This window comes from Zootoca vivipara, chromosome Z (genome assembly GCF_963506605.1).
Source record: "Zootoca vivipara chromosome Z, rZooViv1.1, whole genome shotgun sequence".
Taxonomy (NCBI): domain Eukaryota; kingdom Metazoa; phylum Chordata; class Lepidosauria; order Squamata; family Lacertidae; genus Zootoca; species Zootoca vivipara.
The window spans coordinates 18018149-18073764 of record NC_083294.1 but is presented as its reverse complement, the minus strand read 5'-3'; the positions used below and the strand labels follow the sequence as shown (position 1 = coordinate 18073764).

At 46.7% G+C, this 55616-nt stretch overlaps 1 protein-coding gene and 1 pseudogene across 1 annotated transcript; one reads left to right on the top strand and one right to left on the bottom strand.

The window, feature by feature from the left end:
* The first annotated feature begins 207 nt into the window (after window positions 1-207).
* On the top strand, window positions 208-908 carry LOC118084447 (elongin-B-like; annotated as a pseudogene).
* A 12125-nt stretch (window positions 909-13033) lies between these two features.
* LOC118083602 (gamma-aminobutyric acid receptor subunit gamma-4) lies at window positions 13034-48182 on the bottom strand. Its single transcript, XM_060270566.1, has 9 exons — window positions 48172-48182; window positions 38030-38181; window positions 35729-35796; window positions 27270-27490; window positions 26754-26836; window positions 20839-20976; window positions 19099-19251; window positions 15049-15251; window positions 13034-14274 (listed from the first exon to the last, which is right to left on the bottom strand). Exons 1-9 carry the CDS (start codon window positions 48180-48182, stop codon window positions 13966-13968), a joined length of 1338 nt encoding a protein of 445 aa, XP_060126549.1. The 3' UTR covers window positions 13034-13965.
* Between the last annotated feature and the right edge of the window lie 7434 nt (window positions 48183-55616).

Below are 55616 nucleotides of genomic sequence, written 5' to 3'. Positions count from 1 at the left end.
TCAATATTGTTTGTGCCTGCAAAGTACAGTATTCCCTATCTTCTTGCTGAAATTCTGTAATGTTTTTATACCTCAAATATTCTGGTTTGTTTTTCCCTTGCTGTTCTTTAACTATAGCCCCTCTGGGTGCAAGTTGGGATACTGGGGCTCTGCTACTGTTCTCTGGGACCTCTCTGGGAGGTCTGGGCTGAGGTTGCAGCTGCAGAGATGGATGTCTTTCTACGGTAATGATCCAACGTCACAAGACTACCATCTTCACAGATGCCAAGGAGTCCAGTATGGTGTATGAGCTGAAAAGAATTGTTGAGGGGATTCTTGAGAGAACCCCCCAGAAGAACAAAGGCTATACCAGGATGACCAGCTGTTGGATAACAGCAAAACCCTCAAAGACTGTGGCTTCACCAGCCAGACAGCATGACCTCAGACCCCAGCAACAATTGTGTTATGTACTGAGCTGAATCATAGAACAATAGGATCCAGAATCAGCAGTCTGATTGGTCCGCAGGAGCCACCCAATCCAACTCCAGGTGGAAGTGAATCCGCAACCTGATTGGCCTGCAGGAGCAGCCAATCAGGCGGCTGGCAGAAGTGAATCTACAAACTGATTGGCCCACAGGTGTAGCCCTGAAGTAGCCAATCACGCAAAGCCCATTGTGTAAATAATGTATATAAGCAGATGGTTTTGGGAAAAGGGCATTCTTCTTCTCCTTGATGACTATGAGCTGAATAAAGAGCATGAAATTCACTCTTGACTCCGAGTATATTTCAAGTTGGTTGGCCTTCGGAACCCATGCAGATGCCTTTGAGCCCCTGCACATTGATCCCTTCTCCAGATCGCGCCAGAGCTCCCCAAAGTGATGAAGCCCCAGGACTCTGGCAGCAGCGCCAATAAGCAAGTGGTGCAGTGAGAGCTAGAGTGAGATGGAGCGAGCTGCAAAATCCATGGTGCCCCTTTCCCACCACCCACTCCCTTCCTCAACCCTCCAGTGTGGAGAGAGACATGGCACTGCCCCACCCCTCTAATCCAGGTCCCCATTCTACTCTGCCCCCTCTAAACAAGACCACATCTCCTTCCAAGCCCCTCCCCACTCATCAAACAGAGCAATGCTTTTATTCTTTGTTTTTGGATAAAATAAAAGTTCAGCTGTTTAAATAATAAAAAATAGCCCCTCTGAAGAGCAATAATGTGGCAGCATTAGGGAAGCATTGCACAGCAACTGATAAGGCAGAATAAATCCACAACTAATGCACTATTATTGTGTAAAGAGCATATGGCAGAGACACACCCACTGCAACAAAACACCAGCTTGGAGGGCCCCTTGGACTAAACAAACTTTTGGATTCAAGGGAGGGCTCGAGGCTGAGCAAACTTAGAATTCAGAGTTTGAACCCCCAAATCCCACAACTTCAAGTATGTACTGTATTTAAATAATGAGATTGTTCCTCCTTGCAGTCACTGCAATTGTGATAAGAATTTAAAACAACAAGTCCAGCTTTAGCAACCTCTGCACTGATCCTGGAAGGTTCTGGCAGTCACACTGTCATGGGGCCATTTTAACAGGGAAGGCAAAACAGCAGAAGATGCAGTCATCACCATTGAGAGGGTATGTGTAAGAACTGCTTCTGTCACACCACAGACTGGCCAAGTCTTGCATCAAGTAGCAGATCAGCCATGGGATTGTCCTGAAGAGGCATCTTTTGCGTTCCTTGCACCATATACCAGAGCTGCCTTTGGTTTTCCATGTCTGCTTCCACTGGGATGCAGTTTGCTCTCCCTCCTTTATTTTCTCCAGATCCAGAACCACAGGAGGAAGGCCACAGAATGGTTAGCAAATGTCACCACCACACTGTGATTTATCTGCTGCAACCCTTGTGGGCACCTGTTGCAATTTAGGACCAAGCCCAGTGATGCTTTCCTGCTGGACAAAGGATGCCCCTTCTACCATCCCAACTACCACCACAACCCAACTCATGCTGAGGTAGAATTGTAGAGCTGGAAGGAACATCAAGGGTCATCTAGTCCAACCCGCTACAATCCTGGAATCTCAGCTAAAGCAGCTATGGCAGATGGCTATACAACTTCTGCTTAACAACCTCCAAGGAAGGAGAGTTCACTACCTTCTGAGGGAGTCTGTTCCACTTGTAACTTGATTCTGTTGGTTCGAGGGAGAAAAGCTTGCTCAATTTTCCATGTGACAGTCCTTCCAATATGTGAAAATAGTTGTCAAGTTTTCTCTCAGTCTCCTCTAATGCAGGTGCTGCAAGGGGTTTAGTGATGGGCCATGGGATGGTGTGGATTGGAAGCAAGATGCACAGGCAGGATCTGAACAGCAGACATGACTTTGCTTCCAGCATGTGGACATCATAGAGGTGGTTTGCAAAACACTTCTCCTCCTCCCACATAAGGCATTGGCATGTTCAATGAGCCTAGGAAGAAGGGGGCGGTAAGCAGTGAAAGGAGGCCTTACTCCCTTGGAGTGCTGGTGGTTGGGCAATAATCAGTTCCAGTGTAAGAGCAGGATGCAGCGCAGAGTCTCTGCTTCACACCCAGAAGCAAGCCAGGAAAAGCTGTCTGGACAATAAAACCATCATCACAGACGGCAATTAATTATTCATGTGTAGAACATATTGCTGATGTAATAAATCACTACTTGGTAGCAATGAGATTTTGTCTATTCAGATGCAAATGAAACACACACACACACACCTCCTCTCTCATGTATTCTCCCCAACATCTTCTGTTTTTCTCACTAGGACCTGGGGGCTAGTGCTTCAGTTTTATTTCTTACACAGTGGGCTTAGACCAGTTAAAGTTAATATAACAGCTTTATTCCAGCAATTAAAATTAGATGGTGAAGGGCACAGAGAGGGTCCTCTCTCCTGAAATACTGCCCCCACTTAGACTGTAACCGTAAGTGGAGGAGGGATGACAAAGGGCAGCTGAATGATTCTATAATCCAAAACATTCCTGCACTTTCACCAATGGGATGGATGGAGATAAATCCTGCAGTAAAGGGGTTGGACTAGATGATCCTTGGAATTCCTTCTAACTCTGCAATTCTATTATTCTAATTTCATGAGGTGCCTCCTCAACTTTCTCAGCTCCCTATTCATGAATCCTCTGCTCTCTGTGGCCCACTAAGGTTAGTGCCCTGCAGATTTATTTATTTTATGATATTTATTTGGCAAGATTTATATCCTATTTTATTGAGAAAGACCTCTAAGTGGTTCTGATAAAATATTCATTGAATGGTCCCTAGAGGCCAAATCATTGAGCTGGAGTGCTCAGAGTGACACAGACTCTGGGGCGTCCCTCTACATGCTAGGCTGCATTTTCCTTCTGCAGGGTGAGGATTCTGCTAATGCCCAAACCTGCCCAACACTCAGCAAGGACAAGGGACAGGTCATGTGCCCCTTTGCAACCACCTGGTACCAGGTCTGATAAAGGCGGCATAAGGAAAGGGGGCTGCCAGCTGCAGCAAGGAAAATCCTCCTCTTGGGCTCTGCTCCTCTTGCTTTCTGGCATTTGCTTCCTCTCTCCCTTCTTCCCCATGAGCCTTCAGCAATTTCTAGGCCAGCTGTCCACAAACGTTAGCCTCATCTCACTCCCCTTTCCTTTTCCTCCCCCCTCCAACCTCTTTCACCATATCCTGGTATGCTGCTGAGATCTTTCTTCGCCTTTGGAAAAACAGTGAGGAGGTGGCTGCCAACTGTGCCAGAGAGATACCAGCAAGCCTGCAGCAGACCGTAGCTCCTGGGCCTTGATCCATTAGCCACATATTTTTTGTGGGGGGCAGTGTGCATGTTTGTGTGTAAGACAAAGGACTTTAAAAAATGTAATTCTAGGCCTGTTCCAGGCTTCCAGCCCCAGTGGTATAATGTCCAGCCCTAAGCAGATAAGAATATAGGAAGAGTCCTGCTGGATCAGGCCCAACAGGGCTCATCTGGTCCAGCATGATGTTCTTGTAGTGGACATCCAGATGCCCACAAACAAGACCAGAGCACAACAACAATACTCTCCCCTCTTGCAGTTTCCAGAAGCTGGTGTACATAAGTATTAATGCTTGCAACCATGGAGGTAGAGCATAGTCATCATCACAGCTAGTAGCCATGGGTGTAATGCACAGATGGTTGGTGGCGGTGGCAGTCTTGCAGTAGGGATGGAACCTGATCACCAGTTTTCACAAAGTCTTGCAAGTGATTCCTCTCTACCAAGACCTTATTACTTACTCAGAAGGTAGCCTTGGAGTAGAGTGATAGATCTGTCTGGAGTCGATCACTTCTGCTGCCCAGTTGTTCTTCTCAAGGCTGCTCAAGAGGTAGAGTTACATGTCAAGATGGCCAAGAATGCCTGGAAGGATTGATACTTGGCCACCTGTTTCAAAGGGTTCATCCAGACTTCCTTTTGTGCCCTGTTTGTACAATCTGTGTCTGAGCAATTCTTCTCCTTCTCCTTCTCCTTCTCCTTCTCCTTCTCCTTCTCCTTCTCCTTCTCCTTCTCCTTCTCCTCCTCCTCCTCCTCCTCCTCCTCCTCCTCCTCCTCCTCCTCCTCCTTCTTCTTCTTCTTCTTCTTCTGTAGCTTTCCCTGCGAAAACCCACTAATTACCACTGAATCAGAGGAAATGGCACTCCAAGGAAAACCTGAATTGCTGTTTGTTACAATTCAGCATTAAAGAGCAGGTTTTCCAGGGGAATGTGACCCGGGGGAGGGGGCGGGGGGCAGGGAGGACTCAGACACAGAGCTTTAAAGCACAGACCTATGCCAATAGCATGGGGGAAAAGCTAAGTGTGGATGAGCCCAAGTCTTGGAGCTCATTCTTTCTGAGCAGGGAATCGGTCCCAGAGGCTTCAGACTGATGAGTGACAGGGTGGGGGGTTCTGGAAAGTGCTTTTAACAAAAACAGAGGTCCTGAAATCCGCTTAGCTGATCAGAACCATCTTGCTTTTTTGAAGCATCAGCATCACACTTCGTGCTCAGGAAAGGTGATGCTGCAGAAAGAGGAGAAGGTAAATGCATTTGGAAGAAGCATCAGCAGATCCAGCCTATGGAAGAAGACAGAAGGGGTGCAATTATTCTGCCCCACTTGGCACTCATCAGGTGCCTGGTGTCCCCAAATCACATCCAGATTTAGATAACACACTCAGTGGCATTCAGAAGAAGTTGGGTGTCCACAGCGGCCTTGGCCAACAAGCCTTCCCCCCCCCCCGCATAATTTCTAGTTTCCTTGGGGTGAGGACAGCAGTATACCCAGGAAATTGTAGACCCTGGATTCCATGGACTCACAGCCCTCTCTCCTTTGAATTATCTCCTATATTATTATTATTCCAGCTGCAAAGCACACAATTAACATTTACCCCCCCCTCTCCCTGCATGCCATTCCACTTGTTACAACCACTTACACATTCCTGATTTGTTAGAGCAAAATATAGGCAAAAATGTTTGCCAGCCCTCAAGAAAAATGAAGGAATACTCTGAACATGTGCAGTTTTACATTGTAAATGCAGTTAAATAAGAGCATGACACTGTTTTGTTGGAGAAAAAAGATTCTATCTAATCCATTGGTCCATTCGTCATCTGTAGCAATGACTGACCAGCATCTATAATAAGGAAGCCCCAGCGGGCCCCAGAATGCCCACATTGGGTGGGTGCTGATACAGGTCCTGTTTCCCACTATCCTCCAATGCTCTGTTGGGGTGGGGTGGGGGGCGGTATGGGGACCATCTGGGGTTGTGGACTGCAAGCGTTGGCCCCAAGGTCTAGCCCTCAATACACCACTGTGTGGTACAACTGCGGCTAATTTCCCAGAGCTGCTGTGAGGGTAAAACTAATCTGGGCCTCTGATATTCTTTGGCACCACAATGTTGACAGCGCCATCAAACAGACTTATGAATAAATCAGTGTGAAGGGCTCTGATCTGGCACCAACAGAGCCAGTTCAGACTGGGCTGCGTCCGTTTCACAACAACTTCAAAGCCTCCAACAGAGCTTTGATTTGGCTTTTGTGAATTAAACACGCAAGCCCCCCAGACAAATTGGGGAGGAGGAAGGGACAGAGCAGCAACTGCCACACGTGTCTTCCTGCGCAGAAAACAAGGTCTGGATATGGCACAAGCAATTGCCAAAGTTCAGAGTTGGGACAGGGCACTCACAGCATCATCTTTTATTCATCATTTATGTCTGAATCATCTTCATTCTTTTTTCCATAGAATCATAGAACTGTAGAGTTGGAAGGCATCCTGAGGGTCATCTGGTCCAGCCCCCTGCAATGCAGGAATCTCCACTAAAGTATGCATGACAGATGGCCATCCAACCTCTGCTTAAAACCTTCCAATGAAGGAGAGTCCACCAAGGGAGTTTGTTCCACTGTCACGCAGCTCTTGCTGTCAGAAAGTTCTTCCTGATATTTAGTCGGAATCTCCTTGTTGTTTGTTTTGTCTGTTTTGAATTTTATTTTAAGATTTTCCCATAATACAGGGAAATTACAACTAGAAAAAATACACATTGAATAAGTAAAATGCAGAGTCCTCTCTTAAAAGTAATTCTTGGCTCTTATCACCAAAGAGAACAGTAGCTCCTCCCAGCTGTCACCTGGAACTTTTCCTTTCTTCTCCCAGCCTCTGGCCCTGGGCCTGGGAGACCAACCCTTTCCTGTCTCTCATCCAGGATAGTGCATCAACCATCAACCACACTCATGAGCATACAATCTCTGGACTTACTAAAGGCCCTTAACTTTGGACAAGAAAGAAAGAAAGAAAGAAAGAAAGAAAGAAAGAAAGAAAGAAAGAAAGAAAGAAAGAGGGAAGGAAGGAAGGAAGGAAGGAAGGAAGAATAATAAAATAAAAAAGATAAAAGGGGGGAAAATAGAATAAGAAAACTTCCAATTTCCCAACTACCAATTACATAAAAAAGAAAATATAATTATTTAAAACATTCAGTCCATGCTAACATCCATCTTCTCCACTTTCTGTTAAACAATATTTTTTTTTAAGTCAATGTGTCTCAGAATCATTTATTTCTTTTTCTCATGAAAACTCCAAGAAAGGTTCCCTGTTATTATTGATAAATGTTAACTTTTCCCCCCTTGTAACTTTCCCTCCATTAATTCCCACCACCATTACTCCATATTGAATGATAATAAATTCTTCCATCCATATCCATCTTAAAGTCTCACCACTTTGATCACACATTAAACTAATATTCCATATTTTTTCATCATTATACAGTATATCCACTAGTTCATGTCCAGTTCAATGTTCAATTCCATTTCCTGTTGAATTTCCATCTTTTGTTGGGTTTACGATAGTATCCTGACCTTCTCTAGGACCTTCCATTTTCGTTTTTCCATTTTTTCCCAGACAAAGTACCATAACCTTAATAATATCATTCTCTGAATTTGTCCTAGATCATATGCAGAATACTTTGTTAGAACTGAAGAAAAGCCAAGACTGAAGTTTTCCCCAAGCTTTCTTCCCTCTCAACTCCATCAGTACCTCATCCAATTAATATTCCATTTGTGACTTTATATTCTCCTTTTCCTCCAAGTCCTTGTCCGGAAGTCATTTCTATTTTAGCACCATCACCTGTCAACTTTCATCAGTTTGGTCTAGAGCCTCTGAGTGTATCCTATTTCCATTTCCATTTCCCATATCATATCTCTCTGGTTCAATTTCTTCATCAAACATTGATCTGATCATTTTTAATTGTTCAGTCATCAGCTATTGAACAATACCAACAGTCTCTGGGAGATCCAAAAGTATCTTTACCATACTGGATACTTTCATGTTCTGGATATTATTAGAAACTACCTTAATATTTCTGCATTAAAACCACAGCTGCAACTGTGTCTTATCTCAAAGCATATTTCTTTCCTATGGCTAATGATGGCCACTGTAATTGCAGTTGTTGTTTTTTCCAGTTCTATAGTGGCAGGCAACAGAAAAAGGATTAAAGATTTTTCATATACAGGGGTTCCTCCTGTCTGTTAAATCTTTCTTGTCAACCATAAATCAGGCTTTTCACTCTGTTTTAGGCACTATAACAATCAGTTTCCTTTCTGAAGAAGTGTGCATGCACACGAAAGCTCATACCAAAATATAAACTTAGTTGGTCTTTAAGGTGCTACTGAAGGAATTTTTTTATTTAGTTTCCTTTCTGTTTTTCTCAATGGAAGAAGGTGGTATTTACAGATTTACAAACTGTCAATTTCCCCCAGGAGATGGGGTGTGTGTGTCTCATTACACTTTTCATATCCCATAGATGTTTTTCAAAGAAAGGGCACCGTTTTTCCTTACCTATACATGGCGTTTGGGTACGATGACAACTCCTCAGCTTGCCAGCTCGTCCTGACTTCTCCTAAGACGTGAGGAGCAGACAGCAGAAAAATGGCTTTGATCCAGGTGTTCTGGGGTTAACTTCCAGATCTCCCTTATCTCCAGAGTGATTTGATAGCTAGACTATATGTCTGACTATGACCAATCACCATCTAATTATCTTCTGTCAGCAGGAGCTAACAGAGAGACAAGTGAATCACCATTCCTCTCTCCCAGAAGTCTCATCAAAGTCTGTGCATTCTTGTTGATATAAATACAGTAGCGGGTGGTGCTGTGGTCTAAACCACTGAGCCTCTTGGGCTTGCTGATCAGAAGGTCAGCAGTTCAAATCTGCACGATGGTGTGAGCTCCCATTGCTCTGTCCCTGCTCCTGCCAACCTAGCAGGTTCGAAAGCATACCTGCGCAAGTAGATAAATAGGTAGGTAAGGAAAATTGTGTTTCTGTCATGGTGTTCCATTGTGCCAGAAGCGGTTTAGTCATGCTGGCCACATGACCCGGAAAGCTGTCTGTGGACAAATACCAGCGCCCTTGGTCTGAAGTGAGATGAACACCACACCCCATAGTTGCCTTTGACTGGACTTAACCATCCTGGGGTCCTTTACCTTTACCGTTTTACACAGACATTTCAATGTCACAAATTACTTGGAGTAGCCCTAGAGCCACACTGAGAGCTTGTACATACTTCTGCTTTTTTCTGCCTAGAAAGCATGGGCTTGAGTGGTTTTTCCTCTTCTCTGCCTCCCCCCCCCCCTGAAAAACCACATTAAATTGAAGCAAAAGTCAATCTGGAGAAAACCCAATTAACATTTGTTTCAATTCAGAGGTAAACAGTAGGTCTTCCCAGGGGCAGGTTGCAGACATAGCTGCCAAGTTATCCCTTTTTTACAGGGATTTTCCCTTATGCTGAATAGGCTTCCTCGTGAGAAAAGCGAAAACTTGGCAGCTATGGTTGCAGGGCAAGTGGAAATGTGGATGAGCCCTGAGTCACACACACAAAGCAAGTGGCTCCACATGACGCTGAAGGATGGAAGGTTCAGGACAGACAAAAGACAGTCATTCTTCATGCATGACTATGGAGCCCATTAACACAGGAGGCAATGATGGCTTCAAAAGAGGATTTGATCTATCAGGAGAGGTTTATCAATGGCTACTAGCCATGCAGGCAATGCTTTGCCTCCACATTCAGAGGCAGCAGTGCTACTGAATATCAGTTGCTGGAACCTGCAGGAGGGGAGAGGGCTCGCTCTTGTGCCTAGGTCCCGCTTGCTGGTTTCCTATTATGGGGAACTGGTTGGTCATTGTGAGAGCAGGACCAGTTGAGCCATTGGCCTGATCGAGCAGAGGGCTCTGTATTTGTTCTTATTGACAATCATTAATTTACATTGGCTCACCTCCTTCCCCAGTTGATTTCCTGTCAGATCAAACCCATGCATCCTCTCTTGTGGCGCATCAGGAGGATCCCAGAATAGCAGGAATGGGACACCCCCCACCCCAGGTTTCCCAACATTGCAGAGCTGCCTGGTCTGTGAGCCCCCAACATTCACACCTCATGCTAATGATGTTCTCTTTTCCTTAAAGGCAACAAAGACATTGCAAAGAACATCTCCAGCTGAGTTTTCACGAAGGTGCTGGCAGCAACTGAACCAACCCCTAATTTAGGTCACCTTGTGTATCAACCACAGCTAGTTCAGAATATTCCTAAATTTAATTATCTGAGGATAAAAAGACAGACACAATTTGACATGATTTCCTCTCCCTTATATTCTGCCTCAAAGTCTCTTCCCCCTACCCTCCCACTCTACACATTGAGCTGCATTTTATTCTACTGGGAACATTGAGGGTCCTCCCAGCAGCCCCACCTTGAAATAAAGCACAAATGCTTATTCTGCTCACATCACTTCATGTTTGCATCACATTTCCCTTTAGTTATTCAGTTTACTTTGGTTGCTTCCCCTTGCATTACCCTCCCCCATTTTGGATTCATTTTGGCCTTCTCATTCTGTGCTTCAACAGCTCTCTCTCTCTCTCTCTCTCTCTCTCTCACACACACACACACACACCTCAAAGCACAGACATTCTCAGGCCCATGCCAGGGAGTTCTTGTAGGCCCTTTCGAAGGCATGCAAGACCTGCTGCTCAGCACTTTAGCAGGGATTTTGTGTTCAACCTGCTAAAAGATTAAAAAGCTGATGGAACCATCTTCAGGCTCATTCCCCTTGTCCTATCCCTAGAAATCATGGGTCTGAGCAGTTTCTGTGCTTTCTAGGCATGAGTCTGAGTGGTTTCCCCCTTGCCCCACTGCTTTGCTGGGGGAACCCCACTCTTTAGTGCTAAATCAGAGCAAAGGTCAATACAGAGACAATCCATTTGTTCTAACTGAGTGCTAAAGAGCCATTTTCCTCGGGAGAAAGCAGTGGGGTGAGAGGAAGTATGGATAAGCCCTTATTGAAATATTGTGGTTGGGTGCATGTTTGTGCATGTGGGAAGACAGGTACAAGTTACAAAAAAAACAACTTGCTGCTGTCCTCCAACCCTAACCATGGCCATTTCCCCATGAATACTGAGCATGGACAAATGTTTACAGGCAGGTGTGTGAGAGAGAATGTGCTTCCACCAGAAAGAGGGCTGAAAAGTGAGATGAGTGCCGCATCGGATAATCACCTTTGGCTGGACTAAGCCATCCAAGGGGTCCTTTACCTTTTACCTTTGCTGGAGGGAGGGCCTTCCTTAATCCATCTTCAAGCAGAGGCCTGCTGAGCTACACACTGTGGGAACTGAACTAAATGACCTCTGGGAATCCTTCCAACTCAGAGGTGCTGTGAAAAGCAGCATCAACGCAGTGCTGCCCACCTTCAGCCCACCTGTGACACAGAAACATTCCCTAGCAACAACTTCATAGCTCAAGCACCACCACTGATGGGTTTAGCCTCCCCTGTGACCACAACAGGCAATATTGGGCTCAGTGAAAAAACTGTTCTGACCTGCATGGAGGTAGCTTTCTGTCATATGTTAGGAAAGCCCGGGGGGGGGGTTCCACCTCCCTCTTCCCTAATACCTGCTATGGCAACACCTATCTGTCACCGTGCTCTTTATGTCAACCATCCACATGGCAACAGGCCTGTGAATCAATTCTTTGCACATGAAGCCTGGGTTTGTTTGCAAAGAGAGATTGAGAGGGAGGCAGTTTGCACCAAAACCCACCCTCCCCAGGCCAGGAGATCCTGGCTTGGCCTACATGGGCAGCAGGTGCCTGCGGGTAACCTCAGAGCCAACAGTACCTGTCCAGGGGGCAGCACTATGTATGTGGCAGGAGAGGGGAAACCCCCACGCAGGGCCATTGACCAATCCTCCCTTCCCAAAGCTAGAGGCCAAGGACAGGTGTCTCCCCCCCCCCCATCCTGCTAGTCCTCGATGCAGCCACACAGGCCAAGTAGCTCCTGCCTTGCAGCTGAATCCTGGCTTGGTCTCACCACCAGGAGCTCCTTCTCCAATTGTTGGGCTTGCTGCAGGGTAGGGAGGTTCACCCTCCCGCTTCCCCAGAGTCCCTGTGAGGCTCGTTTTGTGACTGAATTGAACATGACACATCATTATTCGGATCATATTCCACAATGTCAGAGCCCATCTCCCAGTCTGCCTGGATTTTCTCTCTGAGAAGAGGGCCTGGCTATCCCTGTCAGCGTCTTTTCCACATCCCACATGATCGCTCCCAGAGACAGCCCTTTAATGTAGCACTCACTCGTAAAGTATGTTCTCTTTAAAACATTTATTTGCAATTTACATCATGAGTAAATATTAATGGGATGAGGCTTTGAGCAAATGGAAACAGATTGTGAGGCTGACAGCAGGGGCAACTGCCTTCCCTGTGGCTTACACCAGTTCAGGATCCTGTTCTTCAGGGAGATGCTCTGTGCTTTTCACTGAGCCATGCATTTTCCAGTTCTGGTGAGGGCTGCATTGACTGCCCCATGTCCATTTATTTGACCTGCAAGGGGAGTGGGGGATGAAGTAGAAAGGTCCCCTCCCACCACCTCCCCTCATTCTGTTTAGCAGATTTGTGTGAAATGGCTGTTGCTGAAAGCACCAACTTTGATGGGAAAGCTGGCTGCTTGCATCCAGCACGTTACATTTCCAGCTACCTATAAGAACATATGCGGGAGGCAGTGGAAGACAGGAGTGCCTGGCGTGCTCTGGTCCAGGGCCGGCCCTACGGCAAGGCTGGGTGGCGCTGGGCGCCGGGCCGCCAGGTGGGCGCCGCGCTGCGGCGCCTGCGGCAGCCACACAACAAGCACTGGGAGACGGGGGGGGGGCCGCCGGAGGGATTTTCACACCATGGCGCCGGGGCGCTACATATGCTTAAGACGGCCCTGCTCTGGTCCATGGGGTCATGAAGAGTTGGACATGACTAAACGACTAATCAACAACAATAAACAAGAACATAATATTGGGATGTGAATAGATGCTAGGAGATGATATATTTATTAGATATTATCCCTCCTCCCTCATGTTTGTGAGTTCAGCAGTGTTATCCCATTGCAGCTTAAAATGGTCTCTTAGGCTAATTTTAGCCTTTTCATTCAACTAATCCAGGATGCTTTAAGGCAGACTGGATTTTCCTGGAGTTTCCCCCTTTACTCCCTCTTAAAACAATAATCACACAAACAGTCTTGTAAAAGGTAAAAATAACATTTACTCACTGAGAATACTTGTTGAAGTGTAACAGATACAGCAGCTTTGTTCAGGCAGGCTTTAAATGGTAATTCAGTTACAAAGACATACTTAAGTCTAGCTTAAAATGGTGTCTAGCTTAAAATGGCTCAGACTTGGCAGATGTTCTCACATTGCTGACACAGCAGAAAGAGATGACAGAGAATAAGGAGAGTCTGCCAAGGCAGGCAGGAGAATATATACAGCTACACCCTCCCCCTGTCAGGGCACAGTGGGAGCATCTCTCACAGAGTTCTCTCTAGCAAGATTACAGGAAAACTCTGTGAGCTTCAGCTCCTATTATGTGCCTCTCTAGCAAAACATGAATTGTTGGTTTGACAACCTTTTAAACATCCCACACATAAGATGATCCCTAGGGGATCAAGCCAATGGCCCACCTTAGGGTAGTATCCTCTTCTCACAGTAGCCAGCCAGATTTCTCAAAAGGGAAGGAGCTTGCCAGCAGGACCTGAGCACCAGAGCCCTCTCGCCTTTGTGATTTTCAGCAACTGGAATTTAGAGCTGTTCAGCCTCTGGCCATGGAGACAGAGAACAGCCATTGTAATAAACTACAGGGGGGGGAGTGGTGATGGAATTCAGAGGATATGCAGTAGGGTGAGTGAGGGGACACCAATGCTTTTTCTCAACTGAATATTACAGACAAAAGCATTTTAAATGTGTCAGGTCTACATAGAAAGCCTCCCTGGCCACTGCAGCAACCCCAAACCCCTATTTGTCCTAGCCAACATGGGTCAAGAGGGAAGCCTTACAGTCTCCAGGGGCAGCAACTCTTTCTTCAGACTGGAGGGGGGGCAGTCCCTCCTCTTGGCTGGCAGCTGCACCCTGCAATCCTAGCTTTGGCAAGTGAGGAGGAAAGGAGAGGCGAACTTCAAAGTCCTCCTTTTGTGCAGACCTTTTAATGGAGACAACTCAGAGATAGAGATAAGCAATCCAGTACACAATGTTGAACAGCAGGAAGGCTGTGGGGAAGAAAACCCGGGAGTAGGAGTCCAGACGGGAAATGTGGATGCGGATTCTGCCCTCCCGCCAGGTGCCCTTCTGACAGTCCTCAATGCAGCAGAAGAACCTCTGACACTCCTTCCCTTCCAAGCAGGGGGGCTCCAGGTCTTCGCTCTCCACCTCTTCACTGTTGCCCTCGACTTCAGGGGGCCAGTGCACCAGGCTGTTGATGTTGATGGCAGTGTAGGAGGGCATCACCAGGTGGGCATGACTGGCTGCCTGGAGAAGGAGAAGGAGCAAATGAGAGAAGCAGAGAAGGGGCACAGGGGCTCCCCCCCTCCTGCTCAACCTTCTAGAACTGGCAATCAAGTGCTGGCTTGGAAGGTGCCAGCAGGCACAGCTCAGGGATGTCCTTTTCTCTATCCCTCTGGCACAACTTTCAGAGGGGGAACAGACCAGCTTGATGCCCTCCCCACCCAATTAGCCCAACTGCTTTCTGGGACAAGATTTGCAGTCCCCAAAGGATCATCTGGAGTGAGGAGCCCCCCACCTCACCCCACATCATTTTTAATGCAAATTCCTGATGACTTTGTGCTGTTGATGCCATTGGGGTGGTTGCACACCCCAAAAACATCAAGAGCACAATAGAATACTATTTGCAGCTGCAAAAAGCTTCAGGGCAGTCACAATGCTTCACTTCCAGTCATCACATCTCCCTTAATTTGCTGCTTGAAACCTCATAACTCTGTTATACTACAAAATGCTCTGGTTTATTTTTCTCTGGCTTTTCCCTCTGGACAGCAATAACGTGGTAGCATCAGGGTAGTACCACAGAGCTACTGATAAGGCAGAATAAATCCACCATTATGTGCTATTTATTGCATCAAGAGCATGTTGCAGAAAACATACCGGCTGCAGCAAAATGCCACCCTGGAGGGGTCCCTCATCAGAGTCCTCCCTCTGCTGGCACCTTCCCTTGCCTGGATCCTTTGGAGGGACCCTGGGTGAGGCACCAAGCTCTGCCAGGCAGTGTCACCTCACCATCCATCTCACCAGTCTGGGCTTCCTGCTGCTATGCTGTGTTGGCTTCTTGTTTCCTGCCAGGTAGTTGAGGGTGGCATACTCCATGAGGGCTGCAAAGACGAAGATGAAGCACACTGAGACAAAGAGGTCCATGGCAGTGATGTACGAGACCCGGGGCAGGTGCTTGCGGGAGATGGTGCTCAAGGTAGTCATGGTGAGCACGGTGGTGATTCCTGGGAATAGGAGAACACCTGGGTGAAGTTGCTGGACGCCTTGTTGAAGGTATAAGTTTAATTGCATATAAAATGTTGTATTTAATTGCATTGTATTCAAGTTGTTGTAAAAGAAGCTCTAGGCATATAGCTAGTAATTTTTCCACTTGGTGTGGTGGGCTACCTAGTGACTAAGCCTTGTGACTAGATCAGGAATACAGTGGTACCTCCATTTACAAACTTAATTTGTTCTGGAGGTCTGTTCTTAACCCAAAACCATTCTTAACCTAAGGCGCGCTTTCACTAATGGGGCCTCCTGCTGCTGCCGCGGCACTGGCGCGCAACTTCTGCTCACATCCCAGGAAAAAGTTCGCAACAAGGGGCATCTACTTCTGGGTTACCTGAAGCATTCGTAAGGAGGACGGCATGTAACATGAGGTTCCACTGTATTAGGTTTGCCACTCAACAGACAAGCTGTAATTTGAGTACTTCCCTGTATGTGTACAAGTGGTGGCCATTTTAGGCACATCCAACTGATGCGCAATTGCCTTTTGGACCTGCAAGAGGGCAGAACGGGAGAGGAACAGGGTGTAATGCTTATAAGCACTCCACCAACGTGCGTGGGGGCCAGGAACAGAACACCCCCCCAAAATGGTTGCCACCTGTATATATGTAAATGAGGCCACTGCAACACAAAGATGCAGGTAGGCTGCTACCAGCATGCAGGAAAGAATAGAAACACAGTATGTTGACTTTAGCAGAAAGCTACATTTTAGTAAAGGTAAAGGTAATGGGACCCCTGACCATTAGGTCCAGTCGTGACTGACTCTGGGGTTGCGCGCTCATCTCACATTATTGGCCGAGGGAGCCGGCGTACAGCTTCCAGGTCATGTGGCCAGCATGACAAAGCCGCTTCTGGCGAACCAGAGCAGCACACGGAAACGCCGTTTACCTTCCTGCTGTAGTGGTCCCTATTTATCTACTTGCACTTTGACGTGCTTTCAAACTGCTAGGTTGGGAGGAGCTGGGACTGAGCAACGGGAGCTCACCCCGTCGCAGGGATTCAAACCGCCGACCTTCTGATCAGCAAGCCCTAGGCTCTGTGGTTTAACCCACAGCGCCACCTGCGTCCCTGCCACCTTTACTGCATTTTAGTAAAGGCGTTTAAAACCTCACCCTAGGATTAGCGTGATCAAGGTTTGTAAGAATGAAACTCAGTGCTTGTTTTTTTTTGCAATGTATCTTTTTGTTACTTTGTAATATTTAATACCATGCTCTGCAAGTAAAGCTTTAAAAAATATTTCTTGAGCTGAAGAAAAATTATTTCTACACAAGGGTCAGATCAGAGATCTTCCTTTGGCACTATATCTAACACAGGCACCCCCAAACTGCGGCCCTCCAGATGTTTTGGCCTACAACTCCCATGATCCCTAGCTAAGAGGACCAATGGTCAGGGATGATGGGAATTGTAGTCCAAAACATCTGGAGGGCTGAAGTTTGGGGATGCCTGATCTAACATGCCTATGGCCACAAAGTGGAGTGAGTGAGCCATGGGAGACCGTGGGCATTGGGGCTTGGCTTCACAGGCTTCTGGGGACGGGGCTGGAAGGGGGGTCAGCACAGTTGCTGTGGAGGTGTATGAAATCCTCATGGATTTGTTTTTCAATGCTACTACTAATAAAATCAAATATATATTCTTCCTAATTCTCTTCCCCCCCCACCATCCACACCCATTTTAGATTATGTTTAATTTAGGCCCCCACCCCCACCCACCCACCCAAAATATTTGCCATTAAAATACCATGTTTGAAAAGCATCCTTAATTGTCTTAAAAGCCAAACAAGACTCAGGATGCAGAGAATTCTAATGAGATTGAGACAAGGAGCTGCTTTAGGCCATGGTTGAAATTGTCGGTGGAGATGGGTTTGTTCCTCCCAAGGAACAAGAAACTTGGCATTTCCCCCCCTGGTGGGCAAAGGAGGGGGCGTCCAGAGATCCTATCATGCACAGAACAATAATTTGGCATGTTGCAGGGCAGGAGGGAGTGCAGAGAGACAAGGGTGCAGAGGCAGGGGAAGAACCAACTCTCTGGTAGGAAAAATAGCCTGCCTGGAGCCACGAGCTCTGCCTTTGTTCAAAGATCCCTCACCTCCAGCTCCAGAACTTGTCCCCTAGTCTTCTCCAGCTGTGACTACCAGTTGCATAGATGCCATGACAGGACCTGGGGCTGGGTCAAGAAGATCCCCAAGTACCCTAAACCTGCCCCACAAAAGAGGGTGTGCATGGAACTGGAACATCACCCGCAATCACCAAGTAGATTATTATTGTTGCAAAGGTTGCACGCAACCCCAATCTCTGCCAAGCACTGCATGAGATCCCAGGGGGTTCCAGGTGCTCACCCAGAGATGTGTTTCTGTTGAGAATCAAGACACAGTGGAGGTTGAAGTCTCTTTAAGAAATATGGTTTAATTATACATATTTACACTTGAGTTTATGGAATGTGTGGGGTTTTAGGAGAGGGGTAGTTATGCTCCTTTTGGGGACATTTGTCCACCTTTGGTTCCCACCCTGCACTCAGCTCTCAACTGTGGCTCCTAGAAGCTGTCAGAATGTGACAATGGGCACACCATGGAAAATGGTTTCAACTGGCAGTTGAAGAAGGCAGTTTCTGCACATGCTGTAGAAGTGAGGAGCAGATGGGGCTCATCAACCTGGGAAGGTAGCCCATCTAAGAAAAGGAAAACTTTGATTCTATACCTCCACTGCCTTGCAGCTATACTCATTCATGAGAAAGGCTTCAAGAGTAAACCCTGATGAACAATCCATACCTGCTACCTTGTGGGTCATATTTGGAAGAAGAAAAGGCTAAGGAGTAAAACATACACAAATCAGGAGTGGATTCCCTAAGGCAGTTGTATTGCGCCTTGTATGCCTCCTTCAGGCAACTCCTGTGGCTGAGTTGGTGCCAAACATATAGCTTTCCTTTCCTTTGGACCACCGGTGAGGTGCTGCTAACACAGCAGTTTCACCCCTAACGATATATTCCACTGTATTCTGCTCTGGTCAGACCTCACCTGGAGTACTGTGTCCAGTTCTGGGCACCACAGTTCAAGAAGGATACTGACAAGCTGGAACGTGTCCAGAAGAGGGCAACCAAAATGGTCAAAGGCCTGGAAACGATGCCTTATGAGGAACGGCTTAGGGAGCTGGGTATGTTTAGCCTGGAGAAGAGAAGGTTAAGGGGTGATATGATAGCCATGTTCAAATATATAAAAGGATGTCATATAGAGGAGGGAGGAAGGTTGTTTTCTGCTGCTCCAGAGAAGCGGACACGGAGCAATGGGTTCAAACTACAAGAAAGAAGATTCCACCTAAACATTAGGAAGAACTTCCTGACAGTAAGAGCTGTTAGGCAGTGAATTTGCTACCAAGGAGTGTGGTGGAGTCTCCTTCTTTGGAGGTCTTTAAGCAGAGGCTTGACAGGCATACGTCAAGAATGCTTTGATGGTGTTTCCTGCTTGGCAGGGGGTTGGACTGGATGGCCCTTGCAGTCTCTTCCAACTCTATGATTCTATGATTCATTGTCTCTTGAGACAGACAACTGCCAACAACACCAGTGGTGTTGGACCTCTTTGCCTTTGGGCCACAGCCCTCCCCTGCAAGGGTCTTCCCCTCCTCACAAGAGTCACTCTAATTCCCTCAGCTTCCCTCCAGCTTGCTTAATTTCCTCCCTCTCAGTTTTGAGTGAACTACCCTTCTTGCTCCATCACTCCATGCTGCCTGGTTTAGTCATCCCACCGAGATGGGATAACCACTGTACTTTGGTGCTGCAGGCGTTAACCAGAGCTGAGGGCAATGCCTTCCTTACCCAGAGATGTTCTGGCTGGTGTAGAGTCTCTCTTGATCCAGAAGGAGACCCAGGAAAGGACCACCGTCAGGATACAAGGGATGTAGGTCTGGATGGCAAAGTACCCCATCCGCCTGCTCAGGTCAAAGGAGACGGTCATGACTATGTACTCCCCTAGAGAAGGCCACAGAGAGGCGGGCAGGTCAGAAGAACAGGCCACTCTGCAAATCACATTGCCACCTCTGCATGCCTTGATTTTATGCTGGGCTGCTGCAGAAGTCACGGCTTCCGGCTTGAGAGGCCATCTAAAGACACCACACATGGTCTGATAATTGTATTTTCAGTTGACGTAACACAGGAAATGGCCCAATACCTAATCTGACCCTTGGTCCATCCAGCTTAGTATTGTCTATGCCAGGCATGGGCAAACTTGGCCCTCAATATGTTTTGGGGCTACAATTCCCATCATCTCTGACCCACTGGTCCTGTTAGCTAGGGATGGTGGGAGTTGTAGTCCCAAAACATCTGGAGGGCCAAGTTTGCCCATGCCTGATCTATGCTTACTGGCAGCAATGGCCCCTCAGGATTTCAGGCAGTGAATGTTTCTTAGCACTACCTGGAGATGCCAAGCATGAGACTGAAACTGGGATCTTCTGCATGCCAAGCAGGTGTTCTGCCAGACATAGTCCCTTCCCAAGGGGGAGGCTGTGCTTCTGCAGCAATGCTCAACAATGTCTGGAACTACCTTCACCACTGGAGCTGCACCTGCTCCATTTTCCTCCTTGGCTCCTAAATCCTTTTGCTCACCACTTTGTAGGAAACATGTCTGTGAGAACTCTGGGTGTGGCTGACATGAGGGTCCAGAATAAGAGACCAGGAGGAAGACCAGAGTTCAGTCCTGCCCCCCCCCTACAGTCTGGTCTGTGTGATGATCTATGTGTGCTTACAATGTGCCATATATGTGCATATATGAGGAGGGGTACTTGATTGCTTTGTGAAAGGAAGGCCAGGTGGATAATTGCCCCTTGGAGAAAAAAAATTCAGTTTATTAACTGAATAACCTTGGTTTCTTTTAGCCAAATATTACAACATATTGGACAACACTGGAGACATTCTTAAAATTTTCAGTCACGGAGGTCAGCCTCCAGCAACCAAATTCAACTAGCTGGGAAAATGCATGATTAAGGCAGCCATCTTCCAGGAAGAAGGAACGCTTCTCTTTTAGGCCTGCCAGAGAGAATGGCTCCAATTAAAACCTTCTTTCTCCAAGCAATAAAAATCCCCATTTGCAGTCTGCCAATCATAAATGGATTAAGAGTATGGATTAATCAATGCATGATTTTAGCATAAATATTTCCTTTTCCAATTTCGCTTGTAGGAGTTTTGAATGTGCTCAGTAATGTGCTCAGGAACTGCAAGGGGGCTTCCAGGGCACTGGACGTATTAAACAGAACTCCAGAGAACCCAAAGAGGTCCTGTGCCTGAGTGGAGGGGAAGCTCTGAAGGAAGGTGTGGTGGTGCCCTAAGGACAGCCTGGTGCCTGCTTTTGGGAGCAGGGGAAAGAAAAGGAAGCAGCTACAGCTTCTGTGGGGCTCTCAGTCAGAGAACTGGGGGGGGCACAGAGAGAGGCTGCCTCTACACCCTCCACTCCCGCCTTCTCCTGCCCTCCCAGCCCTCCTGTCTCCAAACTATTCACTTGTTTTTCATGTGAAAAAGCCACCTCCTACAATGTGCCTAACTCCTGTGGGACAAATGTCTTACCAGCACCTGTCCTGAGCACCTCAGATGTGTTCCTCAGACCTGTGAAGTCAAACTGGTAGAGCCTCCAAGTTCGCTGGTCAGAGACTTCAATAGAGTACTTTCTCCAGCGGTAGATGATCTCCTCTCGTGGGTAGCCATCTGGAAGGAGCAGAGCAGACACAGGCAGGAAGGTCAAGGCCCATGTAAGGTGGATTCTCTTGCAAACCACCTCACAGCTCCTCCCTCCTGTTGGGGCAACTTAATCAAAGGGGCTTTGCATTCTGTCCCCCAGGAGATATGTGAAGTGCCCACTGGGCTGGCTCAGAAGAACTGCTATCCAAGGAAGATGTGCAAGGACTCTCTTTAACCAACCTGCCCATCTGTGGAAGGTTCCTGATTGCATCTCCTCACCAGGGAAGCATCCATGTAGCTCACTGGTAGAACACCTCTCTTTCATGCAGAAGGTCCCAGGTTCAATCCACAGCAGCATCTCCAGGTAGGGTTGCAAAGGACTCCTTTCTTGAAACCCTGGAGTACCATTGCTACTAGTCAGTGTAGACAATACTGAGATAGATTGTTTCCTTTTTTGCTTCACATTATTTTCAGGGCAACAGAGGGGGTCAGGAGGCCATGAGTTGCCTGGTGGGAGCTGGCAACCTCCCTTCCTAACAAGAGGCAAATTAGGTAGATCAAAGGTTGTCATATGTCTGGAATTTCCCGGACACAGTTGGTATTCGGCCCTTGTAAACAGTGACCTGGTGAGAATTGTTGAAATGTTCAGAGAAATCCAGACGCGTGGCAGCCCATGTTGGCAGTGTAGATTTTGCCAAATTAAAAATAGCTCAAAGACTCAGCCTTTGTCAGAAGCTGTTTGTGGTCCTGAATGTGATCAGACTGCCTCTCTTAAAAGTATGGCTGTTACTCTCAGACGTCCTTTCATTGGGCCCCCCGTGCTTTTTGACTGCTAATAATTTCATAATATTTTATATTGTTATTAGACTGATTACAAATCTTTCATTATACCTCTGTACAATTTTTTTAATGATTTTGACTGTGTGCATCCATTTGCTAAATAGTAACTTAGCAAACTGTTCAGCCCCACATCTTAAATTATTGCTGCATTAATTCAATATTTATATACATTTTTATACAACTCAACCCACTTTGATCTGTAGAACTGGCCATGGTACAGGTGCCACACAATACCCATTCTGCATTTGGGAAGAATCAATTTTTTAGTGTGGCAGAACCCACACTTTGGAACTCCCTGCCTATTGACACCAAGCAGTTGCCTTCCCTATACCCTTTTAAGCACCTGTTAGAAATGTTTTTTTTTAGAAAAGCCTACACATGTTTACATACATTTTAATCTATTTTTAGCTTATTACATATTTTAATTATTATCTGAACATTTAAACGGCTGTTTTCAACTGTTGTGTTTTTTTTTTGGATAATTGTTTTATTCTTTTTGTAAACTACGTTGAGGTTTTTCTTTCAATTCACATGGTATATAGGTTTTATGAGATAGGTAAATAAATAAGATAAATATTGATAAGATAATAAAAATAAATAAATCACTTTGCTGGGTAATGTTTTATCTTGTACAGTGCTACCTCGCTAGACGAATGCCCTGCTAGACGAATTTTTCGCTAGACGAATGGGTTTTGCGATCGGAGGTTGCCTCGCAAGACGAATTCATTTTGTGAAAAATTCGTCTAGCAAATCGCGGTTTCCCATAGGAACGCATTGAAATTCAATTAATGCGTTCCTATGGGCAAAAATAAAATAAAATAAAAATTCCAATGCATTCCTATGGGATTTGCTAGACGAATTTTTCGCAAAACGAATTAAATTCATCTTGCGAGGCACCACTGTATTTCTCTTAGGGTGGCTAAGTGAGCCTTTTAAAAAATAATAAACTTCCCTGTTGAACTTATGATAAATAAAGTTTGTGGACATTGACTGAGGAAATTGGGACCATGGGGATCCTAAGATTCTGCCTTATGCAGCCTGCAAGTAGCCTGGTCAATGTTTTGTATGGGAGACCACCTGGGAGACCACCTGGGAGCCCCCACCCTTGATGAGGGAAATGCAGTATACAAATGTAAGAAAGTGCCTTATGTTCTGATTCAGGCTGTTTGTCCACCAAGCACAGAGAGAGGCTCCCCTCAGCAGCTCATGGCATCCCAGGTGTTCCTCAGTGGTGATGCTGCCAGGGATTGAACCCAGGACCTTCTGCATGCCAAGCAGGTGCTGAACCACAGAGCCAAGCATGCACACATGCACACACCTCTCCCACTGCTGCTTTGGGTGGTGGTTTCCTCTTTACCATTCCTCCCTGGGCAGATATCCTTGAAAAATGTCCCAGTTGCTCCTCCTCAGGGTGCCCCCACCGGGGCATTTGGAGAGTGGTATGGGGAGGCGCCCATGCCCCTAACTAGCCCAGGCACCTTATTTTCACCTTTGCTTCTGAGGAGGCAGCATAAGTGGTGGCGTACTGGTTAGGGTATTGGACTAGGACCTGGAAGACCAGGGTTCAAGCTAAGCATGTGGCACCGTCATGTGTGAGTGTGGGACCATCTTTTCATGTCTCCTTAGCTTCCTATCCAACCACTAGCAACCTCTCGAAGCCCCCCAGGAACAACAATGGTTGTGGTTGAGGAGGATGGAAGCTGCCAATCCCAAAAGGGCTTGGAGATAAAGCAGCAGGACGACACAGTGGCTGTTAGCTCCCCACATTTGAAACGGGCAGGATCCTGCAGAGCACTTTGATTTATTTCCTCAATCAGTGTTGTCCTTTTTTTAATTTTTAATGGAACTACAGCCCTCCCTCTGCCCAGGGACTGGGGCACAAGCCCCTTCCCTCAGGCTGCAAATGCTTTGGGTGCCTGGCTCAGCTTTGTCTCCTCCGACTGCTGGAGAATAATAACTACCAGCCATGCTGCTACCCAAGGTCCCTCAACTGGGACACAGCCTGTGGGCAAGACATGCAATCTGCCCCTCAGCCATGACACCCTACCCCCCTCAGCTTGAAGGGACTCATGACCTGTTCACACTTGTCAGGCAAGCAAGAGATGCAAAGGGTCGAGCCCATATATCAGGCCTCCCCAAACTGCAGCTCTCCAGATGTTTTGGACTACAATTCCCATCTTCCCTGACCACTGGTCCTGTTAGCTAGGGATGATGGGAGTTGTAGGCCAAAACATCTGGGGGGCCGTAGTTTGGGGGTGCCTGCCATATATCCTCTGACCAGGAGGCCTTCCCCATCATCCTCTCAGCACCTGGTAAGATCCAAACAGGTCTTATGCTGCTGGGATTTTATACTTGTTTACTACCAGAAATATGACAGAGATGCAAGGGCTGCTCGGAAAGAGGAATGTTGGCGTGTTGTGGTCTTTCTCTCAAGGAAGAGAAGGTGGGAGGGAGGGAGAAGGAGAGAGAGAGAGATGGCTTTGAAGCCGTGTTTGCCCTTTCTGGAACATCACTGGCCAGAGACAGGTGTTTAGCTGACCCTTTGGCTTGGAATGAAAGGACACGACAGCAGCTGGGACTTGGGACCCTGTTTGATCAGCAGTGGCCATGCAAAACTTTCCAGTAGTGCTAGTCTAAGCTGACACCCTGCTGGCTGTGACAGAGCAAAGACTTTGCAAGCCAATCTATTTCTGTGCTAATTCTAGCACATTTTTGGAAATGTGTTGTGACCCATGTGTGCCCTCTATGCCCTCTAACCTGAACAGGCCACTAGTCTTATTCTGGATGGCCTCAGGGGACTTGACAGCGCAGGTTCTTATAAAACAGCATCCATCACCACTCCACTTGTAATTCCTGGGTGAAGGCTGATTTGGGGATTGATTCAGACACAGTTTTCTTACTGCTCATCTTTTGCAGGTGACTCCCTGACCGATCCCTCCCCCCTCACACACGGGTCTAAATCTGAAGGGGAATGGAGCTTCCACACAGCAGGAGCACAGATGTATTTAGGGAAGACTCTCAATTTCTGAGTCCCTCCACAGGCAGAAAGAACATCCCCTCCCCCAGCAGTCTCACTATCGGAGTGGAAATGAGTTTCTATAAGGTTCCAGTCACGCATCAGGGCCACATGAGAAGCTATGAGGTGGGGTTTGCAGAGGGCCACCACTGGGGCCCATCTGTAGAGTTTCTGCATGTGAAACCCTCCCCTCCCCCCTTCCCGGTACTCCCTGCATCTCCCTGTGTTTAGGAAGTGAGGATGTGGCAGAGGAGGCAGGCAGAGCAGAAATGGGGACTCCAGCGAGCTGCCAGCTGCAGCTGTCTCTAGCATCCTGGTTTTCTCTGCAAATTGAAACGTCAAAACTGTTTCGAAGCAGCGATCTTGATGCCTATATATGATAAATCCTCCCGGGGCGGTGGGAGATACCTCGTAGCATAGCTAAACTATGTTTATAATTAATTGCCAGGCATGCGTGGCGTGTACTGTTAATTAGCTAAGATGCAGAGGAGATGGGGACAGGCTGGGAGGGACTGCTCAGAGCCACGTGGGTGGGCAACAGGGAGAGGGAGGAGGCTGTGCACAGGATCTGTGGCAGTGACATGACAGGCGGTGGCAGGCTGAAGGGCTGGTGAAGTCCAGGAAACAGCAGCAGCACCAGCCAGAAAGCAAACAAATGAACAGGCTGAAGGTGGGGAGCAGGAGCGGGAGGGGGTTTGGAAGGAGACTGTCCCATTGAAAAGGCAGGGAGGGAGGGAAGGAATGGGCAGCATGATGGCATCCTCTTTGGCTCCCATCCATACTCAGAACCACTAAATCAGAATCTGAGTCTATGGGCTGAAAGGGGCTTTGTATGTTTGGAAGCACATTATGGCCTCTGTGAGAGAGACAGAGAAGAGAGAGAGCAAGCTGTCATTGCCTCAATCTACAAAGAAAAGGACTCCGTGAGCCACTGCGAGGGAGGGAGGCTGCTGTGAGGATTGCGCCCACACAGAATTTACAGGGATCTGAAGAAGAACATAAGAAGAGCCTGCTGGGTCAGGCCAAAAGGCGCAACCTAATCATAGAATGGTAGAGTTGGAAGGGACCGCAAGGGTCATCTAGTCCTGCCCCCTGCAATGCAGGAATCTCAACTAAAGCATCCATGACAGATGGTCATCTAACCTCTGCTTAAAACCTCTGCTTAAAACCTCCAAGGAAGGAGAGTTCACCACCTCCCAAGGGAGTCCGTTCTTGCTGTCAGAAAGTTCTTCCTGATGGTTAATTGGAAAATCCTTTCTTGTAACTTGAATGCATTGGTTTGGGTCCTACCCTCCTGAGTAGGAGAAAACAACCTTATTTCATCTTCCATGTAGCAGCTCTTTAAATATTTGAAGATGGCTATCATATCTTCTCTCTGTCTCCTCTTATCCAAGCTAAATATACACAGCTCCCTTAACCACTCCACATAAGGCTTGGTTTCCAGACCCTTGATCATCTTGGTCACCCTCCTCAGCATACATTCTAGCTTGTCAACATCCTTCTTAAATTATGGCACCCAGAACTGGACACAGTATTCCAGGTGTGGTCTAACCTAGGCAGAATAGAGTGGTGCTGTCATGTCCCTTGACCTGGACACTAGACTTCTGTTGATGTTGCCTAGAATAACATTGACTTTTTTTGCTGCTGTATCACACTGTTGACTCATGTTAAGCTTGTGGTCTTCTGGGACCCCCATTTCTTAGACACAACAGCCTCCAGTGTGTCTTGATTCTCAATGGAAACCCAACCCTGGATGAGCACATGGAATGCCCTGGATTATTGAGCACTGCTCAGCAGAGATTGGAGGTGGCATGCAAGCTCTGCAACAACAATATTTGGAGTGTTCTAGATCCATGCACAGCCTCTTTTGTGGGGCAGGTTTAGCATCTTTTTGCCCTACCCTTCAGTCCCATGACCCTGTCATGACATCTATGCAACCGGTACTCACAGCTGGAGAAGACCAGAGGGCAGGAGTGGGTATCCATTGGGAAGTTCTGCAGCTGGAGGAGGCATTCAGCTTCAATGGTCAACCTGGAGAGGAGAAGGGGATGGGGAATACTGGTTTGATAGCTGCTGCAGAAGCACAACTAACCTTGTATGAACATCAATACTTCTGGAGCTTCTCTGGAGCATTTTAGCATCCCCCCCAAAGGGTGCGTCAGCAGCTACCTGAGGCCACCAAACCCACATCTAGTCCCTTTCATGTTCCATTTATTTCATTCTAAGGCTGGATGTCTCCTTCCCTCTGTGATCCAGTCTGAAAGCAAATGGAATTGGATCCATTCTGCATGAAGAGGCCAGTTGGATGGTCTCTTTGTAGGTGAAAGCCAGGGAGAGACAACCACAAAACCACTTGTGGTGTGACCCCTCCCCAATCCTTTCTGAATTTGCTTATTTTTTCTGCCCTTCTCTCCCCTGACTCTTTCATCCCTGTTGAATGACTGCCTGGGAGCCAGGGGTTTACCTGAGCGTATAGAGGACTTTCCCATCATTCCAGATCCGGAGCAGCTGGTTGGGGGTGGTGATCCAGTGGGAGTCAGCCCTCTTAGAGTTCCTGAAAAAGGTGTCTGGGATCCAAATCCGGCTCACCATATTGGTGTTGAGGGTGAGGGCTTTGAGGGTGCTGTTGAAGCGAAGGCGCCGGTCGTACCAAGTCTGGGCGAAGAATATGTCAATGGTGTATTCCTGTGAGAGGCACAAAAGAACATCCACAGCCTGCCTGAAACTGAGACCTGCAGCTCTTCATCCTGAAGGGTGACATTTGGTGGATATCATTCTTAGCATTTGTATTGCAGGGGGTTGGACTAGATGACTCTTGGGGGTCCTTTCCAACTCTACAATTCTATGATAAGTGGCTTTTCAGGACCAGACTCTCACAAAGTGATGCACATAAAGGAAGGATAAAAGGTTCCATTGGCTATACAATTACTTGCTCAGAATAACACCCTTAAGGAAAGGAAGCAATGAAGAGATGAGTTTCCAAGGTCCTTTGCACTGAAGGGGCCAAGGGCAAGCCATTCAGAAGAGGGCTCCATAACTGTTGGGCTCCTCTCAAGAAGACCCCATCTCTCCTACATATTAAACTATTGGTCTTACTGGTAGCAGGTCCTCTGAAGCACACATTAGTTGTAGTGTACAGGTAGGGTGACATGGTGGTCCTAAATCTGCATTATCCGGACTGAGAGATGTTCCAAAATACAGGGGAAAACCTATGCAGACAGCCTTGAAAGGTGCAGCAGCTCACTAGCAGTAGCAGCTCACTAGCAGTGTAAGCCAGCAGAGGGAGGGCAAGTCTGTCCCTGTGACATCAAAAAAGGGGGGCTGTAGAAGGGACAGGTTAGGGTTAGGCAAGAAGGAAGCCAGTCAAACCAGCTCCCACTCCTTCTGAAGTGCTAGAAGGTTTGAATAAGGCAACAAATTGGTGCCATCTATGCAGAGTTGTGGGGGGCAGGACCCCCCAATATTTTCAAGGAGGGCCCTAGTTCCCCCCCCCCATTCCACTGTTATTCTCAAAGGACATGCCAGCGGGAAGCATCTTCGCCCTGGCGTGTCCTGTGTGCTCTGGCAAGCTCCCCAAGGGCCGCACCAGTTGAAAGCATCTTCGTGCTGGCATGTCTTCTGCCAGGGATGCAGTGAAGGTAAGGCAGCTGGAGGTCAGGAGGTGGCAGGTGGCAGGCCAAGTTGGCCTGGCTGGGTTGGGGGGGGGGAGGAGAGGCACATGTGCAACATCATATACGCGCGATGAGCCCTTGCAATGTTGGGGGGGGCAACTCAGTGTGCCTGGGCAACTGTTTTGGACAAGATGCTTTTAAAAAGAGAAACCTAATGTTACAGTTTGAGAAGTTCACCACAGGAGCAAAACATATTGCCACCCTTGCACCACACACTGCCTCCCCCCCTGAAGCACCCATTACCTAGGTGGTGGGATGGCGGTATGAAGTGGCAGCAGCGTCAGCAGGTTCCGGGGAGATCTCATGAGATTTCTGCAAGATCTCACAAAATCCTGCCGGAAATTGGTGACCATGCCAGCACCACATCCCTGGAAATGAGGGTGGGGGGGAGCAGGTGACATGTGGCGGTACCCACTTGGGGGTTTCTGCTGCCTGAGGTACAGTAGTTGCTTCAGCTTGCCTCATGGGTAGGCCAGCCCTAGTACAAATAAACAGAGATAAAACTAGACCTGGACCGGAGTAGTTCTCCAACCAAGGCAAAACACCCCATTTTGGCTTCTGGGTCTCTTTTCAACCTTTTCCTGGCTTCTTTCTTCAACAGCAATGCAGCTGTCCCACATTGCTTTACTTCTTTTGTTCCGTTCCATTGACTGTCTTTGTAAACACCCTATTTTCTAGTTTGACATACAACATTTTCGCTCCCTTCCCCTGACAATCTTTCAATCAACCAAAAGGAGAGTACCATCCTCCTTAATTGCCAGGTTCCATCCTGGGCTGAGCACTTTGCTCTCCTTTGTAAAAGTAAAACCCTTTCTATCGAACTATTGACCCTCCTGTTCTTACCACCCTTGTGCAAACTTTTGACCTTCCTGTGAAGGAGAACCAAATGGCTGAAAGTCCTATTCTATCCCACTGTTCCTCACCTCCCATACCCCGAAGTGGTGCTCATGGGCATGGGGGGGGGGCAGGCTTTATCTTGGTGGAGGCAGAACTGAGTTCTTTGCAACACAATCGGTCAGTTAGTTACCAGTAAGTATTTTTATTCATTTACTTGATTGACCCATGGTAGTGCTGCAGATTTGCTGCCCTCTAGAGCAAATGAGGAAGATAAACCTTGCCTGGTTGGGTTGGGTTCCTTCTAGTGGGCTGGTGGGCAGTTGCTAAACAAATCCTCTCAGTCTCATGCTGGGATGGGTAAAAGGTCCTCATAGTTGCTAAATGTCACATGACAGTCTACCTCATGACAGAAGAATACATCTGTATGGAGGGACCAGAACCCAAGTGCTCCTGCCAAGAACCTTGAGGCTGGCACAGACTATACAGGATCAGAGATGAGGTGTCATTGCTGTTTCTGGCTCAGTCGCAAGGCACTTTTCCAAAAAGCAAATTTCTTGGTCATCTGAGGAACTGGAGGCTGATGCACAGGACTGCCCCACAAGGGCAGTTGGAGAGCAAGAGAATCGCCTTAGATTTTGCAAGGTAGGGGGCTTCTGGAAGTGCAGTCTAGAGCATATAGCTCAGGATTCCCTTCCCCTGCTATGAGCTCTGAGAGTTCAGTTCAAGGACATGCTGGGAATATTTCCTGCAGGTAGAGGACACACACAGAGAGAATGGAAGCAATGAAGCAACACAGCCCAGAACAAAGGCCACCTCCTTGCAACTTGTAAGCTTCACTGGGACACAAGTTAAAGACATAGGCAACATCCCAATAGTTTAGTGAATATTTCATGTGTTTTGTCATTTAATTCAACTGGATGCCCAAGCCTGTCCAGATGCACTCAAGAAATCTAAAACACATTACTAAACAAAACCCAGTCAAAACACACAGGCAGGATATGTTGCTGATTTGGTTCAGGGGCAGCTTCTTTTCTGCTCCCCTCCCCATAAACAATCAAAACTGTCCTCCCATGTATGTTCCACTCTCACTTTTATGGAAGGGGGCTCTGTGCAATAAATCAGAATTTAACCCCCTGGAAACATAGTGACTGGAGCAGCCTTTGTTTGGCTTTGATGTGGCTGCCCACACAGCTCTTGAATGCTGCTGAAGTACTGCGCTAGTACTTTCAGCTGGAAGTGGAATTAAAATGCAAATTCACACATAGATATAGTGCTATTTGCTCCATCAAACTCAGCACGGCCTGTCTCTATGGGTAAGATCTTATATGCTTCTGTGGGGCTTAAGTCCCATTCTGCTATGGTCCTGTTTCACTGTCCCTTTGATAAGCAGTTTCCTCTTTGCTCCTTCCCTTTAATGTACCTAGTTAGTTCCTGTTCCTTTCTAGCCATGTGATTCCTGGGCTGAAAGTTAATTAGTCAGTTTTGGCTTTCAGATAATTACTGGTTTCCTCACTCCAGCTAGAACAACTTCCTGTTATTTTATTTGCAATTGCTCTTGTTTCAAAGAAGAAACCAGCAATTAAATTCTCCTTTCTTGCTCCTAAGGATCAGGAACTGACCAAGGATTCCACCAGATGGCCTGCCAATTCAGCCTTCATCCTGATTTGCTTGAGCAAAGTTTATGTGGTAGTTAGACTATATCCAGTTTTATTGGCTATTCATTCTGATTTCATTACAGGTTGGTAATGATGAACAATCATCCTAAATTCATCCTGATTTGCTTGTGGTGGGTTTACACATATTCCTGTCAATGAGTTGTTCACCCCACGATTTCCCCATAATTTTCCAAACTGTAAAAAATGATTTTTTTAAAAGTAGATTTGTTGTGCTATGGTGACAAGAGTGCTTTAATCGACTGTAACATGCCAATCAAAAAAGTTATGGTGTGCCCTTGAATCCTTCCCTCAAAATACTGACAGACTGGCGAAACCATAATTATTGGTCACTCGGGAAGGTGAGAGAACCAGAAGCAACTAAATAGCTGCTCAAAAAGGAAACTTTCACTTAAAGGCACAGTAACCCTGCCAAGCCTCAGTGGAACTGCACCAGTACACACTGGCTAGGCTGGTATTATGACTGCATTCCTTAAGTGAGGAAAGTGCCTCTACAGATCAGGTGTAGAAAACAGCAACAGGAAGAGAAGCTCAGAACAATGTCATCGGAGTTCAGTGTCAAGAAATAGTGCCTGCACTAGACCAACTGGTTGGTGACATGGAAGCAAAACGACATTTTTCTGGTGGAGAATCGGAATTATTTTGGAGCCTGGCCTGGCTCAGATGAGATCCCCCCCCCCAAATGGCTCATCTGTTGCCCTCACTTGCCTCCCTTTTCTTCAGAAAGGTTGCAGGGCAAACATGTCAGCTGCTCTTCCTATTCTCTTTCTTTTACCTGATCAGACCCTGCTCCTGCCCCAGTAATGGCTGCTATATGGCTTGGAAGAAACATCTGCCACAGGCTCTCTGAGAAAGGCTGAACAATCAAACTATCCTAGGGCCCCTGCCCGCAACCTACTGGGGGAATTTGAGAAGAAGGGCTAGATATAAATTAAATAAACAGATTCACGAAATTAAAAGACGCCTGCTTCTTGGGAGAAAAGCAATGACAAACCTAGACAGCATCTTAAAAAGCAGAGACATCACCTTGCCGACAAAGGTCCGTATAGTTAAAGCTATGGTTTTCCCAGTAGTGATGTATGGAAGTGAGAGCTGGACCATAAAGAAGGCTGATCGCCGAAGAATTGATGCTTTTGAATTATGGTGCTGGAGGAGACTCTTGAGAGTCCCATGGACTGCTAGAAGATCAAACCTATCCATTCTTAAGGAAATCAGCCCTGAGTGCTCCCTGGAAGGACAGATCGTGAAGCTGAGGCTCCAATACTTTGGCCACCTCATGAGAAGAGAAGAATCCTTGGAAAAGACCCTGATGTTGGGAAAGATGGAGGGCACAAGGAGAAGGGGACGACAGAGGACAAGATGGTTGGACAGTGTTCTCGAAGCTACGAACATGAGTTTGACCAAACTGCGGGAGGCAGTGCAAGACAGGAGTGCCTGGCGTGCTATGGTCCATGGGTTCACGAAGAGTCGGACACGACTAAACAACAACAACACATAATGCAGAATTGCTCATCAACAGGCTTTTTCCACCAGTTCTAATGCACATTGCAGTTAAAGTGACCTTTAAGTAACCCAGGTGCAAAGAGTCAACAGGCATCAAGTCTTAGCCTTGGGGTCAAATGTGGCTTACCCTTGATGAACTTTCCTCTTTTGGCCTCTGTTCCTCAACCGCCCATTGGGGTGGGCCTGTAAGGGGACAGAGCGCCTTTCCAGGAAGGTCAGGGCACCCTCTACCGGCTCCTCCCCATGGACCTTTTTTACAACCCCCCCCCCCCCAGACCACATGCAGTGAGGCCAGGTACACTCCTGTAGCACCTCCTGTGGCAACACCACCTCCCAAGCAGGTGCAGCCTGACACTATTAGCAGAAGATCACAATGACCTAGATGCATATGCTCAGCTCATATGACTAAAAGTCCTCACCTAAGGGACCAGGAGAGAACTTGAGCATGACATCAGCCAAGTTCTGCTCAAGATAACACAACCTGTCTGTAGTTAAGAAGACAAGACTTTTGATAGGAAGAAGCTGGAGGCATAATTATGGGATTTGAGTGTCACCACCACTGCTGGGCCACCTGCTCACTGACCTTCCCCTATTCACAGTAGTTTAGCACACTTCCACTCAAAGTTGGGGAGGGCTGCAGCTGAGCTGGGGTTCTGCCCTCCAACAGGCAAGAAGTGTAGGAGATTTGCAGTCAAAATCTAACAATACATATTCTTGTAATTAGTAAGTCTAGGGGCTAATGACCACAGAACGAAAATTTCTAGGCAGGCAGACTCAGACAACAGGAATGCAATTGGTGGACAGAGAGGTCTATGGGATGTCATTCCCCCTGTTTCCAGTGGCAGGAAGAAATGAGAGATATAATCCCTTATCCTTTCTGTTGCATACTCTCTCTTTGTTTTTCTGTACCATGTCTTAAATGGAGATGGATAAATGTCTATGCTCTCACTGAGTGCAGATTCCATTTTAGAAGTCAGCTATGTATTTTGTAACCTACAAGTATTTTTACCTGCATTGCTTTTGTTGCTGTTGTTTGCTGGAAATGTGTGCAATACTTTAAGTAAGTAAACTCTATTTTTAACTTACTTTACAGTCTGTGATTTGATTTTTTAAAACACACACACACCAATCGTGGTAATTATAGAAGGGGAGTCAGCTTGCTAAATATAACGAGGTGTTTCAACCTTTCCTAAGCTTCTGCCGTAGTTTTCTGTCAAGCGGTGGTAATCTAAAGATCTGCCCCACTCAGCTTCTAAGTGCAAATGCTAAACCAAATATTCTAAATGTTTAAGTCTCTCACACATTATGGGGGGCTGGAAGGATAATTGTAATTAATATATTCTCTCCTACCTACCAAACCCATCCCACAAGAAGAAGATGGGCTGTAGTGTCCCTTCCCCTTCTCTGGTCTAGGGGTCATTAGAAAAGGATTGAATATAAAAGTGCCAGTATCATAATGCCATTATTGAAATCTATGGTGCAACCCCATTTATTATAGTGTGTGAAGTTCTGGTCACCTCACCTCCAAAAGGACTTGGAAAACATTCAGAAAAGGGCAAGCAAAATGGTCCAGTAAGATGATGGAATGACCCCCCCCCCGTGAGGGAAGATTGCAGCGTTTGGGGCTTTTTAGTTTAAAGAAAAGGCAATGAAAAGGTGGCGTGATTGTTTAAAAAATTATGCATGGTATAAAGAAAGTGTATACAGAAAAGTTTTTCTCCCTCTCTCCTGGAGCTCATGGACATCCTACGAAGCTGAGTGTTGGGATTCAGAACAGATAAAAGGAAGGACATTTTAGTTAAATTTTGGAACTTGTCCCCTCAAGTGGCAGTGATGGCCACCAACCTGGATGTCATTTAAAGACAACTGGTCAAATTTGTGGAGGAGAGGGCTATTGATGCCTACTAGGCATAATGACTATGTTCTGCTTCCATAGTCAGAGGAAGGAAAGCTTCTGCAAACCAGTTGCTGGAAACCACAGGAGGGCTCTTGTGCTTATCTAGGTATAGCATTACCCTCAGCAGCAGCAGCCAGCCGGAGCTTCTACTCTTCCTCCTCCTCGTGGTTATCAAATTTGTCATGAAAGAATTTAATATTTACATTTTTCTGCTGTCTTAAGAATAGAGTGCTGTCTTTGGTCCTGAAGCCTTACAGCACTTTACAGAATATAAAAAGAGCCTCTTAAAATTTGTTAGTTCAAAGGCAGAGTTTTTGCAGCCTTCGTTCCTTCCTGTGAGCAAGCTTTTCACAAATGAAAGCTGCTCCCCTAGCAGAGCGCCCTACCTCTCCTTTCTTAGTATGCATGGCAGCAGCTTCAGCAAAGAAGCTCGGCATTATAGCTTTAAAAAGGTTCTTATTATTTGCCGAGGAAATGCTGATGGCTTACTGAAAACACATGTTCAGTGGTTTAACAGGGAAAGGGTCTCTTCACCCCTTTGAATAAGCAATTGGCAATGAAAAAGGGATTAGCTCAGCCTGCTTCAGTGGAAGGCTGAGCAACGATAAGGCCAAGGGTGCAGGGGGAGGAATGGTTCTATGGGGCTGGAAGATTCGTAGTCTCAGCCGACCATGTAAGAAAGAGGACAGGGCATGGGCTTCAGAGGGACTTTGCAGCTAGTAATTCTGGCAGCACTAAGTCCCTAACATCTTGGCGGTGGGTGGGTTGGGGGTAGTCTCCGTGTGCATATTCTCTGGTGAGTATACAGGTGAGATAAGAAGATAACAACATAAGAATAGCCCTGCTGGATCAGGCCAGTGTCCCACCTAACCAAGCATCCTGTTATCACAGTGGCCCACTAGATGTCTCAGTGGGAAACCCTCAAGGAGGATTCAAGCACAAGAGCACCCTTCCCTTCTGTGGTTTCCAGAAACTAGGATTCTGAAGCATCACAGCCTCCAACCATGGAGGCACAGCATACCATTTTGGATAGGAGCCACTGATATTCTTCACCTCCTCCATTAATTTGGAGGAAATTCTGTTAAAGCCATGCAAGTTGGTTGCAATCATTGCCTCCTGTGGAAGCAAGTTCCATAGTTGAACAATGCACTGTATGTAGGATTTTATTTTTTTAATCTATCCTGAATCTTCTAACATTGAGCTCCACTGGATGCCCACAAGTCACTTTCTTTCCAGTGATGCTCCTTCTCTCCTTTCCCCTCCCCAACCCTCTTATACACATATCCCCCCACTCCAAATTTCTTCCAGTTTCCACTGTTCTCCCAAAGGGTTCAACACTCACCATGTGGATCACAGAGACAGGCCCAATGCTGTTTACGTAGATGTCCACATCAATGAAGGTGGGCTTGACTGTAAAAGAGACCACAAAAGAGAGGACAGGTCAGCCATGGGTATATGCCAAGGGCAGCCACAAGGATAGGTGAGCTCAGTGATTTATGTGTTCCCAAAAGTGCACCCAAAAGTGGCTCTGAAAACAATACAACAATGCAATCCAATAAAATGCAGTGAAAATGTGCAGACAGCAAACTTAACAGCAGTAATAGAAACACAATAATTAAAACTTTAAAAAAAACAAATGCCCAGGAACACAAATCAGTTTTCTGTGCCTACTTAAAAGTGAGCCATGAAGGGGCCTGGGGCATCTCTCAGGTTGGGAGGCTGTTCCATAATTTGGGTGCCACCCACAGTCAAAGAGTCCACACCTGCTATACCTGTGCCCAGAGCAAGGTTGGCCTAATAATAATAATAATAATAATAATAATAAATTTTTATTTATACCCCACCCTCCCCAGTCAAAACCGGGCTCAGGGTGGCTCACACCCATAAAATTACAATAAAACATAAAGAGCAATTAATTAAAAGACAGATTAAAATACAACATTAAAATTTAAAATGCAGCCTCATTTTAAGTAGTCTATAAATCCAAGCCATGAGGGAGGAAAACACAGGGCTCAGACTAAGTCCAACCCAAAGGCCAGGCGGAACAGCTCTGTCTTGCAACCACCTCAGATGGCAAAAGATCCCAAGGTGGTACTTTCATGGGCACCCCACCTGCCCCACCTGCTTCTGCTGCCACTGGAGAAGTAGCACTGGCACAAATTTCCTCCAACATCTCATAGTAGAGGCGATAGGGCAGGCAGTGCAACAGTGGCGTAGTGTGGGGGGTCTGAGGGGTCTGTCACCCCAGGCATAGTTGGAGGGATGCATCACGTGCCCTGCCCCATTGTGAGCTGTTGGTGTACTCAGCACTCTCCAGCTGGAGGGCACCATGAGAATGACATAACAAGTCATGGCGCCCTCCCTGTGAGGCCAGCAACACTCGTAAAAGCAGTGCTGTGTTCGCAGGGCCCAGGGTGCACACCTGATCACAGCACGTTTTTGTGAGTCTTGCAAAGTGACACTGGGCTTGTGGGGCACCATAAGTGCACCCTGCTTTGCAGCAGTGGGCAAGGCTCACTCTGGTAGCATGCCCTGCCCATGGCCCTGCCCCCTGGTGCACCCTCTGCATGCCCATGCATGCACCCACCCTGAGCACAAGCGGGAAGTTCTCTGCTGCTGAAGCGCAACACACTTCCTGTTTCATGCCACTCCTGGGTGAGGCTTTCCTTAAGAAGCTCTTACAAAACCTCACTGCTGAGCAGGAAAGGAGGAGATTAAGCAAAAACTTCTCTTTAAGGAAAAGCTCTTCTTGAATCTCCCCACCTTGCCGGTGGGGTGGCAAGCTTTGCAAGGACTGCTCCTTGAGGGGAAGCCCTTGCAGAGCCTAACAGCTGCCCATCATGAGGTCAACAGTGGGACAGTTTGCTGCTGGTGCCAAAACACCTCGGGCTGCCCCTGACCCAGAGCAAAGCACCCTTAAGAGAAGTTCTTGAGAAGGTTCCTTTGGAAGTGGGCAGTTCCTTGCAGCTTAAGCAGCCGAAGCCAGTGCCTCAAATTGAACCCAGAAACATTTAAGACCCCAATGCAGAATACAATCTGCTCTGCTGCTCTGCTGATCCCAGAGAACTCTCTAGTTTCTGGGCTCTCTTGGAAGGGCAGCCTAAGGAGCAAACTAATGCAACTTGTGGCTAACATTTTTTTTAAGTAGCCACAATAAAAAAAGAAGCAGAAGCAGCAGGTGTGGAGCTCTGATTCAGAAAGTGTTTTCGATCTGGATCAGGAGCATGTACTAGTTTTTCTGCTGAAAATTGTCCCCTATCTAGCAGTTGTGTAGGGAAAATTTTCCAGTAGAAAACTGGCCTGGGCCCCCTCTACGGCTGCTTTTCCTCAAACGTAAAAGTGGCCAGATTAAGCTGGCACCCAGTGTACACCCGCCTGCCCACCCAGACTGGCTGTAAGTAAGCAAGTGGTAGACTGAGACTGAGAATGCACCCCTTTTGCTCTCATCGCCCACCCTCTACCACTTTTGCCCTCTGCCTCTACACCCCAGTGCTGCTGGACTTGGGAACCTGGTGCTCAGTGTACAAAACATCAATGCCAGCAATCAGTCATGTTCCATGTACTCCCCCATTCTTTGCAACCTGCACCCCTCAGTCAAGGGTGCCTTCCAGCTGAGGTCTCCCTTGGGAGGAGGAAGACTTACTGCTGATATCAGGGCGCAGCTTGTTGTCATAGTTCTGGAGGAGGGAGTTGAGGATCTGTGTGGCATCTGTCTCCTGGGCTTTGGGGGTCAGGACCCAGGTTTTGTTGGTGTTGCTGAGGTAATCGTAGTCATATTCCTCTGTGCTCTCTGCCCTGCAAGGGAAACAGGAAATCCATGGAGGAGCAGGCAATGGGAAAAGCATATCTGAGACCCTGGAGAGTTGCTGGCAGTCAAAGGAGCTACTCAGGGGCAGATGGGTACAGCAGGGGACACTTCTGTGTGCTTTGTTGCCCCCCGCCCACCAACACCATCACAACATTTTGGAGAGGACTTATATAACACAACAGCCATACGTGAACCTCAATACAAGGTGATGTGCTATAGCACTGCAGCTTCTTCTCCTGCAGTACAAATCAATATAGGACTATCCTGGTACTTTACATAGCACAAGAGGAGAACTCCGTGCCCCAAGGAGCATACTGTACAATCAAAATTCAGCACAGGGGAAAGCAGGAGCAGTAAGGGTGAAAATGACCAGCAGGGGGTAAAGCAAGAAGCAGTGTGTAACTGCTACAGTTCCCCATGCTTAGTCTTAGTCTCAGGGTAAGGAATCATAGGGCTCATTTGAATAATTGCTGTTCAAGTCACTGAAGCAGAGTCTAACTTGTGGGGAAATAAATATACAAATTCCTGGGACCCATGTGTGTGGGGTAAATAACAAAAGAATCGGCTGGGTGCCTGGATTCAACATGTGGGGCTAAACTCACTTTCTAGTAAGAGAGAGCACCCAGTACCAGAGTTCAAACTCACAAAAGTTTAGCAGCAGTATAACGTGGGAAAATAGGTTGTTAGACCCCTTATCCTGTTTGGCAGCATAAAGAGCTCCCCTCTTTCTATCTCTTCTGCAATGAACAGACCACACACTGTTAAGTACATTTAAAATGCTTTGCTTAACAGTGCGTGGTCTTTTCATTGCAAGAGAGGTAGAAAGAGAGTAGCTTGTTCAAAAGGTCAGATTAATGCGTTTATCCAAACAGCAGCAAGAAGAACACAGGCAGAATACTTGGGGGGGGGGGAGTACAGAAAGATACTGGTAGTTTCAAACACATGGTCTAAGCTTGGAGTGAAGCTTAGACATGTCCTGCCTCATAGGATACATGGAGAAAAGGGTGGTAAGAGGAAGTGAATGCTCCACTTCCTCACCCATTAGAGAAAGCATTTGTGACCTAGCTGAGTCTAGGAATCCAACTCTATGGTTTTAACCCCTTATCGCACTAACTAGCACTCATGCATAGTTATGTTTGACTGCAGTATTCCCCACACATGACATGCTCATGCAGAGATAACTCCTGACAAAAGTGAACGCTTCAAAGAGCCAGGGCTGTAAAGAACTGCAGGCTTGAGTGGCAGGTGCTCTGCTACACTAAATCTGTACAGTTCTGGCTACCTCATCTCAAAAAGGAGATTGAAGAGCTGGAAAAGTTTCAGAAAAGGGCAACCAAAATGATCAATTAGATGGAGCAACTCCCCTATGTGAAAAGGTTGCAGCATTTGGGGCTTTTTAATTTAGAGAAAAGGCAAGTGAGAGGCAACGTGATAGAAGTTTATAAAATTATGCATGGCATGGAGAAAGTGGACAGAGAAAACTACCCCCCCCCCTCAGAAACACTAGAATTTGTGGGCGTCAAATGAAGCTGAATGTTGGAAGATTCAGGACAGATAACATGAAGTCTTTTTATGCAGCACAGTTAAACTATGGAACTCCCTTCCACAGGAGATAGTCATGGCCACCAACTTGGATGTTCTTAAAAGAGGATTAGACAAATTCATGGAGAAAGCTATCCATGGCTACTTGCCACAATAACTATGTTCTTCCTCTACAGGCAGTAATGCTTTTGAACGGCAGCTGCTGGAAACCACAGGAAGGGAGTGTGCTCTTTTGCTCAGGTCCTACTTGTGGGCTTCCATTTTGAGCATCTGCTTGGCCACTGCAAGAACAGGATGCTGGACTAGATGGCCTGATACATCAGGGCTCATCTTATGTTCTTATGCTCTTTTGAATCCCAGGCAGGAAAACTGAGAGATCATTTCAATTTGTGCCACTGGGTAACTTGGCCGCTGTGATGTGCCCCAGCACACACGCGCGCGCACACACACACACACACCATAATACAATAAGGCACTGGATTTAAAGACGTGTGCCTCCAGATGCCCCTTCCTCTGCCTGCTTATTGATTCAATTTTAGTGAGAAGTTTACAATCTCCCCTCCCAGCTTCCACTTCCCAGTAATAAGCAGGGGAAGCTCTTCCATCTCCCAGGTGTAATAAGTGATGGCAAGACTCCTGCAGGCACCAAGCAATTAGGGAGGTGCAGGGGACATGCCTTCTGCCTGTTAATGGAAATGTCACACGCAGCAAACATTTTGCAATCAAGAGCTGAGCAGGCTGGAGGAGATGTTGTGTCAAGACACAGCAATTCAATCTGGCAACTTGTGAAAGGTACAGCCCAGCTCTTGTCTTGCTCAGACAGAATCAAGAGGAAAAGGTATTCATGCCTGACATACTGTAAAACCTGCTTGTCAAAACAGGCACCTCTCTTGACCAGGCAATTCACGGAAAGGCAGCTCAGGTGGGAGAGACGCACTATCATCCTGCATGTGTGTGTGTGTGTGTGAGAGAGAGAGAGAGAGAGAGAGCGTGCGCACATGCGTGCGTGCACACACGCACACACACACACACACACACATTTTATGGTGGGTGTGCATGATGGGCTGTGAGGGGCAGGCAAGCTATGGGACAGCTTTGCTTCCTGGCCAGGGATGTGTCAGCCATATTAATTATCAGATTCAGAAGAGAAAGATGGGTTTTGACATTCCCTCCTTGGGTGATGCTTGACATTATCCCAAAATCAAGCCATGTCAGCAGAGGCCAAGCACACTTGGTTAAAGAAAGAGCACCCAGAGCTCAGCTACTGTAGACAGCTCAGAACGGGGCAACAAAAACGCACCAGATTGGCAGATTCAGAGATTAGTCTCCAGTTCTGAATGGTGCTGCTTTTCTGGGACAGACACTTCTGAGGAGCTGTGTAAGCTCATCAACTCTGATTGGCAGTCCATGTGGGAAATGGTTAGGCCAAAATAAAATTTTATGTGTTGATATGCAAAGGCACATGGGGCTCCCCTGTATATTCGTAGAGAGGGCGCTCTGTGAGGTCACATCCCCTGCTTATCTTCACAGGGAAAGGTAACCAAAAGAAGAAGAATCCTTATAGTCAACCATATACAGTATTTTGTAATGTTCAAGTAGATTCTGCCTGTCTTGTTTCTTACTGCTGCTTACTGCTCAATCAAATCTGAAGCTTTATGTAAGTAAACAAAAAAATTATTCTTGCACTACAGACTTCTCTGTGTTTATTTTGTCTAGATGGGTAAAAAAGGGAAGATACAATCTGCCAAAGCATCCTGGATAATTACTAATAAGGTTAAGCAACCCTTTGTCTCAGGAGTTTCCACATTTTATAATGCAAAGAAATGGCAATTTTAAACTCTGCTTACTAGATATTAAGCTCACACAAGTAAGAGGAGGGATAAATAAGAACATCCCACCCTACACTCCAAATCCATCCAACATCCCAAAGGCTTACTTTTGTTCAGCCACCCATAATTTGTGGTTGCCACCAGTCTCTTTCCCCCTGGTAGGTACAGAGAACAGGGTCACCTTTCATTTGCAAGGGGTGTCAAGACAAGGTGGGAAGGCTGCCAGCAAGGCTGCGCAGCTCTGCCCCTTCCCCCAATTGCTTGGGGTAGGCTTGGGAGTCGCGGGCAGGCAGCGTGCCGAATGTCACCCCCCTCAGTGATGACACCTGGGGTGGGCTGCCCGCACCACCTCCCTTCATCTGCCCCTGTATGCGGGAAGGCATACAGTAGAGTTGGGATTGGAAAGGGGGTATTAGCTTGGGGAAATGGTGGCAGAGGACAAGGTGACCTGATAGTTGATTGATAAAACTGTGAGGAGTGGAGGAGATTCTCTCAAAGCAGTAATCACTTGAGGACCTCTGATGAAACTTGTTGCCAGTAAGAAGAACCAATACAGTGGTACCTCGGTTTACAAACACAATTGGTTCTGGAAGTTTGTACTTAACCTGAAGCATACTTAACCTGAAGTGAACTTTCCCATTGAAAGTAATGGAAAGTGGATTAATCTGTTCCAGATGGTCCATGGAGTACTTAACCTGAAGCGTACTTAACCTGAAGCGAACTTTCCCATTGAAAGTAATGGAAAGTGGATTAATCTGTTCCAGACGGGTCCGCGGAGTACTCAACCTGAAGCGTACTTAACCCGAGGTATGCGTGTAATTGGTTCCGGAAGTCCGTACTTAGCCTGAAGCGTACTTAACCTGAAGCGAACTTTCCCATTGAAAGTAATGGAAAGTGGATTAATCCGTTCCAGACATGTCCGTGGAGTACTTAAACTGAAAATACTCAAATCAAGGCGTACTTAAATGGAGGTATGACTGTAAGATGCCCGTAATGGGAAACCCACCAGTAGGACCCAAGTACAACAGTGACTTTCCCCTCCTGTAGCTTCTAGCAGCTGGTAATCTGAAACATCTATAGCCTCCGACTGTGGAGGCAGAGTAGAGCCATTGTGACAGAAGCTTTTGAGGTTTAGACACAAGTTTGTGGGATAAGATTTGTTAGTTTTAAGGTGTTACAAGACTCTTCCTTGCTACTAGAGCAACAAATCTTGGCCTCTACCCTTGAAATGGTTGTCAGCAGAGAGCAGATGGAAGGAAAACATATTCATAATTCACAGACACGGTCCATTGCTGAGATATTGGGATGGCCTGTCATACAGATGATTTTAAAACTGAGAGGTGAACATCCTAACTTCAATTATCAGGGCAGCCACCAAACCCCCCCCCCCCATGTAGCAGAACAGCCTGCTACTGAACACCAATTGTGGCAGAATACCTTGGCTGACTCAGAAGGGTTATGCTTATATTCCCGTGCAAGGGCCCCTCCAACTTTGGGGCCTGCTCGCACATATGGAATTCTGAGAGGGTATCGTTTTGGGCACCACTCACAAAATTGCTTTTGCAGGGCAAGGAAAAAGAAGAATATAAAAGTTGGATAGGATCCTCTTTCATTGGCCTGATTTTGACATGGGGTTTCCCCCAAACCACCACCCCCATGTGACAGCTGATTCTGAAGCCATCTCTAGCCTGCCATAGTTTGGTTGCTCCTTGGTATGTTTGCAAAGGAAGAGGACCATAGTTTATTGACATGCTTTGCATGAAGGAGGTCACAATTCCATGGATCTCACAGCCTGCAGCCTGTCAGACCAAAGAGTGTTTGGCTGGATGGACAAGAGTTACCATATTTCAAAAAGTAAAATTCCTGACACCTGCAAAATTGACAGACCCCAAAACTGTTGAGCATTTTTTGGGAACAAACCCAAATTATTGAGCTCCGCTTCCCCCCCATTGTAATTTTAAGGTTTTGGAACTATTTCCACTGCTTTTCCCATGTTGCCATACATCTGGGTTTCCCCTGACGTTTTGCTGCTTTGGCAAATTTTCCCCCTGATGCCCATTTTTACACCCCAAACCCAGGACACGTCAAGAATTTTCCTGACGTGTGGGAAGCCTAGGATGGACTGAAGGCAGCTCCATCTGTTCATGAGAGGGATCAATCACTGGCCTCCTGCCGGCATTCTGGCATAAGAGGGATGTAGGAGAAGGGCATTATTTGTGACAAGGAGGCTTGGCAGCAAGGAAGTGATCAAAGGTCTCAGTTTACCATCTTCACTCTCCTCTCAAAGTGCCCTCTAACAGCATGTAGTAATTTGCATGGATAAACTGTTTCCTCACTTAAAACCTGCTGTGGATTTCCCATCACATTTTCAAAGAAGTCCTGTGAGAGGGTGGTTGATCTGCTGATAGCATTGTTGCCAACACAACAATATACACCTCAGCTCCAGTTTCAAATGATTTTCTAAGCAAGGACTGGGTCTCCCCTTCCTCCTGGTAGAATATCCATCATAGTCACGCTGTCTTCTAAATAGTGTATGCACTGAAATTTGGGGGAGGATTTCTTCAAACTAGTCAATTAATCACCTGACATAACTAACAAATTAATTATCCCAGACCGTTTCTGTGTTGGATTTGAAATCCATATATATATATATATATATATATATATATATATATATATATATATGAAATTGTTTTATATGTGTTTTCATTGCTAAATTGCTTCAAGGTGTTTCATAGGAAGTGATCTGTAAAAGAAATTAATTAATTAATCATCTGATGATCTGATGTAAACTAAAGGCTTAAGATACCTTTCAGTCCAAGTTGAAAGCTCAGCTTTTGGTTTAGTTTCAAAATCAAAACCAGGTGTTGGTGTTGTTTTAAGGTAAAAAAGGAATAGGAGGAGGAGTGTGACAGCTGAGGGCTCCAGGGACTGGCAGTGGGCTCTGTGCAGGGGTGGGGGGGTGGGGGTTAGGACCTGGCCCTTGGCAAATGCCTCCCCTTGACTTGGGGGTTGCGGCTGCACAAACCTACTAAAAGGGAGCACTAATGGGTCTATTCAGGATTTAGAGACAACTGCCAAAAAAATGGCAGCAGATATCCAGGATGTAGATTGAGCTGGGCCTCATCAGAGGGCTCTGTCCCAGAACCTGTTAGAACATCATCCAGAGGAGAGTTTTTCTACACCTGTCTGTCCCCCATCACTGGATAACTGCACCTGGGACCAACCTTTCAAAAATATGGTTCAGAAGCTTTACTTACAGAACTTTAACTCAAAACATAACACTAAAAGTTACATTCAGTTAGATGCATGATTTCTTATACTGTTCCCATCATAAGGCGTAATGTCTTACATCACAAATATCTTTCATGCTGAGTTAAAAATCAAAGCTCTGACTCTTCTCCATTCCAGCCTCCATTATCCTGAGGCTGTTTACTGGAAACAGAATCAACACATCCGTTCTCTTCTGTAGCTTGATAAACAAAAGAGCACCCCCATCTAAGATGCATGTCTACAGATTAGCACATGCGTAGACCTGTAACACAATTCTTTTTCATGAGAGTTAAACATCTTGTGACTGGGCCACAAAGATACAGTCCCACTTAATGATTAACCAGTTAGGCTCTCTTCAGCTTCAATGGAAAAATACAGTCATGTTTCACAGTATAATGCAGGCACATTATATATTTATTTTCCGTTCCAATATATATTAAACAGTTAACAGGAGTTGGCCATGTTTAGCTTAGAAAATAAGAGATTGGTATGAGATATGATTGCCATCTTCAAAAATCCAAAGGGCTGCCACATGGAAGATAGAGCAAGCTTGTTTTCCCCTGCTCTGGAGGGTACCAGCTGAACCAATGACTTACAAGAAAGGAGATTCTGACTAAACACCAGGAAGAGATTTCTAACAGTAAGAGCTGTTAAGATAGTACAACAAACTCCCTTGAAAGGCAGTGGGCTCTTCTTCCTTGAAGGTTTCTACACAGAGATTGGATGGCCATTTGGACTCCTGGATGTTTTAGTTGAGATTCCTGCATTGCAGGGGGTTGGGCTAGATAATGCTCTGGATCCCTTCCAACGCTACAATTCTATGAGTCTATAGGTTCAGGCATACTAAGTGGCAAATGAAGTGAAAGACAACCCCCTTGCAATGAGTCCTGTATGTTCCAGAACTGAACTGCAACATGATGAATGTGTCCACTTTGGGCAGAAAAGGTTTCAGTGTATTGTTTCAGAAAACCCTCAATGGCAAAGAGTATGGTTCAAATGCCTTCTGGAAGAGGAGTGTTCCCTCCACCCCACAACAGAGTGCAGCTGCAGAGAGAAAGATATAGTGTGGAAGTGGCAAGATGTAGCAGACACTGTGGAATATCTCCAAAATAGACTACCAACTAAGGGAACTACATACACATCTTTTGAACTTTCACACCCAACTTGTTACACATACATGTTTTTGGCAGCATTGTCCATAGCTACAGATTCAAAGAGAATAGGCACAAGCTGGACTCCAGAACAGAAAAAACGAATTCTGCTTAGTTACGCTTCTGGGGGAGAATGCTACAGAATTATGGGCTTAAAGACAGGAAATGTCAGCTCAAGACATGCAGTTTATTTTGATGAGCACAGCAAAGCTGACAAAAGAGAAACTGTTGTAAATTTCTCTGAGCAACCAGAGGATGAAACACTTCCCACAACTAATATAACAGTCCAGATCTGCAGTCTGCTGTAACAGCACCCTTGTACAGGAGGTGAACAGGAAGAAGACACAGTGGACTAGACTACCAGCAGTAGCAGCAGAGGTGATGAGGAACAGTCTGATGGAGGAGATGCCTGAATTTGAAGAAAGTGATAAGGAAACTGAGGCAATTCCAGAACCAGAGGTCAGACACTCAGCCAGATCAAGCAGAGGTGTTCTGCCACTAAGACTGTCCTACATTGTGAGGTTGGTGCAACCCTTAGAACCTTTTCACCAGGGAAGAGATAGAAGGGATACTAGACACTGAAGCTTGCCTCTGGAGGGATCCTGCACAGGAAAAAATAGATGCACTGCACCAGAACAAAATCTGGTCTCTCACCAAGCTTCCTCCTCAGAAGAAGGGGATTGGAAGTAAGTGGGTGATCAAGGTAAAGCAGGGTGCAGACAATTCAGTGCTATAAAGTGAGGTTGGTAACCTGTGGCTCCTCTCAGAAATACGAAGAAGACTATGATGGAACATTTGTTCCTGTTGTAAAATACACTACCATTAGAATGCTTTTAAGATAGTAGCTTCTAAGGAAATGGAAGTGAGACACATAGACATTAAAGCAGCATTTTTGCACGGCAAAATCTCAGACGACGAGATTTACATGAAGTAACCCAAAGTTTTTATCTAACCAAATGAAGCACATATAGTGTGTAAACTTCAGAAGGGGATCTATGGCCTCAAGCAAGCTTCTAGAGCATGGAATAAAAAGTTACATAGCATGCTCATACAACTAGAGTACAGTACAAACAAGGCTACACAGAAAAATATTTGTACACTAAATGCATAAATGGACTATTTTGGACATTATGGACATTATGTTTTGGCATTTGCCGATGATCTTTTTATTGCAACTGAAAATGACCAGGACTACACACAAGTTGTAAAGCATATAAGCAAGGATGTAGAGGTTAAAAAATTAGGAAGAAGCTCACTACTATTTAGGTTTTCAAATAGAGAAGAAGATTAATAATTTATTCTAAGTCAAAAGCAGAATGTCACTGACCTGCTTGACAATCTGGAGGTGCAAGAAGCACACCCAGTTGCAACACCTATGAACACTGACTTTTTAAAGAGCCAAGAACACGCAAGACAATTGAAGTAAAATTTAAGCTGGTTCCTATGAACCCAGAGAAATGGATCCTGACCCGGGGAGAGCCCAAGGATCCAGGCAAACAGACGAATTTAAGCGTCTCCTGCCCACCAAATAACAGAGACCAAACCAGGACGTACGAAGCAAGGCACTTTTATTTCGCTGTTGCAACAGGGTCCTTCCTCTCACGCAGGAGAACAAGGAAGGGCCCCAAACAAAGATGTCTTGCCCTTAAAAAGAAATTTGAAATTGGTTTCAGCCCACCCCCCAGAAGCATCATCCATATGTCACAGAAGGGGTGTAGCCCAAGACCGCTCTCCCTAGATTCATCATAGGTACATCATGAACGGGGAGGTCTGGTGGCAGTAATCTGAGCAGTCTGGACCCTGCCCCCTGCCCCCAAAACCTAATCAACAAAATTGAGAGATATTTACATTTCCCTGTTTCCCAGCCAAGTTAATCACACCCTTTTGTCTGGCACTCAGGTATCAGGATGCCAGGGTTATCACTTTAATTCCTGAGACAATGAGAAGGTTCCCCCCTCCCTTCTTCTTCCTTGCAGAGGAACACCTGGTCAGAGAGAGAGAGTCAAAATGGTGTCAGAAAGGCCTGTCTTCCTGTGCTGCTTCAGACATGTGCCTGTACTGTACATTCATGTACATGTTTTATGAACAATTATTATATATATATAGATATGACCTCAAAATTCTTATAACAATATTGTCTGACAAGAATCACTACAGGTCAGCAAAAGGAAAACTTTTGTACCTGACCACCATCACTAGGCCAAATATTGGCAACACAGTGGGAATTCTGAGCAGAAAACTAGGAGCACCCACTGAACTATAAACTTAAGTTGCCAGCTGACAGTCACCCTGAACTCCTGGGTTAAATGGACATTGACTAGGCTGGGGATACTAAAGAGTTTAAATCCACAGGTGTTTATTTTTTCTTATGTTTGCAAAGGCTCCCATTTCTTCGGGCAGTTGTAAACAGAATGGTGTAGGTTTGTCTTCCACGGTCTGAACATGCAGCTGCCTGCTACAGAGGTGTGCAGAGAGTTAGCCTGGCTCGATTAACTGACCAAAGACTTTAGGTTAGTGCAGGAGAAGACCTTTTGACTGACAGAGGACAACCAGAGTTGTCTGAAGCTGTCATGGAGTGAGAATTTTCACTCAAGAACCAAGCATATTGGGGAAATTTATCACCTTGTGCGTGAGGCAATTGAAGATGTACTTGTAGAACTGGCTTATTGCCAGACAAAATAAATAACCGCTGATCTTCTCACCAAACCTCTACTGAGAGACAGTTTCCAGAATCTTCAAGTCAAGATGGGACTCAGGGTGGTTAATAAAATGTGCATGAAATTGTTATATATGCCTGAGAAGGGGGTTGTGGAGAAATGATGCTCCAGTCAAAATGTACAATTCCTTGTTTGCTGGATGAACAAAGGCTGAAGACACAAGGCATCCTCTGTAAATTCCTAGAGGTCACTCCGTGAGGTCACACCCTCTGCTTGGAGGGGCAGGAAAGGTAACAGTAGGAATATAATTCTTATTACCTCCTTCCTGCTCAGAGAACACCCTCTTTCTCATCATGCAGCTGTAGGGATAGGATGCAGGCTCTGTGTGCTCCTAAAATCATGTATTTTGTAATCTAGGAGTGTACTTTGCCTGACTTATTTCACTGCTGTTTTCTACTTGATTCGAGTCTGCAACTATGTAAGAAAACAATATTTTTATGTTCTTACATTACAGACTCCTGTGTTGTTATTTTATTTAGAGGAATAAATAAAGGAGATCCAGTCTGCCCAAGCCATCCTGGATAACTATAGAAAGCTACACAGCTTAGTTCCTAGTTTCCTTGTCAAGGCTGTGAAGGATGGTATATTTTTAACTCTGCTAAACTAGATGTGAATCTCACTCAAGTGAATGAAAGGAAAGATAGTTAATAAATAATACTGTATATCTTATCCCACCTTCCAAATCTATCCCAGCAGCTCCCTCTCTCTCCCTCTTGGTTGAACCATCCTAACGAGGCTTAAAGAAGGTCAAAGAAGCCTCCCAGCCAGGGGACCTGATGTGCTCCACCAAACGCTTGCAAAGAGCCTGGAATCCCCCCTCCACACACACATCCCCATTTTACAGGCGGAAGGGGTGAGGCCAAGCAGGCAGTTCCCTTTCCACCGTTCTCCGCTGGACACGACTGGGAGTGCCTGCGCTCAGACTAAAAGGTCCCCAGAGATCTCCCGCGCTCCTCAGTCAGCATGCAAGGAACAAGTGTAGCATTCTCAAACAAGTTGTTGGGGTGGGGGTATGCCAGAGCGCGACGGCGGTGGCGACGTGTCCGTGGTCGTAGGTCCCAGAGAGGGTTTGGGGCATGCTGGAGCCGTAGGCAGGGCGCTTGCTCACCTCGTTCGGGAGACTGGACCGAGGACCAGGCACATCAGGAGAACTTTCCCAGCGCACATCCTCAGGAGGGCGCTGCCCGAGCCCTGCCGCAGGCGCCCGGAGGTGCTCCTCCACCTACGGGGAGGCAGGCAGGCAGCCGGACCACCGGACGAGAAAGGCGTCGGCGTCGGCAGGAAACCCGTCCTCCTGGTCCGCCGTGGGGACGGCCTCTGCGGAGACGGGACGCGGGACTACACGATCTGGGCTCCGGGAGCGCAAACACTTGTGGCTGCCGCCGCCGCTACCAGCGAGCAAGGAAGAAGGAATCGGTGGAGAAGTGGCGGCGGCGGCAGCGAAGGGGCCGGCATTCCCCCAGGAGGGTGCCTGGACGTGCTGGCAGCAACGAGCACAGCCGAGCTCAATCCGATCCGAACCCCAAGCCCGGACGGCGCGAGAGTAGGGGAGTCGTGTCAACCCTCCGCCGAAGCGCGACAAGGCACTGCCGCCCGTCGGGCGAGATCGACGCGTCCACCGCCTCTCAGCCCAGCCCTCTCCTCGCTCTCTTGCTTGGGCTACCGACTCCTGGCTCCCCCTTATCCTTCGGGAGAGAAGGGTAAAAGTTTAGCATCGCGCCGCCTGGCCGCCCTCCGCTGTTTTGGCCCAGCAAGCGAAGTGTGTGCGTGAGACGCAACCGGGCCGGGCTGGCGGGCGTGCAGGAGAGATGCTCCCATCCTACTGGGTCCTAACGCCCCATCTGCTGGTCTTGGGTGGAGGAAGGAGCCGGCGACATTTGCGAAGAGCAGCGTCCCCAGGCCCCCAAAGGCAGTGTCCCTCGATATGCCCGAGGGCTACTCCCGGGGGAAGGAAGCTAGAAGGGGCTGCGCGGGAAATGCTGGAAGGTCTTCACCTGCTATTAGAAGGAGAGCAAGGAGGGAGCCAGTCTAACTTCTCTAGATAGGGAATTCCAAATTTGCCTGTGAGCAGCTACCACTGAGAAGGCCTCTCCCATTCAGTGGACCTGTGAGAATGACAGGACCATGAGACAGGACCCCTGAAGAACTCAAAACCCCTACCAGGTTTGTAGGAGGGAATATAAACTTATTTACGAGCCCATTTGCCGCCTCCACTGCTGTCCAGGCAACTCACTTGAGGCATCAGACCAGTGACCGGCTTCTTGCTGGGCCCTTGCTTTAGCACCCTCAAAAATGCTAATTGCATAGGAAACTCTTTAAATGGAAAGGGAAGAAGAAGAAGAAGAAGAAGAAGAAGAAGAAGAAGAAGAAGAAGAAGAAGAAGAAGAAGAAGAAGAAGAAGAAGACTTGATATCCTACCTTTCACTTCTCTTAAGGAGTCTCAAAGCAGCTAACAATCTCCTTTCCCTTCCTCTCCCGCAACAAACACTCTGTGAGGTGAGTGAGGCTGAGAGACTTCAGAGAAGTGTGACTTGTATGGAAAAAATGTGATAAGTGCCAGGAGGAACTTCTTGAGCACCTCCCCAGGAGAAGAACAATGAGGTCCTGGTTTACATAGTCTTTCACCTGGCAATTCCGGAGGGAAGCATTTGTCCAGCGATCTCTCAAATCACCCAGCTATTACCTGCTGGGGTCCCTTCAGCTTCAAAGATATGCCCCTCCCCCCATAATTTCCGTAACAGACTAGCCCAAGGTCACCCAGCAGCTGCATGTGGAGGAGCAGGGAAGCGAACCCGGTTCACCAGATTACAAGTCCACCGCTCTTAACCACTACACCACTCTGGCTCCCATAAGGAAAGGGCACTCCCACTGGGCCATGAGGCTTACCTTAGGGCAGTCTCTCCTTCACAGCCAAACCTAAACCACAGGGTTGCTGTGGGGGATTAAATGAAGAGTAGAACCTGAGAGACCAGGGTTGAAATCCCCACTCGACCATTAACTTTACCAGATGACCTTGAAGGCTAGTTACTACATCTCAGCCTAACCTGCCTCACAGAGTTGTTGTGGGGATTAAATTAAGGGGGGGAAAGCCATGTAGGCTATCTTGGGATAGAAATGCAGTAAGTAAAGGAAAAAAGCAGGGCTGGGGTCACCAAGCATTGTAAGTGGTTGGTCAGGAGAACATTGCTGCACAAGCCCTAAAGTGCCCCTGAGCATCATGGCCTGCACATGCTTATTCCACATAACTGGAGCTGCAACACTAAAGACTGGTTCCTAGTTGGTCTCAGCTTGCCGTCTGGGGCACATGGAACTCTTTGAACTCCATCAAAATTCCTTCAGGCACTCTTCTTGCAATTGGTTGGGCTACTGTCAAGTCATGAGGTTCTCACAAATTTCTAACTACTTTGAGGAATATCATACCACAAGTGGCTACCAGCCATGATGGTTATACTTTGTTTCCACAGTCAGAGGCAATAATGCTCCCCCCCCCACTACAGTAGTTGTTGCATAGCTGCCAAGTTATCCCTTTTTAAAAGGGATTTCCCCTTATGCTTAATAGGCTTCCTCGTGAGAAAAGGGAAAACTTGGCAGCTATGAGTTGTTGGGAACTGCAGAGTAAGAGCAGAGCACTCTTGTGATTGTGGGCTTCTTCTGAGAGGAGATACGATAGCCATTTTCAAATATATATAAAGCACTGTCCAAAGGAAGATGGTGCAAGCTTGTTTTCTCAACCAGCTACAAATCCACCTAACAGTTACCTCGTCCAGCCGACATTTTACCAACTTTTCTACAAGAATATCTAGATACACTACATTCACAGAATTCCCCAGATCTTCCAAGCTTGTAACTCTATCAAAAAGAAAGAGATTTGCCTGGCATGACTTGTTTTTGAGCAACTCATGCTGGGTCTTCGTAATCACAGCATCCTTTTGTATGTGCTCACAGATTGATTGTTTAATTATCTGTTTAATTAGGACCTTTCCTGTTATCATTGTCAAGCTCACTGGACAGTAGTTATATGGGTCTTCTCTCCCCACCCCATTGAAGATGGAGACAACATTTGCCCACCTCCAGTTTGCAGGGACTTCACCTGTTCTCCAAGAATTCTCAAGGATTATAGACAAAAGCTCCAAGATTACATCCACAAGCTCCTTGGCTTCAGCTCATCAGACCCTGGAGATTTGAATTCATTTAAAGTAACTAGGTGTTCCCTTACCACCTCTTTTCCTATCTTTGGCTGCAGCTACTTCCTGGCATTGTTTATTCTGTTATCACTAGGTTGGGCACTGCTTTCCTTTTGGATGTAGACAGAGGCAAAGTATGTGTTCAGCAGCTCTGCATTCTCTGTGCCACCCAATAGCATTTTTCTACCTTCTCCACACAGAGGATGTACTACTTGCTTGTTCTTCCTCTTGCTTCAAACATAGCTGAAGAAACCTTTTTTTATTCTTTTTAACCTGTCTTGCAAGCCTGAGCTCATTCTGAGCTTTGGCCTGAGTGACATTCACCCTGCAGCTGTTGGCTATTCGTGCATACTCTCCCTTTGTGATTTCCTCTTTCTTCAATTTATTATACATGCCCTTCTTAAATCTCAGCTCATATCTAAGCTCCTTATGCAGCCCCACCATTTTCTTTAGATGCCTCCCACTTATCTTTCTTGTTAGAATTGTCTGCATTTGTGCCTTCAGTATTTCACCTCTAAGAAACTCCCATCCATCTTGGACTCCCTTCTCTTTTGAGTATTTCTGACATGGGATTTCACCTGGTAGTTCCTTCAGCTTTTGGAAACCAGCCTTCTTAAAGCCCAGAGTGCATGCCTGACTACACTCAGCTTTCTTTCGCCTCTATATAGTGAAACCCAGGAGAAAACAATGACTTCCTCCCAAGTTTTTTTTTAGTACTTCCATTTTGGTGATCAGTTCTTCTCTTTTGGTGAGGACCAGGTCCAAGACAGATGATCTCTTTGTTGCTTCTTCCACCTTCTGGGAAATGAAATTTCAGTGAGGCTATGGAGGAATTTGTTGGACCTTACATTCATGGCAGAATTTGAGTCTCAACAGATGTCTAGGTAGTTAAAGTCTCCCATTGCAACTACTGTATATCTCTCCTTTTTGAACCTTTGGTAATCAGCTCTAGGAAGGCGTTACCCAAGTCTGGCTTGGCGATCAATGGCAAACACCCACTGTAAGGTCACCGTTGTTTCCTTCTCCTACAATTTTTACCCATATACTCTCAATATGCCTTCTGCGCTCCAGGTCATGGGGTCACTTTACAAGCAGAATGCTACTACTACTCCTCCCTTCCTGTTTAGTCTATTCCCTCTAATACACCTGCATTTCTACATTCTATTCCTTAGTTTCACCCCACCAGGTTTCAGTAATGCCTACTAGGTCATATTTGCCATCCTGCATTAAAAACTCTGATTTGTCTTCCTTGTTTCCCATACTCTGCATTTGTGTGGAGACAGTGATACCATGAGTCATTCTCTCCACCTGCTTCCTTCTTGTAGTTCCCTGCCATTTAGCAAGTTTCTGGAGTACCACCTCAGTTTCCTGTGCATCAATGAAGCTACTAGCCCCAGTACCAGGTGTTCTCCTGTCATCTGTAGTGTTGCCTCCCTCCCCCTTAGGATTTAGTTTAAAGCTCTCCTGATCAGGTTCACAAGACTCTTAGCAAGCACATTCTTGCCAACTGCTGTAAGGTACAACTCATCTTTTACAAGAAGGTCTTCCTCAAAGAAGCAGAGACTTGTGCTTTCCAACAACAGTTCATGGAGGCAGAGAAGAGCCACTACATAAAATTTTCCAATACTGTTTTAAATCCATCAGATTTGGTGGCCATCACTGCCTCTCATGGGAGAGAATTCCATAGCTTATGTGCTGCACGAAGAAGTACTTCCTTTCATCCATCCCCAGTCTTCCCAAATTCATTTGCATTGGATGCCCATGAGTTCTAGTGTTATGAGAGAGGGAGGAAAACGCAGGCCTTTTCCTCAAGAGGTAGACTGGGGCCACAGCAGAGATAAGAAGTTTGAGAAGGCAGCTCATGGTGGCCTGGCAATGGCCTCATGTGGACAGTTGTTGCGCTGCTGAGTTTTGCAGTACAAGTGGCAGTTGACAGTCATGCTGCACAGATTCACACTAATAGTTCCAGTCCTTGGTGCAGGAAGGTTGAATCTCCCATTCCTTCCTGGCCAAGTGGTTTGTTGTTAAGGACTGTCTTTTCTGTGTTTAGGTCACAGTCTTCTATTTGAGGAGCTCAAGGATCTAAGCCCCAAACAAAATGAACTTTTTCAACCATTGCCCCCTGCTCTCTGTGCCCTCCCTCAAACTTGCCCTCAGTGCTTCTCCTCAATGGGCTCATTCTTACTGGGCAATGAACATGTGAAATTAGGGTTCTGCATTGTTTGTCTTTTGGCAAATGTAACCCCAGTGGAGGCAGATCTATTGGGGCACCAGTCACCACCTGGTATTAGCCAGCCTTCACCTGCCTGCTTTCTTACTTCCAGCCAGTGCAGGAGATAGTGCTGCCTGTCAGCTTCCTTAAGCTCACTGTTGCCCCTTGTAGAATTTGGCAGGAAAGAGGGGGAGGAGGAGGAGAAGGAGGAGAGTGGGAAACCAGGATTGATTGGCTTTGCTGGTCAGTGACTTTGGCTTGTTTGGTCTCTCAGCTTTCTGCCCTATTTATTCCAAAGGGTGCCAGCCTACAGCCCAGTTCTGTTGTGTGATCATTGGAAGGCATGTTGTGGCACTGCTGCCCCTACTCACTGAAGGGTAACCTGGCCTGTGGGCCTTTGAGAAGCCCAGCCGCACTGAGGTGATGATGACTCTGGGTGGAGCAATATGCTCAATGATGTAAGCATCTCTCCTGTCCTATGGTCCCTCTTCAAGGGCAGTTGTCCCACACCAGA

Bases quoted from the DNA above. Each gene is read 5' to 3' on its own strand.
- LOC118083602 (XM_060270566.1), bottom strand. The intron at 20,977-26,753 runs GTGAGTACCGGT...TGCTCCTTCCAG, and splicing joins CCCTCTGGTCTTCTCCAGCT to ATGGCTACCCACGAGAGGAG. The intron at 14,275-15,048 runs GTGAGATGGATG...CTCCTTCTCCAG, and splicing joins GCAGCAGGAAGCCCAGACTG to GCAGCCAGTCATGCCCACCT.